The 72,089-nt window shown below is 35.0% G+C and overlaps 2 protein-coding genes and 1 pseudogene across 5 annotated transcripts; all 3 read left to right on the forward strand.

The window, feature by feature from the left end:
• Positions 1–24,412: 24,412 nt before the first annotated feature.
• On the forward strand, positions 24,413–32,090 carry LOC116111161 (transcription initiation factor TFIID subunit 12-like). Of its 4 annotated transcripts, none has more exons than XR_004125016.1 (10): positions 24,413–25,028; positions 25,535–25,708; positions 26,675–27,193; positions 29,103–29,177; positions 29,701–29,779; positions 29,876–29,940; positions 30,087–30,122; positions 30,289–30,455; positions 30,999–31,037; positions 31,842–32,090. XR_004125016.1 is itself a non-coding variant. In XM_031397361.1 (9 exons), exons 1-8 carry the CDS (start codon positions 24,537–24,539, stop codon positions 30,406–30,408), a joined length of 1,560 nt encoding a protein of 519 aa, XP_031253221.1. In that variant the 5' UTR covers positions 24,413–24,536; the 3' UTR covers positions 30,409–30,455; positions 31,842–32,090. The 4 variants fall into 4 exon arrangements, 2 of the variants coding, with proteins under 2 accessions (XP_031253221.1, XP_031253222.1); XR_004125017.1 differs by lacking the exon at positions 31,842–32,090 and adding an exon at positions 31,241–31,559 and having other exon boundaries at positions 31,025–31,037; XM_031397361.1 differs by lacking the exon at positions 30,999–31,037.
• A 3,232-nt stretch (positions 32,091–35,322) lies between these two features.
• Positions 35,323–40,596, forward strand: LOC116111138 (annotated as a pseudogene).
• A 4,837-nt stretch (positions 40,597–45,433) lies between these two features.
• On the forward strand, positions 45,434–45,904 carry LOC116111139 (transcription initiation factor TFIID subunit 12-like). The gene has a single exon (XM_031397330.1). The coding sequence runs from the start codon at positions 45,434–45,436 to the stop codon at positions 45,902–45,904; it is 471 nt and encodes a 156-aa protein (XP_031253190.1).
• The last annotated feature ends 26,185 nt before the right edge of the window (positions 45,905–72,089 follow it).

Below are 72,089 nucleotides of genomic sequence, written 5' to 3' on the forward strand. Positions count from 1 at the left end.
CATGTTGGCTAGAGCCGTGTGATTGCATCGAGCGATTCAGGGAGTCTTCCCGACCTTCGCGGTGGTACGAACTGACCTGCGAATGATGGGATTCCCCTACACGACGACAATCGAAGCGTCTTTCTGGCGATATTGGGAATCTCCCCGCCTTGCACCTTTGTGCCACGTCGCACGGCTCACGCTGCGACATATTATTGAGTCGTAATGCCACGGGTAATCTACCTGGGGCGCGATCGGCATTTGGTAGTCCCTCGAAGCCCTTGGGTCCATTGTGCGCCATTTGCTTTCCTTTTCTCTAACACGCTGTAGTATGCGCGGTGTAGGCTTTCGCCTTTTTCCGCGCTTTCACGCGACCTGCAGGCGTTTTTTGCGGTGGCACCACCTCATTGGATTCAGGTGGCATGACTCAATCCAATCGGTCTAGCCTTCGGCTGGCCGTTTGAAGAGTATTATTGAACCTCTCCAGGTAACTCATGACGATTGGGTTAAATTGTGAGCTTGAAGGAATGTTCCTCATGATGTTCTGCTACACTGGTGACACTTCGAGAGAAGTGTCCTCCTGTACCTGAGGGATTTCTTCATTGTCATGGTTGGTTCGCTGAGATTCAAAACCGCGAGTCATTTGCTGCCGTGGGACCGATTAGTTAGAGATTTCTCTGATGAATGGTAGGTACTGAATCAGGCCCTCCTTCTAGCGCCAAACTGTTGATGCTTGATTTTGACACCAACTACTCGCACGTGTAAAATGCTAAGAAGACCTAGAAATCACACGTGATATGAGAGAATTAAATCAAATAAAAAGTGAAGAGAATATTTAAAATGGTTCGAATACTAAAAGGCAAATCCTACGTCTACAGCTATTGTATTAATAAGAGAGAGATCAGGTCACATTCAACGAACTGAGTTATAGTGTAGGGTGAGAATACAGTAGGGAGAGAGAGAGATAGCTATTTTTAACATAAAGTTAGCTCATCCCCCAAATGAGAGGGAATTCTTCTATTTATAGTGGAAAAATTCAAGGTAATGATTATGAAAGCTGCAAGTGGGTAGGTATTGTGCAAATCCTTTCTTTGCATCCTTACCCGAGGGATTTTCTCGATTAAAGCAGGGCTTTGACACATGGGCGATCTCCAGCCGCTTGCTAGCCTGGCACCCACTAACTACATTGACAAGACCATGCCACTGCGACGTGGCCGCACCTGGATGGCACAGAACCCTTCTGAACTCTTACCATTCTTTACTGACGAGGCTCCACATCAGTCCTACCTTTTCAGGCATAACATATGGATTTTGTTTTGACCTTATATCTAGACAAAAACAAACAACTTTCATTGATCTTATAAGCCATTTCAACACTTCTAGAATTTATCTTAATAAAGTCTTACCTTGCCTATGTTTTGTTTATTGGAAATCCATTTTAATGAGGGAATTAACTTACATGCATGACAATGAATATAAATTCATGAGTCCTATCCTCAAGAACTATAAAGTCACCAATGCCGATAAATGATAAGTGGCATTTTAAATACTATTCCAGTTTGTAGTCCATCCAAGGTCTACAAACAACATTTGCGACCAACCAAGACCAAAGTTTCATGGCACTTAAGCATCTATTGCACTACTAAACAAAGAAATAAAACTTACAAGAATAACAGACAAGCACCACATATATTGCATGAGTTCAATTCCAAGAACAAACAGTAATCCAAAAAATGAATTAGTGTAATAAGGTAACTTATGGTTCTCATAACAAAGGATGGTCTCAATCATGATCTGAAGATTAAGTTAAAAAAATTTAGATACAATCCAACAATTTGAGTTATACTTTTATATCCAAAAGTTTGTTTCATGTATACATTAAAAAATTATGGAAAGCAAAGATAATATTTTTTATTTTTGTTTTTAGATTTTACAAAAAAATATCTTTTTATATATATATTCAGAAATTGTTTGTTAGAACATCTTAACCAAACACATTTTTCTTAAATTTTTTGTATATCCATCTGTTTCCAGATAATTATATCGCAATTCTAAGTGAAAAAGGCCCTATTTTTTTCTTTGAATTTAATTATTACCTATGAACAATATCCATGAGAACAAGCAGGCCTAATCATGAGCTTTATCAATCAAAGACTTCAGCCCATCAGGAGTTCCACAACGGCTGCTGGGTGCAAAAAAAATTGTCACGCGGTACCTATTGTTAGGAAACGACCCGGTTGCGCAGCGGAAAACAAAAATTTTACAACCACGGATCGTTCCTTACAGCCCAAAATCAAGGCACAGATTTTACAGTTTATGCATAATAAGAATCTGCAGAAAAATAAATCCAAAGGTTTAGATTCATACCCACGTTTGGAGGCTCCACCAATGTTGTCTCTGAATGTGTTTGCTACCGATCCAAGTGTAGGATCGAACCGTAGAGGTCCACACGAAGACAATCAACAAGAACCAAGGAGGGATTTGCTAGATCCTCCTTGGCCTTAAGAAATCAAGAAGAAAAACAAAATGTTTGTTTTTCAATGGAACAGTGAAAGGGGCGTGGGAATCAGTGTAAAAAGGGGCTGTGTGTTTTCTTTTCAAAATTAAAGAAAAAATAAAAAATGATTTAATTAACACACACACTATTCTTTTTATAGGCAAACCAAGTTGCCCTATTCCCACATGAAATGGGCTTGGGCTCCAACCCAAACACCCCATGTTGCCAAACACTCCCAATTTGATATTTTAATTTAATTCATCATTATCTTAATTAAAATCAATTAATATTTAATTAACATTTAATCAATAATGATGATTTAATTAAATATGTGTGAACACACATTTAACCGTAATTTCACTTATTTAATTTTTTAACAAAAAAAATTAAAAAATAAAAGGCTACGACCTCGCAAATTAATTGCACTGTGAAATTACCAAATACCCTTTGCCTAAAAGACGAAAATGCCCTTCTTTCTTCTTGGCTCTTAAATTATCTTCTATGTGTGTGACCCATAGCTCCTCATCATATCGGTAGTGTTATGTATCGCGATTAACACCAATTAATCGTCTCCTAATACACAGACCAAGATTGGCCCCTAGCAAGGCATCATGGCCACCCGATAGATTCGGATTCAGCAAAGTACTACCTGTCAACGATATGGTTACTGTACAATACGATCCTTTCATCATACTTATCTCGACGAGACGAAGGCATAGAAATAGTGTCAACCTTCGGTTACTCTCGATATTTATATTCAGTTTCTGGACCAATGACCCGTATTATAATCTGGATAGAGCAACAACTCACCCACTGTGGCCACATTTTTAGTGTCATTGCCTATACTGAATTGCGCCGTGAGATAACTTCTCCCGTACCCAGGAGTGATGAATCCTTTATCAATCCACCATAGTCTTGTACACTCCTTGATATAGCCAATCACCACCGTATTGACAGCTCTGAATAGTACTGCGTTAGGCTAGTGTCAAACTGTACCAATCGGTGCACAAGCACTCCGGTGATCTCAAGTCTAAGGATCACATGCACCACCATTCGTTAGAGGATTTGTTCCATAGACACTGGGGTTACCATCCATATGGAATCCTCTGGTGGGTCGTCCAGTGAACTTGCTGCGGTATATCCGCCTACAACAAGCACCCATGGGTTGCACCAGGTTGTCACCAAACAACCTTGACAAGTGAGTCCAGTCACTGCCTTTCGACAGGGTCGTTCAACACTTGATACCTTACCGTATTATCTGTGCCCTTACTTCAGAATAATACTAGGCTACGGACGTTTCTAGAATGGCCACCATATGGCCATAGGTTCTCACTATTAAGATTTGAAACACTTGATACCCTCGTCACGGTTCTACCATTCTAAGGACATATATCAATCATATTGCAATAATAATGATTTACGCCATATAGAATAATGCCTTTATTATTGATTTAGAACATTATTACAAAGAGTCAATTCTACAAATTGATTGGCTCTAGGGCTCTACTCTAACACCTTATACATATGAAAGCATATAAATACAGTTTAAAATATATATATATATATAATATATATATTATATATAATTATATAATATATATATATATATTATATTATATTATAAGCTTATTCGAAACAATAAAGTACCCAAAGCTTGCATAATATGAATGCTCTTGGATGCCATTAGTGAACAGCATTATAGCCAAGTTTTTTGATGCGTGGAAGCACATCATCTCTAAAATTGGCGTACTGTTAATCATGGCTCCTGCATCTCGTTGTTGATAATATTTTGAGAAGAAAAAACATTGATAACACCACAACATAAAAGAGAACCGCAAAAAATGGAAACTTTAAGGAAGTTTGGCCCCTATTTCCCTACATTGATAATTTAAATCTCATATAAACTTAACAAAATATTACAAACATATTCAAATTAAAAATCTCATGCAGTGAAAGGAGCCAGAACTGAAGGGTCATATGGTAAATATTTGACTCCTAATTAAAAGAGAAAGTTGATAAATGAAATTAGATTGATGCATTATGATATGTTAATCATCTTTTAATGACACTTTAACAAAAGGATCTAAGACAAATAAATCATTCTCTCTGATTCTTGTTATAGCTATCCCAACTATCCACACCTTGGACTAAGCACCTCATTCACAAAAATCTTTTCAAAGTTAAAGAATGTCAAAGTTTCCGAAAGGATGTGAAAGAGGCATTAACACTACTACAGTTTATAAAATGTGATCATTTACATATCATATTTTCCTTTTTGCTCTATGGATTTTCTTTTTTTTGTTGTTAAAACGGGTAAGATGATAGTTAAGGTTTTCATGTTGTTAGCTTATAGTCAATTGCTTTCCACCTAAAATTCCACCTAATAGGGCATCTATATCTGCAAGTTGATTGGAACATAGAATTCTTCAAACTTGGATTTCAATAAAATAGGATGCAAGGCCAGTATTTCTCTTACTCAAAGAATGCCTTATGTCAGTCATAGATGCTTCCCCTTACGAGTTTATGCAATCTTAATTTAGATTGGCTGTGTTACACAGCCCAATTCACCATCATGCAGCGCATGATCACCACAAAACCACTTTACTTGTAAACTTCTAACACAAGCTTAACACGCTTTTTAAAATGCGATCCTACATGTTGTAGCATTCAAGTATACATCAAAAAACAAGATCCAGCAGTTTTGACATCGAGGACTTAAAGCTAACATAGCAAGCACTAGAAGAATTGAGTAATAGTTAGGAGAATGAAGGAGATGCACACCGTGCTACTCATTCCAACACGTACCTCATTAATTCTAAGTGATTTCGGCCTCTTAGGTTGAGGATGTTGAAACTCATACTTTTCCTACAAAAAAGATTGAACATTAACAATATAAGGAGTAGTAGATATAAATGGACTTAAATCTTCCAGTTCATCATATCGAGTGTTTAATGAACTTTATACAATAGCATTTGCTGGTTCATCTAAGAACATACATGGCAGCCCATATACTAAAAATGGAAAATTCACTAATGATACACAATCTTAAGTTTAACAAAGTGCATCTCAATAGGTGTCAATGTTATGGTATGGTAAGAATTCCGTGTAATATAGCATACTCAAAATTACACAATTATTTAAAAATTATACATATATCCTTCCTAATGTTATTGCTGAATTTGAAGTCACTCTTGCTTTTATACTAAAGATTCTTAGACATGCCTAAATCATAAATTTCTCAAAAATGTTTTGGCAAACCTAGAGAAATAAAAGATTGCAGAACCATACCTCTTCTAGTGGATCATAGTATATACCATTGTATGGGATTTCACCTGGAGCTTGTATAGAGAACTTGATCCAAGCAAGTATGGAATCTTTAATGACAGATGGTGTCTCCATTCAAATCTACAAATTAAAAGATGAGAAGTAAGTAAATTTTAAGAGCATAACCACCAGAGTTCTAGGTTCAGGATAATTGACACAATTAAAGGAGCCCAAAAGAATAAGAAAAGGTGAGAGCACATGCATCAAGCCATAGAACAAGACATTGTGTTAGTTATGTACTAAACCATACTGAGTACCTACCTAAAATGTACATGTAACAATTAGAAAGAAAAATATCAAAATATATCAAAACCCTAGCTATCTATCCCTTATAATCCCAAGTGTGTTTAAAAAAATGGTAGCAAGCATCAAGATCAGAACATATGAGAACGGTTATGAGTTTAAATATTATAGTTGGTCCTTTCCCTATTAGCTGATACTTTTGAGATTATGGTTACTCCACAAAAACTTTCCGCTGGAGAAGGGAAATCACGGAATATATTTGTGCAGACTATGAACTCATTTTGCAAAAGCTGAGATCACTGGGAGAACTTATTAAACTACAGTTCTTATTAATCTAGACCAATAGTAGAGAAATTATTTCTGCAACTAAAATAGTAAATAAAAATTTCACTTATGAGGGAAGAGAAACACATTTGTATGCTGCGAGGAAAGAAGAGGAAAAGGAAAACCAAAGCACAAACCCATTTGTAGCAAATAAAAACAATTTTAGAGCCAAACTAAAACTTTTCCCAAATAAAATGTTACCTTCACACGAGAACCATGGGGAATTGGTGGTGAACCATCAGCATTGTTAGGCAAAAAGATCTCTCAAATCCCAAACTGATTCTATTCGCAGATCAAAGTTGAATTTTATATGTTATTGAAACAATTCATACAAATGTAAAGAAAAAAATAAAAAAGAACTTACAAGAAGAAAATATAACTGCAAGTGATGTCTGGCATCATCATCATCAAGTTATAATAACCTAGTTATTGGCTTTCTCCTAACCATATACTAGCATTATGAGCCAACAATCAACCAGTTGTCCATAGTATATTCATATAATTATGGGTGCTTCATTCTTGGTATCCTAACTCAAACAGACAGAATTGAACCAAGGTCGAATAAGCAAATAAAGCCAAGTCAAATGTCTAAGCTCAATTTATGCTTGATTTATTTTTGAGCTGAAATACTCTGTTGGGCCTTTAACTATTAACTTAAGTATTTAGGTTAAGTGGTTAACTAACATAGTATCAGAGATATGTTGACCAAGTGCTCCTGCGTTCAAATCCACTTATTGTGTTAATTAAATCATAGCATGTTGTGTATGCAGAAATTGTTGTATTTATTGTTGTCATCTATAGTTATGGTTAATTAATCAATAACCTAGATGAATGTTTAGCAACTGGGAAGTGCAAAGAACACTCAAACACTGGAGATCTAGCAACTAAAAAGATTGATTCCTCCCCATTTCTGATTCAAAAACTCCCAGGCTATATTGGACCTTAGTATCTTCATAGAGGACTCAAGAAGGACAGCACCAACAACTTTAGATGAATCAGTAAAAACAACCTTTACCTATAAGCTTAATCTTTTGGGTTGAACTGTTATCTAAATGGTACCCAAGCCAATCTTATATTTGAACCCTGCTATTAAATTAATTAAATAATAATATGTTGTGTTTATGGTTATGATTACATTCCTAGTAATGTCTGGTCAGGCAGTTAGAAAGCTGCATAGCTGATGATGATGGGAATCCGACTCAATTTAACAACTCCATCACTCTTTCTTAATTCCAAGTTACTTACTTTTCCATAATTGCTGCAATTGATCCTTCACATACAGTCCTCAAGATACTCAACACATTCAAAGCCAGTTGCAGCTCTTAAAACAATTAAAAGCATTAACAACTGGAATCATTGATGCCACCTTGGTGGCACATGAGCAAACTGCTTTAGTTTGGATAACTCTTACACAGCAGCATCTCCTAAAATATTGATAGCATAAACTGGAGAATGTACTCAAAGAATCAAGTACCTGAAAAGCAGCTCAAAAAAGCTAATTAATTTACAGTGGCAAGTCAATGGTTCTAATGTCCTATGAAAAGCCTACAGGCAAAACTGCTCGAAGTTTTTGTGCAGCAGATAGCCACAAAGCTAAATTTGACGCCTGAGTAAACATCTCACATGATCCAGTTTTCCAAGGCCATTAATTTGGTGTTTCTAGTTAAAGAGATAGAAATCATTTAAATGCAAAAAAGGCAACATAGAGGAATAAAATTCGTACGAGAATTTGCGAGAAAAATATGCGGTAGTTAAAGTAATTAGCACTAGACCAAATTTAAGATTACTAACTCAATCATGTAAAATGATAACACAAGGTATTTTTTTTTTTTTTTTTTTTAATTTTCTTTTTCTTTAAGTAACCTAGAGCGTCTTTTCCAGTGAGAATTCTGAAATAAATCTCACAAAGTAACAGACTTAGCTCTATCTAACAAAGTAACCCCAGTAAAACAATTTATTCTATCTTAGACTGCTTCATAAAATACATAGTATCTTCCCAAAAAAAAGAAAGACTTCATATAAAGCAAAATTTGGCTTTATTTTTCAGTCCAGGATGAAAATTTCAACTCACAATGTCAGTGCAATTGGAAGAGCCAATTTGCAGCTAAAAATCAGATTTACAGAAGCAAAGATAACATACCCGGGTCATGATATCTGCATTGGATTCCAGTTATTGAAGTCTCCAATCAAAGCTGCTGACTGAAAGAGTAAGCAGTTACTATATAAGACAAAAAATAAACAGTACCACTAGATTTTACTCTTCTATTACTTGTGTTTATTTAAAATAATTCAATAAGTGCACAAGTTTTAGGAAAAGTTAGTGATGAAGGCATGTTTGACATTTGAAACCATACACATGGTCCAGTTATCAGTAATTACCACCAGAAGGAGTAAACTTGAAAGGGATAAGAGCAGATAGAATAAATAAAAACTGTCCCTGTTTGATGACCAAGTCAAAAAGGGCACAAGCAGCATACAGATAATCTACCACTTTTAGTACAAGAGTATTGAAGAGCCTTTTCTTTTTCTTAAATGAGAGATTAAAAAGTATTGAAGAGGCTTGACTTCATTCTTCCATTTTTATGTATCAATATAAAAAGTAATTTAACATAAATCACAGGAGCATTATCATGACAGGGAAATAAATGTTTTCACAATAGAGGCACAAAGATTTAGTGGATCATAATAACAACATAAACCTGTATAGATTATCATCACATTGAAAAATTGTTAGCCCAAATAACACCATCCCTGTCAAGAGGTAATGAGATCAAACAGTTAAATCCTGGAGTAAAAGAATCAAACCTAACTTAGCTCCAGGTGCCCAGTCTCTATAAGTTAAACCTGTGGCACTGCAGAACCAATAGGGACAATATTCAGCAACCACAACTTCTAATCTTTTAATTACTTTTTAAGTAGATAAAACTTGATTGGAACAAAAAGGGACCACATAAAATTTTGATTAGAACTCAATTTCAATTTCAGAAAAAAATATGCACAACTAGAAAAATACCCACAAAGAGAACATGACACCTGAAAATGAAGTGGAAGACAACTATGAGCTAATAAACCACATAGAAGTGCCACCAAAAAGAAGAAAGATAAACTGGTTATATAGGCTGGCACAAATTTTCACCCCAGCTTGCATTGTTGATCAATACTTTATAAACCTACATGCTATTTCCTAAATTTGCAAAAATACAAGAGTATTAGTATTAACAAAACCACAGATGATATCCCTATATGAAAACAAAAGGAATGCAAGCGCAGGCCTCTCTATCTTATGGCCAGAATCTGTCACATTTTTAACCCATGGAACAGCTTGTATTGGCTTGAGCTTATTCAAAGCAGACTACAGGAAAAGTAAGACATATCTGTTGACAATGGCCCAAGCAACAAAGCTAAAATGGCCAGAATTGTAATTAGTAATGCCAGCTGATTAAGTTTGAAATATTAATTCAAACTCCAGTTTCACCACAGTTTAAATAAGGTTAAGATGCAAATACTTGATGAAAAATTTTCTATTTTGTGTTCTCTACATAGCATGAGTATTACCTCCATATATTTATTTCATCTTATAATTAATTATTTATTATCTGCATCAAAAAAAGAGTAATACACATAATAGCACATTGCACCGTGATCATACACAAAGTCACAATCTTATATTTAACCCATAAAGATACTAAAGATAGAATAATCAAGGAAATCAACCTGTAGAAATTCAAAAGGTGTGATCCCTGTGCGTGAAGCCTAACTTTTCATAGCCACGAGAAAACAACTCCAAACCACCTTCATACCTGTCAATATCCTCACCCAATTTTTTGTATTGTCCATGCCTGCAATTGGAACAAGACTTTCACCAACCTTAGACATTAAATCAAGAAAGTGACAGAAACAGGAAAATAATCCATTAATGAATAAAGGTTTATTCACAGCAAAATAATAAAAAGGTTCACTAAGAATAAAATAATTAGACTATAAAGGTCTGTATCATAAATCTATCTTAAGGTCAAACATTTTGGATAATAAATCTTTAAGAACACACAAATATAGACACAGAAGGAGTGTACACAAGAGAATTTTGTATCCATGTGAGTGAAATGTGTGCTAGATTTTTGTGTGAGTTAAAACTAGGGAAAATAAGGAGTTGTTGAAAAACTTAGTTTAATCCTTCATTGTATGTCATATCCGAAACTATGATAGCAAGATTTCATAAGGGAATATACTTATTAAACTTACAATTAAATTAGAAAAATCCCTACAAAGATTCCTAAATTTGTAATAAATTTAAGGGTTAAAAAGGGTTGTTATTGTGTGATAAAAAACTATCAAGAAACTTCAGAGCTCGCATGGATATGGGACTTGAATTCAAACATTATTATAAACTAAAGGTATTTATTTAGCCATAGTATAAGAGAAAAATAGAGTCATAGGTTGATTTGTTCAATCCAACATAAACATTAGGAAGAAAAAACAAGAAGCACCATCTTCGTAAGCAAGATATTTATGTTTATTAAGTCCAAGCTAGGATGGAGGGTAAACTTAAATTACTGCATTCTGATAAACAGAAGTGAGGAAAGAATGTAAAAACACAATAGGAAGAAGCCCACTAAAACTGAACAGAATGCATTCATACAAATATCAACCAAGAAAAAGCAATTAATTTGCTCCTATTACTTTTAGACCCCAGGTCACTGAGTCATTCAAACAAACTCTCAGTGTTCATTGTGTAACAGAATAAAATATTATCTCACCTGTAATCAAGATGTTGACGAAAACCTATGAAAGTTGGATCTATCTCATATATTCTCTACCTCCTACCAGTTGGAGGAATGGACCCTAGTCTAACTTCAGTTTTAGCTTCACTTTCCTCAGTACTTACTTTCTCTTGTAAAGGAAAAGATGGCTCTACAAACGTGGAAGCAGAAACTGTCTCTTCAATCTCTCTCTTCATCTTCCATTTTAAGACAATCTACATCATGAAGTACCTAAAACAAGAGCATAAAGGTGCAAGAAGCAACAGTGTTAAAATAAGCTCTCAGCAAAAAATTAACCTTTCATAAGAATATACAGAAAACAGATAAAAATGGATACTGTTCAAATATAAGATAAGCAATGATAGAATACCTTTCATGACACTTGAATGATGGTTATTCTAGTATAGTCAGGCCCACAATAAGCATGGCTTCCTATTTACGACAAGTACTCAATAGGTGCATGCAGATATTATAAGCTCTCTCACCTTATGGAGCAGTCAAGTTATGCCATCACTGGAAAATTTTGTGGGGCAGTAATAATGGTAAAACTTTATGGGTTTTGGGATTTCAGCAAAAATGATGGGTATCTGAAGAAATTACTATTTCAATTTTCTTATATCTTAATGTCTGTTAAACATGACACTTTTGTACAAGCATAGTCATCTTAATATTGTACTCTGTGTTAGTATATCATATGTTTGTACATATTGATGGAATACTTAAATACTATTTATTATTCAGTACTTCTCTATCACCTTAAAAAAGAAAAAGAAAAACAAATAGAGTTGCCAAGCATTACATGCAGTAAACCCTTAAAATAAATTCAAGCACCAGGAAAAATTCCTATATGTTGGGTGTACCTATTAGGTCATAGTCAATGTAACATGGAATTAAATTTGTCAAGTAAAGAAACACTATAACGACAGGGAAAATGAAAATATACATGCTTGTACTAGCCAAGGAATCGTACAACATTTCTTTTATAGGCATTCTCTAAAAAGTCTCAAATGCTAGGAACCCGCATGAAGCATCCTCACTATGTGGTCCAAGAAGAAAAAACAAAGCAAACATTTATCAGTAGTTGTGTGACATCCTTCATTGTGCATACATACTCCTCTGTCAAATTTTCAACATAAACACCAGATTTGACATCTTCTCTTATCTGGAAGGAGAAGCAAAACAGGGTCAAGGAAAACTGAATTTATGTCGGTCTTTTACTGGATGTGAGTGCTTCTGTGACCTGAAGATTTCTTTGGCTTGGATCCAACAAATCTGTGATTTTTTCATTGTAAATCTGCAAAAATATGTGGATATATTAGGACATGCAACATTAAATTTCACAAGACAAAAAGGGATACTGTCCAGTCACAAAACCTCAAGAAAAGAACACCGACATTGGCAATTTAGTTGCTTTTCCGCATGCTTGATTTGTTCCTACAAAGAAAGTACAAGTGGTTAATATCATGAAAATGCAAAGGATAATATCAATTTCTTGCTTTTCCTCTTAGTAACAAAGAAGCTCAACAAAACTTTAAAGTTTACATTTTCTCAAGCTTGAGTCACTCTTTCCACAAATTCTCTCAAAATTTAAAAAATATAATATCAAATAACCACAGAAAAGAAGAAGATCGAAACAATTACTTGAACACCCGAGTCGGAGACACCAACCATTACGTTCTCGGGAAGTGTATCAGTGGCGAGCTTGTGCTTGAGTGGATTGGGCGGGCGTGGGGGCAGCGGACTCTTCATCTTGGAAGGTGCCGGAGAAGGCGGAAGAAGTAAGTTCAGATCTGACGGCGGAGCATTTTCTTTGGATGATTTTTGCTTCCGCAATGACCTTAATTTTGAATTAGGATTTGGAGACGATGAAGATGGCGACTCACTTGAGTGAGTCTCTCTCAAGTTTGTGTTTCTCGGCTGCATTCCGATGAGTAAACTAAAGAGAGAGAAGAGAGAAGGCTCTGTTAGTTTGGGCAAGATTGCTGAGATTGAGGGCGTTGGAGACAAGAAGAGGAGAGGAGAGAGAAATGTAGCCGTTAGAGAGTTTTGAATTTGTAGACAGAGAAAGAGAGTGATTATTCACATTTATTTATTTTTTGTGGGGAAAGCTGTTTTTTAAATGAGTTTAGGGTGAAAGAACGATATAGTGTTGACCAACTCTTGAAATCAAGAACTGACCTGCATAAGGTTCTGTAGCAATTTGGAAGGTGGGGATAAAAGTGGGCTAACACGCATAGTGGAAAAATTTTATCGGTAATTATACTTATAAAGAAATTTTTGTAAGATTTTTATATAAAGTAAAGTAAAAAAAATAAATAAAAGAGTAAAACAAAAAGTCAAACTCATTATATTTACCCTTATATTTATTTTTGATCACATAACTTTGTATGAAGATCTTTGTAAAAGTATTATTGCTCAAATTTTATATAACATTTTCTGAAAACGTATAAGTGTAAGTGGTATGCTATTTATTTATTTATTTTTAAATAAACTATCTCGTAATTCTCTTATGGCTGTTACAGGTGTATAATGAAAATGAGTCAATAACTATTTCACCCGTATCTACCATATTTACTATTGAAATTACAGAAAAAGGCCGAACGACTTACGTATACCCAAGATTTGCCGAAACGACAAATTGATACCCAAAAGGTTTTGAAACGATAAACAGATGCCTTCTGTTATGTGCTGTTAGTGATTTCTGTTTGTTCATAGTGAAAAGACTAAAATGCCTTTAAAAGTTTGATATTTTAGTTTTTTATAAATTTTTAAAAAAACCCCTAGGTTTGCTAATTTAACTAAACACCCCCATATATAAAAAGTTTCTTAAATGACAAAAATACCTCTACCACCCATAGTGCCAGATTCTGGCCACCACCGTCGGAAACTGGCCGAAAAATTGTGTTACGACACAAGCCCGCTGGATCTGTGTCGTAACGTGTTGATCTAGCCTTTTCAGGCTAGATCCTCCATGGATCTGGCCGGAAAAGGCTAGATTTGGCCGTCGATACAGCAGATGGAGTTTTGCGCCTTGACGGCCAGATCTGGCCTTTTCTGGCCAGATCCGTGGCTGATCTGGCCAGAAAAGACCAGATATACGGCTAGATCTGGCCGTCGTGGCCGCAAAACTCCATCTGCGGCGTCGACAGCCAGATCTGGCCAGAAAAGGCCAAATCGATGCGTTACGACACAGATCCGACGGGGTCTGTGTCGTAACGCAATTTTTGGCCAGATTCCGGCGGTGGTGGCCAGAATCTGGCATGCAGGTCATGGGGGTGTTTTTGTCATTTAACAAACTTTTTATATATGGGGGTGTTTAATTAAATTAGCAAACTTAGGGGGTTTTTTAGAAATTTATAAAAAACTAAAATATCAAACTTTCAAGGGCATTTTAGTCTTTTCACTGTTAACAAACAGAAATCACTAACAGCACATGACGGAAGGTACCTATTTGTCATTTTAAAACCTTTTGGGTACCAACTTGTCATTACAGCAAACCTTGGGTATGCGCAAGTCTTTTGGCCTACAGAAAAATCCTTATACAATATTATAATAATGATTTCTCTATGAGGTGAAGAAAGATGCGGCCACGGCAGTGCCACGACCACGACCCTTTAAGTTGCTTGCACTTGAGTTGGGGAAAATAACAATAACACTACGGACACCGAAATATGTCCACCGAATTTCTGTACCGACCTACGTGGAACACGTCCCTCAGTTTTTTTATAATTTTTTTCTAGTGAACGGCCGTCCATCCAATTTGGACGGCCGTTCACTCACATGGACGGGTCCATATGCAAGGGACGGCCGTCCATAGAATATGGACGACCGTCCCTATTAAAATAAAATAAAAAAATTTGTAAAAGCTTAGGGACGGTCGTCCATCCATGATGGACGGCCGTCCATTAATTTTGGACGGCCGTCCATGTTATATGGACGGGCGTCCATATGCTAGGGACGGCCGTCCATATGCTAGGGACGGCCGTCCATATTATATGGACGCCCATCCCTATTAAAATAAAATAAAAAAATTTGCAAAAGCTTAGGACGACCGTCCATACATTATGGACGGCCATCCATTAATTTTGGAGCTCTTCTTCTTCTTCTTCTTCTTCTTCGCTCCACTCCATCCCTGTAACACCTCAAATCCACTAAAGGTTATTTTTGTTTTGTTTATGCTGTAATTCAGTGGGAGGAACCCATAATTAGAATCAGAAAAACTTACCCCAATAGAACCCATAAGCGAAGAGCTCCAAATAGATCTGTAAATAAACACTTTTTCTCTGAAATGAAAGCTGAATAAGAATCAAATTCTACGAGATAAATATCAGAAAGAACAGAATCTCACAAGAATAAAAGTCATCAAAATAATAAAAAATATATAAATATAAAGTTCACAACTTTCTCTTAATATCTCTGTATCTTTCTTCTTCTTGTCTTTTGGCAATTATGGGCAAATGGGCAGACAAAGACTTTAAAGTTGTTCTTCTTAGTTGAAAATGTTTTAAACTTACAGTGAACTTCAGTCTGTCTCTTGTAGTCTGTTTCATCTGTATTTTTGTTTTGTTTATGCTGTAATTCAGTGGGAGAATTAGGATTGCTGCAAAATGAATTTGAGGTGTTACAGGGATGGAGTGGAAAGAAGAAGAAGAAGAAGAAAGTGTTTTTTTTTTTTTTAAAAGAATGGACGGCCGTCTAAAATTTATGGACAGTCGTCCCCAATTTTTTTTTTTTATTTTTATATTTTGTTCATTTTACTTATGGACGGGCGTCCATTAAATGGGGACGTCCGTCCCTAGTATATGGACCCCCGTCCATATAATATGGATGGACGTCCATGTGAGTGAACGGCCGTCCAAATGTGATGGACGGCCGTTCACTCAAAAAAAAATGTTAAAAAATTAGAGGCGTGTTACACGTAGGCTGGTACAATATTTTGGTACAAAAATTCCGATGTCCGTAGCATTATTGGGAAAATAAAATAAGAACCATAAAAGGAAAAGAGAGAATGCAGAATAACGATGGATATTGGGTTTAAACAGAAACGCAACAAGAGAAGAAATAAAAGAAGCCTTCAGAAAACTGGCTTTGAAATATCATCCAGACAAGCACTCTCAATCCGCAAAGGCCGTTAGAGAAGACGCAACCTTCAGATTCAAGCAGGTTTCTGAGGCCTACGAGGTTCTGAGTGACGATCTTAAACGCACCCATTACGATATTCATTATAAAAATTATAATAGTAATAGATATGGTCATTCTTACAGTAATTATGGATATGGGTATGGCACGCGCTCTGCCTCTGCCTCTGCCTCTGCTGCCCATTCCGGTGACGGGTTTGTTTCCAAGTTGGAGATTGCGCTTCGGTTTATGACCACGCGCGCCTTTCTTCTCAATTTCGCCTTCGCTGGGTATGGATTTTTTAATTTGCCTATATTTGTATATATCTTTGAATTGCTCAAATTCGAAGACTTTCCCTTAGAATTTGATATGAATATGAATATGAATACGGTATTTACATATGCTATGTTCTTGCTAAATTAAAGATTGATTTTGCTTCACAATAGACATAGCTGATTCGGAAGTTCGAGTGTTTTGTGTTAAAGATAATGTTTAATTGATGAATCTATATGCGTACATTAAACTTGGAAGACTGTTGGAGACCTTCTGTTACCTCAAGTTTGTTGTTAAATCTTGTTGTTGAGTTTGATGACAGCTTTATATTACATTACGTTAAAGTTTCATAGGAGAATAAAAAATTGGAAGTCGGCTGATTTCTTATCTCTGTGTAAATTGAATGGATAGACCGGTAATCGTCTATTGCTGATTGGTAAAATGTTATTGGGAATACAAATGAATAAAAGAGGCTGCATTTTATGATATTTCCCTAAGTTTTACTGTTACTTAATTAGGTAAAATTCATAATGGCTAGCATGATAGTCTCTTCCTCCTCGCTTTTCTCTGGGGTTGCAATCTATCTATAAACAGGCCTAGAAATGTATTCATCTCCTTGGGGCTTTTGAGGGGGTCGCTTTCCATGAAGGTTTTGATAAAAAAAGTATGGATTATTGAGAAGTCAGGTAATTTTTCATTTAAGTCTTTTTAAACTGATAACCCAACACACCCTTTCCTGAACGCTATGGATTGATTTGGAAGGATAAAGTTCCAATCAATTTGTCATGGCCTGTTACTCTAAAGAGACTAAACTCTGATGACATAACTCAAAGAAAACCAAGGATGTGTTTATGTACAAGGAAAACTCTGAAAGCACTTAGCAACTTTTCCTACAGTGCTCCATTGCCATGCAATCATGGCTTAATGTTGTTTCCGATTTTAATGTTTTCTTGTCAGACCCTCTCTTTTTGTTCATTTTTCATGGAAAGGTTATCACCTTTTGGAGGTAAATGGAAAGTGGCTCTTTTGTGGGATAGAGCAACCATGGGTATATTCAAGGTATTATGGACTGAGAGGGATATAAGAAATTTTTCAAAGGCAGTTTTGGGAAAAATTTCTCATTCTTATGAGAAATAGTAAAGTATGGATAACTCTCTAGAATCTTGGGCCCGAGCTAGGAATTTTTAAATGTAACCCACGCCTAACCTGGGCAAGCTTGACCTGGGCCTGTGTATTTTCATCCATGGCTGATAGGAAAACATGGATCAGTGAGTATAGGGAAGTGATTTTTAACTCTTATTCAATTCATCAGTATCCACCATTGCCAAATGCATCTTTCCTATAATTAAAAAAAAAAAAAATCTCTTTAAACCTCATTTAATCCTAAAAATAGCCCTATAAGGTTAATTAGGTTTATTTTCCTCAATTTCAAACTTAATTGTGGTTTTTGGTTTTACACCATTTTTCCCCAAACTCAAACTTAATTAGGTTTTTTGTTTACAAACTTCTTCCCCTAATTTCCTAATGTAAAATTTGAAACTTACTTTTTCTTTTACAAATTCATATTCATCTCATTGTGTGATTATTTTTTCTATAGTTTTAGTATTATATTTTCATCAAACAATCAAATATTTAAAATAAAACAAATTGCTTCAATGATTATGAAAATTTAGGGTTAGGGTTTATGTAAGATTAAATGTTAAAAATTAAAACAAAAATATAAAATAGAGTATAAGTGTATTTATAAATGTTATTTTTAGTATTTTTAATTAAAATTAAACTTGTCAAAAGAAAAACTAAATTTAAAAGTGAGAGATAATGATAAATTAGACAGGCTAAAAATCTATTCCAATGGATATATTGGCACTCCTATTAATAAGTTCAAGAAACTCCGCTTTTTAATAACTTTTATAATGTCAAATTTATCACTATATTAAATTATCAAAATTAAGTTTAATTTCTAATTCTTTACAAATACTTTTGACACCTTACATTTATCTTATTTAATTTCTAATAATTTAATCAAAATTGAATTAGAAAATAAAAAATTATCCAAATTGTAGTTAATATAACAAGTTTACCCTCCTATAATATTCATAATTGAACAAAGAAATTACTAATTTACCCTTACTTTTATATCTTAATACTATACCTAATACCAAAAAGTTTGAAATCTTACAAAAACACCGCTAAAAAATAAGTCAGTCTCTACAAGTTTGAAATATTGCAAACACACCTCTGTGATAGTTAAGGTTTTGATTTTTTCCAGCCACATTATGAAAGCCAAAATTCAATCTAACACCACCACCTGAGCCATCAGCCTCCATTTTACAAAACTCATCTAACCTTAGCACTTGGTAGCCTCTCGTTCGCTGGCTGTGACTCACATATTGGGTTGATTTTCCGACCAAATTCTGGTCCATTTTGGTGTCCAAAATTTAATCCAACACCACCCCTAAAACCCACCGGTCTTCACTCTACAAAACCCCTCTAACTCCAGCATTTGATAGCCTCGTCGACGGTCAAATTAGAGATTTGGTGAACAATTGAAAATGGTAAACTGGATCGAAGAGGGCGTCGATTACCGGTCAGTACGGTCCGATTTTCAAAACATTGTTTTCAAGTTCGTGATAAGACCGATCACAATCCCCTCCTTGAGATCCAAGACGGCCTTGTAAGGACACAGACTAGCTAGTTATTTGCTAACTAGCTATTATCGATGAAATCAAAGCACCGAGAGAAGCGTGAGGAGAGAAAAAAATATCAGCAAAGTTTGTTTTGTTTTTGAATTTTGAATGTTTATTGTTGCTAAAGTGTTTGGGCTTCGCACTAAGTGAGAGTTGTGAGATACTGATACGTGTATGGTGGAGGATTGCATGGGGAAATGTAGTTTTGGTGGGTCCCACAGAATTATTCTCCATCATCCCTTCATCTCTGTTTGTTTCTGTTATGAGTAATGCTACAGACACCGAAATTTTACACCGAATTTTTGTACCGAAGGACATGACAACCAGTTAGACGAGATCATGTTGGAATCTTTTGTGAATGAACGGCCGTCCAACATTTATGGACGTCTGCCCATATTTAATAAACTCCCGTTCATATTATATAGACGGGTGTCCATTTATTATGGACGGGCGTTCATATAAGATGGATGCCCATCCAAAAAATTTTAAAAGAAAAATAATAGACATATGTCCATATACGATGGACGGGTTCAAAAAAATTTAAAAGCAAAAAAATGGGCGTATGTGATTATTGGACGGTCGTTCACCTATAATGGATGCCCGTCCATGAGAAAATAACAATAGACGGGCGTTCACCTAGAATGGATGCCCGTCCATTGTTTAAAATAAAATAAAAAATTAAAACAAAAATTATGGACGTCCATCCATATATTATATGGACAGACGTCCATATTCAATGGATATGCATCCCTTTTAGATGGACGCCTATCCATTGTTTGATTTAAAATTTTTTTCAACATTTGAGTCTCAATCCAAAAAGTAAATGTCGCTATCTTCATTAATTTTTTGTCTATATTCAAAGTAATTAGACAAGTGTCATAAGAATAGGGCACTAACTCAATTAGGATTCACAATTAATGCATTAAATAAATTTAAAATTTGTTAATATTAAAAGATTGACACCCGTCCTCATAAGAGGACGAGCGTCCATAAACAATTTAGGCCAATTTTTTTTAGTTTAAACTATGAACTTCTAGGTGGACGACCATCAATATAATATGGACGAGAGTCCATTTCAAATAAACGACCATCCAATAACAATGGACGACCGTTCATTCGCGGAATATTTGTTAACGTGATACGTGACTCGTCTGATTCAGTGGACACATCGTTCGGTGTAAAAATTTAATGCAAAGCGTTGGTGTCCGTAGCATTTTTCTTCCATTATAGGTAACTGTATAATTTATTTTTTAAAAGTTTCTCTTTTAGTTTTTTCTTCTTTTTACTTAACTTTGTTATTTGCAATTCTAAGGACAACACACTCATGCAATTTCACAAAGGGGAATGAGTATATATTTCCCTTTGAATGGACTAGAAATGATAAACTTGTAAAAACCCCCTCCAGTCAGGTATCATCTGAATAACCCTCAATGAGAATCCCAGGGATACATGTCTGGAGAATGAGTTGTATTTAGAAAAAACTTGTGTAAGATAATAATAATAATATCCAAAACATTCATATAAGATGTCACGCAAGATCCAAACTTATAACTTCAAAAACTTTAAGAATTTATCCGGAAATTGTACAGTCAAAACATATTTATAGGGTGGAAGCTTCCAAAGGTGTTTCACAAACATTTATTATTTACATTATTTACATCTAGATAAAAACATCAAGATGACAATAAATCATCTCCCCTCACGTGTAGCCCCGCTGTCTCTAGCATCCTTCGCTTCTGGTCTACCTGCAAAATAATCAACAATGAAAGGATGAGCATTAATCGCTCAGTGAGGAATGATCAATTTCATTCTAAATGTGCTATTTGACCTTTATTTAAACATATTTGTTAACACACCACTTATCTTTCTAATTTATATGTTTTTCATCATTTTATTCTATAACTATATAAACATCAATGCATATACATACAAATAAGTATGTAAACATAATACACACACATTACATGTCATGATATAACATCTAAATATTATCTAACATGAATAAATCATCTCATGATGTAAATAACATCATAACTTATGTAATGCAACTAAATGCATATGAAACGTTTAACGTGTAGCCTATCGGACTTTTCTTAGCGTCTTAAACACTTCATATCATCTAGCCTCAAATTCATCTAGAGCTCATATCATTAGGAGGCGTGCTTACGCGTTATTTAGCATCTAAAGCATATATTCATCTTTCTTCAATCGGTATACGAGGATATGCTTACACGTTTTCCATTATGCTATATGCATCTCTAATATCTTATGGCATGTAAATACATATTTTAGTGAGCTTAATACTTTTGATTCATCTATGGATTATTAATCCATTTACATTACCTCTTGCTCTTAAAACATGTATCACATTGCATCTTCATGCCATTTCATAACATTAATCATGCATTGACATCATGACCATGTGTATCTTTCAAAGATCATCTAGCTAATGGGTAAACATTAGTACATGGCTTAATCACGTCAATATATAATCAATTCATAATCATAAGAATTAATTATGTTAAATCTTAAACTTTAATAACTAGAAGCTTATACTTAGGCCATTTTCCATCCATTTTCTAAATGAATTGGCTCTTGGCCTAAACATAAAAGTTGTAGGGCTATGTCTTAAATTTCTAGTGCTTCAAGAATCATCTCATTTCAATTTTTATAACTCAAGTTATGGTCGAAATACTGAAGCATGTTTAACATAACCCCTAAGCTTACCAAATCCGAATTTTTCATATTAAACTATGCCACATCAATTCTTATTGACAATTAACCAATATGTCAACTTATGGATAAAATAAACCTCCCCTTAATAGTCTTTAACATCTTAAAGGAAGTGTAAAATCTCATTCTCATAATCATCAATTATTGTTATAACATTGTAAGTTAATGCAAACAATATATGAACACTGCTAATAGCAACCATTCAACACCATGTGGCCTCCAATACTACAAGTTTTGCCACAATCAACATCTACACTTCATTTTCTTCAATCAAACATAACAACTCATAAAACATAAATAACAATAACTTCATGTATAATGAATTTAAGGCAATAAATAGAATAAATGAGTTCAACTACACTTGCCATCAACTAATTCTATGTCTTAAAGTCTTAATTTAAGGTTTCATTAAATCTACAAACCCTAGCATAATCCCTAAAGTCATAGGAGGTTCTTCCTTACCTTTTTAAAAAATTCCTCCAACAAATCCTTTGTTTTTGTCTTCTTTCACACTTTAATCCTACATATATAACATGAGACCTCAACATCTACTTCAAATCTTCAAATCACATCAAAACTATGGTTTTTAATCCTTACCTTAAACCCTTCAATTGGAAGATCCAAGGCTTCTATCTTGTTCTCTTTGAAAAACTATGCAAAACTCCTTTAAAGCTTAGAGAGAGAAAGCTTGTTTCATGGAAGATTTGAGAGAAAATAGAAGAAAGGTTAAAGAAATGCTATCTCCCTTGGCTTGAACGAATTTCAAGAATTTTCCAAAATTATGCTATTGGTCTAATTATTTTAATTGTATAACTCATAAGTTCTTAATTCTTTATATAAGGGCATTTTGGTCATTTCGCACTAAACATAATTATTACTTAATTAATGTCATTAAATGCAATTAAGCCTATTTATCCTTGACTTTTTCAATGCTTATCCATAGGAAAAATAACTATTTTTCCCCTAATACATTTCTATGGATAATTGATTCATACCGTTCCAAATGAACTGACTATTTTGCCCTTAGTTAGATTTTATGCTTTTTAACATAAAATTAACATCTAAAGAACTATTTTGAGTTTGGAACATACCTTTGACATCTTAGGTATTACAAAATTGCTCATTATGGACCTACAATTCATAACACATCATACACAAATTCATATATAATAATGCAGTGTAGTAAATAAACTCACTAAGAGAAAGGAGTAAGAAGGGGGAGTAAGACTAACATTATTCCTAAAGTAATTCTCAACCTTGATGGGAGATTCCTCGAGTAATTCTCAAACTTGATGGGAGGTTTCTAGATTTTTTTCTTATGGGGCATTTGATTGGAGGTTATATAGGATTATTGGAGTTATGTCATCTTATATTACTTGATTACTGCGTTTGATTGTCAAGTAATATAAGATTCCGATAATCTTTAAATACCAATAGTGTTTACGGTTGGTAATATTGGAGGTAATTTGATAACCTTAATTTTCTTAGATATTGTAAGATTACCAAGGTAATCTTATTTTTGTTACAATTCTATCTCTTATTAATAAAATTTTAGGACAATAATACCCTTATTTTTAAATTTATTTACATGAATCTGACTTTTACCATTTCACCCTAATTAATTAACTTTTTGGACAAAATTACCCTTGAATTCAAAACAAATTGCAGCTTACCCAAGCCACCACCCTCACCCACTTGTCGCCAGTCAAACCACCGTCGAAAGTCACTTGGAGTCGCCGTGAGTAGTTGAGAGACACTATAAGGCTCTGATATAGCCTTTTTTGGTCATATTGATAGCCAAAAAGGCCATATCAGAGTAGATCTGACCGGAAATGGGTTTATTGGCCATATATGGATGAGATATGACCGTTAACGGCCAGATCCATTGATCTAGACGAAAATGGCCAGAATAGATCTGGCTAGGATGGGCCATAACAGAGCCTCCCAGCGACTCTCAACCATTTTTAGCGACTCCGGTGACTTTCTGGTGGCGGTCGACGATGGTTGGCAATGACTTAGGGTGATAGGGGTTATTTTGTTATAAATTAAAGTTTTATATAAACGGGTGTTTTAGTTAAATATGAAATATTGAGGGTTAAAAGAAATTATTTAAAAATTAATAATAAAAATAATATTATATTAATATTTAAAAAGAAGATAATTTAATAATTTAAATAATATATCCGTTAATTTATTCCTCTCAATTAAATATATTAATATAACATATGTATCAATTTATACAAACTAACTAAACACATTTTTTCTAATAATTTTTAAAGGAATCTAAATTTTTAGTAATTCAATATTCTCAATAATTGAATATTTCTTAAAACAAAGGCGTTTACGGCTGTTAGCGATTTAGATTTCATAAGAGGAAACTGATAATAAATATTTTATTTTAATATTTTATTATTTTTCATTGTCAGGGAGATATAAAGCATAATAACCCAGCTAAATTTAAACAAATAATTGAATCTCGTACTTAAACGAGCCATTTTTGCATAAAGAGGGCGAGAGAACAATTTCCTAACACCCACAGAGAGACCATAACCATAATTCCCAGAACAATCCTCATCCCAATTTTTCCTCCATTCCTCCATGGACCAACAACAACCACCACCACCACAAACTCCTACACCTCCCACCACCACCGCTGAACCACCCGTACAACCACCACCGCCACAACAACAAGAATCACCATCACCGTTACCCTCCACCACCTCAACTCCTCCAACCCCTACATCAAACCCTAACCCTAACTCTAATCAGCCCCAACCCCCAAAACCCACACTCACACCACAACCCAGACCGACCTCATTTTCCAGACCCTGGCAGCAGCAACAACAACAACAGCCCTCACATTTTTCTCACTTCTCTTCCCTTCCTTCTTCCCCTTCTTCTTCTCCGTCTTCCTCTGCTTCCGCGCCGCAGAGGGGTGGCATTGCCCTTGGCGTTCCGGCGCCCCGCCCTGCGGCGTCTTCTTCGCAACCCACACCGTCCTTCTCGGCTTCTTTCGGTCAGCAGTTTGGTAGCTTGGGCCGGACTGGAGTTAACGTGCCTGATTCATTATCTAATTCCAGTCCATTGCAGGTTTTTGTTTAGAATAATTGAAATTATACGTTATTTTAGGGTCCATCTGATGTAATATTTAAATACACTGCATTTGGTTGAATTGAGTTAAAATGTTTTAAGAAACACAATCCTAAAGCCTAGTGTTAGATAAAAAAACGAAGAAGTTGTTAATGTGCTTGAGTTAGTCTTCAATTCAAGTCTATTGCAGGTTGGATTCTTTCTTTCTTTCTTTTCTTGCTTTAGAAGAATTGAGGTTATACACTATTCTTGGTATAGTTATTAAGTGATTTTAGTAGCTTTTTTTTTTTAATAGTTTTTTTTTTTTTTTTTTTTTTTTTCAATATAGGTTTAGGCGGTCTGTTTCTGTGAGTTATTTTGATTTAATTTATCGTTTTCTTCATTGTTTGTTGTTATTAAAATGACATTTATAGTTATTCAGGGTGATGATTAAGTTTGGTTTTGAATATTGAGTGGGCGTATATGTGTGGTTTTTTCACTTGATTAATTGTTTTTCAAATTTGTAGGCAAGGCAACAAGTGCAAGGAATTCAGGGGATGGGAATGATAGGATCACTAGGTTCTGGTGCACAATTGCGGCCTGGTGGGATTTCTGTTCAACACCATCAGCAGAGGCCCACACAACAATCATCCCTTCGTCCACCACCATCGCCCCCAAGTAGCCAACCCCCTGCTACCCAGGTCAGGAATGGTCCTTTCTGGAACTCGGCATTTGTGCTGATTTTTAACTACATTATAATCTTAAACTGTCGTGAGTAAGATTATAATGTTAACTAGGTGGAAAAATCAGTCGCAAGAGGTAAAGGAGTGGTAATGACTGTGACATGTAAATTAGGTTCAAATTTGCCTTGCCAAAAAGAGAGGAGAGGGTCTGGCTTTTAGAAGTTAGAAAATTAGGTCTGAAAACTCAAATTTCATATTTTTCTTAAGGTGAAATATACGTAACGGGCATCAAAATTTTTGTATGTTGAAGCATTAAAATATTAATAATTTTTCTGTAAGGTGATATATAATTCAATGTAGGTTTTGGACAAAGAAATAACTTCTTTCTGTAGCTATGGGAAACTAAAAAACTTGATTATTGGGTGCAAACTGACCGTGAATCGAGGTATTGTGTAGGCAATTGAAAACCTGTAGTTGTTTCACACCAAAATAATAATGTTAAAATTGTCATTCTGCATTTGATGGCCTAAGTTTGTGGCTATCGAAACTGGAACGTTTATAAATCAGAAGAATTCTGGCAGTGAGAGTAAGTATAGAGAAACCTTTGTTCATTAAAATAATTAGTAAGTTTTTATTTGGTTGATTGTAAAAAGGGTTTCAGACATTGGATTTAATCTGAGTGTCTGTCACTGTGACCTCCTTTATTTGGTTTTTGCTTGTATATAATCAGAAGCAGATTACCATTTGCCATTAAGATATCTCCTACAGAAACAGGCCTGCCTGATTTATTATGTAGTTAGAACTGTCTGGAATACTGATATTGTGATTTGACTATGGCTTGTTAAAATTTTATGATAGATCTAATCTTCTTTGCAACCTCATCACCTATTCTTATTGTGTTTCATGGAATACCTCTGGTGAATTCTGGGTTTGATGTCTTCGTTTGGCATTTGTTTACTATTTATTTTTTTCCACTTTATGTAGAATTTTCAAGGTCAAGGTCTTATGAGAGTCTCACCGGTGGGCTCTCCTGGGTCTACTGCACCAAATGCATCACAAAGCATTCAGTCCCTTAATCAGCCATGGTTATCTTCTGGATCACAAGGAAAGCCTCCTTTGCCACCCCCCTCTTCATATAGACCTCAGTTGAGCTCACCATCCATGCAGCAAAGGGTACATATTCCTCAGCAACATGTTCCTTTGTCAACAACTTCGCAGCAACAGCATGTGTCATCTGTGCAGCCACAACAACCTAAACCATCTCATCAGCCGCAGGAGTCTTATGGGCAACAATTTCCCTCATCAAGGGTCCCTCAATCTTTACCACATCAACAACAAATTTCAAGGGCCCAGACTTCTGCAGTTCATAAGCCTTCCTCTCTTTCAATGGTACAACCTATCACTGTCCAGCAAGCGACCCAGAGTAGAGTAGTCAGTGCAGAAAGTGATGAATCTAATAATCAGATTGTCAGCAAAAGAAGCATCAATGAGCTTGTTAACCAGGTTAGACATAGTGGCCTTCTCTTAATATTTATAATTCAAGTTCATATTAGCAGTCCTACCAAATTTTTACGATTGCGATCATATGCTACTGGTCTGTCACCAAAGCTAGAATTTGACCTTCCAATTTCTTCCAGTTCTATTGCATTCCAAATCAGAAAATATATTAGTTTATTTCTCATTTGAGGTGGTGGACTTCAAATACTACAAAGTACAAACTTTCTACATATATCCTGTTTCAGCTGCATCTATGCAAGCTAATAGATGAGAAAACTTTCCCACCTTTGTAAGAGTACTGCAGATAGAATCAATAGACAGGTGGAGCCCCACTGTTCCAAGTTGTATTTTAATCTTAGCACCAAACAATTTAATACGTATTTAAATCCTAGCTAAAGTGAAGAGTAACATTAATTTATGCATAAATTAGTTTCATTCTTATTTAAATCCTAGCTAAAGTGAAGAGTAACATTAATTTATGCATAAATTAGTTTCATTCTTTGGCAATGCATTTCTATTAGGGTAGATTTCATTACTCTCCCTCGAGATTTCTGCTTGTATATTAGTCATAGGAGGTCAATGAAGTTTTCCCATTCTTTCAGTGGATTAGTACTCGTGGATAATGATAAATTTGTAGGTTGAAGATATATGCATTCTTTATCACTACTATTATTTAAATATTGGAAACAAACAACATTACTGAAGGATTAAAGATCAGTTCAACAAAAAATCACGTGAACCAGAAACCCTATGGAAACAAGTAAAACAGAAAAAAGTTACAGAGAATCAATNAATCCTAGCTAAAGTGAAGAGTAACATTAATTTATGCATAAATTAGTTTCATTCTTTGGCAATACATTTCTATTAGGGTAGATTTCATTACTCTCCCTCGAGATTTCTGCTTGTATATTAGTCATAGGAGGTAAATGAAGTTTTCCCATTCTTTCAGTGGATTAGTACTCGTGGATAATGATAAATTTGTAGGTTGAAGATATATGCATTCTTTATTACTATTATTATTTAAATATTGGAAACAAACAACATTACTGAAGGATTAAAGATCAGTTCAACAAAAAATCACGTGAACCAGAAACCCTATGGAAACAAGTAAAACAGAAAAAAGTTACAGAGAATCAATGAGAGAAATAAAATGTAAGTAACTTTAGTACTCCAATATTTTAATAAAGAGAAAATTGTCAAGGCTTTTGGGATATTGATTGGAAGTTTGCCTCTTTAATATTTGGGCTTAATTTTATGAGATGATATGGAGAAGGTAGGAGCTGCCACCATATGAGGTGGGATATGATGACTCTCTGCCAAATGAGGGTTAGGAGTTGGGAATGTGAAGAAATATGGGGCTCTTTTAGCTAAATGGCTTTAGAGGTTTCTACAAGAACGATTTGTAGTAATTCCTCTTTGTCTTTTTGTTCTTTCTGCAAGGTCACACGGGTTTAATTTTTTTTTTTTTCACAGTAATACACAACTCTATGTTTCCTATAAGTAAATAAAGAGAAAGTTGTCTCTTGGAGTTTCTTACTATTTGAAACCCACAACAGTGTCCATGGACTTCTTGATGAACCCCTTACCAACACATTTAGAATATCAGCAGTATGGTCTTCTTGATGAAACCCACACCAACACATTAGAATATCACCCATATTCTTGAAGACCATAAATACTCTCTATAAACTCATGCAATAGATATTCTTTTTTAAAGGAAATCTCCATAGCCATTTAAAAGAATTTGTTTGTCTCCAAAGGCTTTGCTCATCCATTCTTGCTTTAGATGGACTCAATCTTGTATTTCCTTATCTTAACTATAATTTGTTTGGTTCTCTTAGAGTTCATGATATCTTCCTTGACTTTTTATTTTTTTTCTCTTTAGTTTTGTTTGATCCTTATGCTTCTTTGACAGATTGATCCATCAGAGAGGTTGGATCCTGAAGTCGAAGATATTCTTGTGGATATTGCAGAAGATTTTGTGGAGTCTGTGAGTAGTTCAATTTTGATTCTTATGATCTTAGAAAATGCGACACAAGCAAAGACACCTTGTGGACTTCAATATTATGTTATTATATACTTCTTATTATTTCTTACTTATTATTTTCATTACCTCATTTTTTTCTTTTGAAAACTGGAGCATTGTTTGTACTATAAAATATGAAATCATATAGCACTAATTATAGGAGTTACAAACCAAATTAGACTTGTTTTTTTATTTGATCTGCCTGTGGGAACTGAAGGATTGGATCTTACACATAAAAGATGCATGAACTTTTTCTAACCTCAAATTTTTTTAAACTTATTTTTTCTGTAGGTTTATAAACCAGATATCTTAGGCTTTGTCACAGTTACGATAGTGCATATACTTAAATAATGTTCGTAGGCAATATGTAATTTCCATATTAGACAAGTTCATTGAACTTGGATAACTTTTCATGCTTTTCGTAGACATTATTTGGTTGTTCTTTCAACTTGCAGTCATTCTTAAATTCACTTTTTTCTTTGATCAGATTATTACATTTGGTTGCTCATTAGCAAAGCATCGGAAGTCAGATACATTGGAAGCAAAAGACATACTTCTACATGTTGGTTAGTTATGTAGGAAAAGTTCATCGTGTTTTATTCTGTTTATTCCTTTTTTTGTACATCTAGTGCTTAATTAACTGTTTTTATGCCTTGATACAGAACGAAATTGGAATATGACACTTCCTGGGTTCAGCTGTGATGAGATTAAGACCTATAGAAAACCGGTAAAAAAATTCACTATGGCTGGTTACTGTTATCCTTCTACCTTCTTAACAAAAAATGTAGACTAAAGGCTATTGTGTTGGAGGAAAACATTCTCTATAAATTTAGGTTTTTTTTTTTTAACTGTATTTTATGATGGTCTTTTCAGCTTACAAATGATATCCACAAGGAGCGACTTGCAGTGGTGAGTTTTGGCCTTGATGTCTTCCAGATTCTATTGTGATATATTACAAATGCTTTTCTGTTTGTATGCACAAATATTGTTGTGTTAGACTAAGTTGAAACTTAACTAAAAGAAGTCATATAAATTACTTTTTCAATAGGTGATCTGGTATTTTGTTATTTCGTAGATAAAGAAATCAGTCATGGCAACCGAGTTAACAAGTACTAAAACTTCTGCTGGACAAGCTGCTGTAAATTCAAAGAGTAACCTGGGAAAGATACCTGCCAATATCATAGGCTCTACATGAGGCAGTTTTTGATGGTGCTCCATGTTAGATTCTTTTCTGCTATGAAGGTAATTGCATAGATGATGTGTACATTTGTGTGCATTGCCCATTTGGTGAGTCATAGACTCGTAACTATTGTAGAGTTGAAGGATATTTTTTTGATACAATATTCTTTGTAATGGAAGTCTATCTAAGTTAATTTTTCCTTTTAAATCTGTTTAGTTATTTTGTTTTGCTTGCTAAAGGCATCTCTAATCACATTAAGAATGAACTAGACCTCTAAATGATAAAAGTACCCAAAAATAAGTATGTATTCATGATGTTGGATTATTTAACTATTGAAAAACAAGTAATGCTCCTAAATATGGAGTCTCGAAAAATATCAGTATATGTTTTAAGAGAACCAGATGCTTCTAATTATAGGTTTGATATAATGTTAACTTATGCAGTTATGTTTTATTTTTATTTTTATTTTTATAATCATATGTGCATATATACAAATTTACATATAAGCGTCATGAATACATGGAATGAATTGCTTACTTTTTTTTTTTTTTTTGCTTAAAAGAAGGAACTATTTTTTATTTAGAGACAATTATTGCTTATTGTAGATGCTAATTTGCATTGGACATTTCAGGTATTTCTTGCTGGTATGTAGCTTGTCCTTTCAGTTCCTACCTGACCTTGAATGTAGAATTTGCTATATTTTATGCTAAACAGAAGGATGTCTTCCCAGTTCAGATTACCTTTTGATGAGTAGAAATTTATCGAAACAAAATGCCAAAGCTATTGGTATCCAGAATCTGATAAACCCTAGAAATTATCTTACCTCTGGAATTGTTGAATTCTACAGCTCTGAGATCCTCTCCACAACCGTTGATGAAACGGAAGCCTGAAATTATTGTTGATAAGCCATAGCCACAATCATTTTCTCATCTCTCTCGGTTTTCTCATTTTCATTTCTTTCACTGCTTTAAAATATTTTAAAGGAAATAAAACAAACAGTGGATAGAATTCTCGTCCTCTAGTTGTCTAGACAGAAAGCTATAAGCTTGAAAGACATCATCTTTTCAAGAACCAAATAGTGTTAAACATGCAAGACTCAAATGAGAAATGTGTGGGGTTTAACAAGTTGCTGAAATAGGTAATTTCTAGCTGGTACGATATTTGCTTTGGCCTTCATTAATTTTGAAAGACATCAATATATTACTTGACCTGTCTAGGGCTTTCTAACTAGACCACATTTAGTTTGATGATAATTTGCATTGAGGATTCTGAGTTCAGGTTCTTGAGTGAAATGATGTTTTTTGGAGCAAAATGTACAAATCTAGAATGAAGTTGTCTGCATAAATAGATTTTTGATTTATTATGCAGCACCATGTTTAGTGCTTATATTTTTTCTGTAGAAGATTGTGTTTTCTCTTGCGTGTCTTAGTAATTTTTATTTCATGCAGGTTAAACTTTGAGAAAAGAATAATTGGTGGGATAGATGGATGGAACCGAGATTTTTCAGGTTGACTCTGGATGCATGTGTGTTTGCTTGGATATTTTGTGTAGTATTCTGATGCTAAGCTACAAGTAGGGAGAAACTATAAAATTTCTAAGATTCATGCCTTAGGTATGTTCCGGCCACCGACTTTTTTATGTAGTGGGAAGTCCCATTTTGCTGGCAAATTCTCATGTGGTTTCCTCCTCCTGCAGAGGTGAGGCGCATTTTAAACAGTTCTGAAAAAGGAACAAAGATCCTTCTTGTATCTCTATATTGACTGCAAATGACTAAAATATGGTAATTATCAGGATGAAAAAAAATGTAAGATGGGTGAAATAAAATATAATTTAAGAATCATTTTTTGAATTAAATATTATGTTTATCAGAAACTTTAATAATTTAATCTCATTAAATTATCTCATTAAAATGTATCATTTAGCGACAATTGCACATATATCCTCATATAGAACACTGATAATCGTTGATATGCCAATATACCTTTTAGGTTACATCTTTTTCTTGTGTCCAGTTTTACATCCAATGAATGATAAATGTTTAATAAATAGACTTCATTAATGATTAAACGCTTAAAGAAGTCTCATCATTCAGGACCTGTAAAACCCACAAGAAGGTATCCTTTAACCTTTTTAGAGTTATGAATTCCATATCATGGGATAGTGTTCTCAAACCCACAAGAAGGTATCTTTTAACCTTTTTAGAGTTATGAATTCCGTATCATGGGATAGTGTTCTCAAACCCATATAACTACAATCTCAATCAGTTAGGGTATTGACCTATTAAACAACAAGGCCTTACCTTCTATTCTAATCAAAGACGGCAATCTACAAATCAAAGGTCCATGCCTAAGTTGCTAAGGTGTGAAGCTTATGTTTTCTGTTACGGTAGTTATATATAATTATAAATTTCACTTGGTCCAATTCAATGCACATCAAATACACTAGTGTTTTTGTCCTAAAATCTTCATTTTAGCAAATCGAGACTCATCACCCCCATGAAGACAAAAACACATCAACCTTATAAAAACAGAATGTCCAACTCATGTTCAATGGTTGTGAACATAATTTTGAGCTACGATAAAATCTTATAGGAAAATGATAGAGTTACCGAAAAGTTTACATCGAATTTGTGCACCGAATGACGTGACAAAATCCTGACCGTTGATTAATATTAACTGATAATAAATTAATGGTCATGATTTTGTCACGTCATTCGGTGCACACTCGTCGGTAACTGTAGCATTACTCAATCTTATATCTCTCATATATGACCCCTTCATATAAATGTAGATTTTATCTTATAATGTAGCTCTAGAACCTTGACCATTGATGTATGTACATATTCACATGTATTATAAATGAGATTTATGATGGCAATACAAATAAAACATTTTTATTTATTTAACAATTTTTTACATTATTTTAGAGAATCACTGTACTCTTAGGGGGTGTTTGGTTGGGGGTTATATGAGATTATTAGGGTTATGTCATCTTATATTATTTGATTACCACGCTTGGTTGTCAAGTAATATAAGATTCCAGTAATCTTCAAATACCAGTAGTAGTTACTGTTGGTAATATTGAAGATAATATGATATTCTCCATTTTCTTAGGTATTGTAAGATTACCAAGGTAATTTTATTTTTGTTACAATTCTATCTTATTTTTGTTACAATTCTATCCATTATTAATAAAATTTTAGGACAATAATACCCTTATTTTTAAATTTATTTACATGAATCTTGCTTTTACCATTTCATCCCAATTAATTAACTTTTTGGACAAAGTTACCCTTGAAATCAAAGCAAATTGTAGCTTACCCAAGCCACCACCCCCACCCACCTACCGCTAGCCAAACCACCGCCGGCCGCCGCATAAAGTCGTCGAAGATCACCTGGAATTGCCGTGAATAGTCGAAAGACATCGAGAGGCTCCAATATGGCCTTTTTTGGCAATATTGATGGTTGAAAAGGCCATATCGGAGCAGATCTGGCCGTTAACGACCAGATCCATGGCCCTTAACGGCCATATCATAGATATTTGGCTATTAACGGTTAGATCTATTCTAGTCTCCAACATCTCCGCTGCTGCTATATCACGTCTCCTCTGCCCAAGGTCACTCGATCTAAACGGTGCGTTTTCTAGCTTCTTTCGGCGACTCAAAACGGCAGATGGAAGTGGCAAACAGTGGCTTGGGGTGGTGGGGGGTGATTTTGTTATAATATAAAGTTTTATATAAGTGGGGGTGTTTTAGCTAAATCTGAAATGTTGGGGGTTAAGAAAATTATTAAAAAATTAATAATAAAAATAATATTTAAAAAGAGGACAATTTAATAATTTAAATAATATACCCATCAATTTATTCCTCCCAACTAAACATATTAATATAACATACCCACCAATTTATTTCAACTAACTAAACACATTTTCCTAAAGATTCGCAGTAATTTTCAAGGTAATCTTAACTTTCCAGTAATCCAACATTTTCTAAACCAAACGCATCTTTAGGGTATTGGGGTATTTTTGGATTTATTATAAAAAATAATAAAAATTAGAAAATTAGGGTGAATGAGTTACAATTGAAAAGTAGAAGTCCAGTACGAATTGGAATGTATTGTGGATTACTACATTCCTTTTTTGGACTTTGACCATGAACTTTGAGTTAACTGCATGCCAACGCGCTACCTCCTTGCAAAGAGCCCACTACAAGAAGCGTTCCATCATTGTCTTGCACCAGTAATGACAACCAAAGAAGACGGAAGACAAAAAAATGGAGAAAATGTGGGGGAGCCAAGCATCTAATTAGTTAGTGAAAGCAAATATAATTGAAGATTATTCCAAGTGATCAAAATAGTGATATTAAAGCCAAAATCTCGTAGTAAAAAATCAGAATTTGAAACTTGCAGAATCTTATATTAATATTTAAAAGAGGTAATTTAATAATTAAATAATATCCCCTCAATTTATTTCTCTCAACTAATATATAATATAAATTTACCCAAATTTATTTCTCTCACTAAATATATTATATAAACCCATAAATTTATTTTAACTAACCAAATATATTCTTTAATACTCTTTAAGAATAATCTTTTAAAGTAATCTAATATTTTAATAATCCATATTTTAAGTAATCCAATATTTTCGAAGAAAGGCGCCTTCCCAGTTAGCAATTTAGATTTTCGGTGAACGTTTAAAGTGGAAACTGATAATAAATTTTTTATTTTAATATTTTATTATTTAAGTTTTTGTTATTTCATGGTCAGGGAGATATAAAGCATAACCCAGCTAAATTTAAACAAAATATGAATCTCGTACTTAAACGAGCCATTTTTGCATAAAGCGGGCGAGAGACAATTTCCTAACACCCAGAGAGAGCCATACCATAATTCCCAGAACATCCTCATCCCAATTTTCCTCCACTCCTCCATGGACCAACAACAACCACCACCACCACAAACTCCTACACCTCCCACCACCACCGCTGAACCACCCTTACAACCACCACCGCCACACAACAAGAATCACCATCACCACCGTTACCCTCCACCACCTCACTCCTCAACCCCTACATCAAACCCTAACCCTAACTCTAATCACCCCAACCCCCAAACCCAGACCGACCTCTTTTCCAGACCCTGGCAGCAGCACAACAACAACAGCCCTCACATTTTTCTCACTTCTCTTCCCTTCCTTCTTCCCCTTCTTCTTCTCCGTCTTCCTCTGCTTCCGCGCCGCAGAGGGTGGCATTGCCCTTGGCGTTCCGGCCCCCGCCCTGCGGCGTCTTCTTCGCAACCCACACCGTCCTTCTCGGCTTCTTTCGGTCAGCAGTTTGGTAGCTTGGCCGGACTGGAGTTAACGTGCCTGATTCATTATCTAATTCCAGTCCATTGCAGGTTTGTGTTTAGAATAATTGAAATTATACGTATTTTTAGGGTCCATCTGATGTAATATTTAAATACACTGCATTTGGTTGAATTGAGTTAAAATGTTTTAAGAACACAATCCTAAACCTGTGTTAGATAAAAACGAAGAAGTTGTTAATGTCTTGAGTTAGTCTTCAATCAAGTCTATTGCAGGTTGGATTCTTTCTTTCTTTCTTTCTTGCTTTAGAAGAATTGAGGTTTACACTATCTTGATAGTTATTAATGTATTTTATATTTTTTTTTTTTTTTTTTTTTTTTTTTTTTTTTTTTTTTCAATATAGGTTTAGGGTCTGTTTCTGTGAGTTATTTTGATTTAATTTATCGTTTTCTTCATTGTTTGTTGTTATTAAAATGACATTTATAGTTATTCAGGGTGATGATTAAGTTTGGTTTTGAATATTGAGTGGGCGTATATGTGTGGTGTTTTCACTTGATTTTGTTTTTCAAATTTGTAGGCAAGGCAACATGCAAGGAATTCGGGGATGGGAATGATAGGATCACTAGGTTCTGGTGCAATTGCGGCCTGGTGGGATTTCTGTTCAACACCACAGCAGAGGCCCACACAACAATCATCCCTTCGTCCACCACCATGCCCCCAGTAGCCAACCCCCTGCTACCCAGGTCAGAATGGTCCTTTCTGGAACTCGCATTTGTGCTGATTTTTACTACATTATAATCTTAAACGTCTGAGTAAGATTATATGTACTAGGTGGAAAAATCAGTCGCAAGAGGTAAAGGAGTGGTAATGACTGTGACATGTAATTAGGTTCAAATTTGCCTTGCCAAAAAGAAAGGAGAGGGTCTGGTTTTAGAAGTTAGAAAATTAGGTCTGAAAACTCAATTTCATATTTTTCTTAAGGTGAAATATACGTAACGGCATCAAAATTTTTGTTGTTGAAGCATTAAAATATTAATAGTTTTCTGTAAGGTGATATTAATTCAATGTAGGTTTTGGACAAAGATAACTTCTTTCTGTAGCTATGGAAACTAAAAAACTTGATTATTGTGCAAACTGACCGTGAATCGAGGTATTGGTAGGCAATTGAAAACCTGTAGTTGTTTCACACCAATATAATGTTAAAATAGTCATTCTGCATTTGATGGCTTAAGTTTGTGGCTATCGAAACTGGAACTTTATAAATCAGAAGAATTCTGGCAGTGAAGAGTATAGAAAACCTTTGTTCATTAAAAATATGTAAGTTTTTATTTGGTTGATTGTAAAAGGGTTTCGACATGGTTTAATCTGAGTGTCTGTCACTGTGACCTCCTTTATTTGGTTTGTGCTTGTATAAAATCAGTGCAGATTATCATTTGCCATAAACTCCTACAGAACAGGCCTGCCTGATTTATATTGTAGTTAGAACTGTCTGATACGATATTGTGATTTGACTATGCTTGTTAAAATTTTATGATAGATCTAATCTTCTTTGCAACCTCATCACCTTTCTTTTGTGTTTCAGGATACCTCTGGTGAATTCTGGGTTTGATGTCTTCGTTTGGCATTTGTTTACTATTTTATTTTTTCCACTTTATGTAGATTTCAAGGTCAAGTCTTATGAGAGTCTCACCGGTGGGCTCTCCTGGGTCTACTGCACCAAATGCTCACAAAGCATTCAGTCCCTTAATCAGCCTGGTTATCTTCTGGATCACAAGGAAAGCCTCCTTTGCCACCCCCTCTTCATATAGACCACAGTTAGACTCACCATCCATGCAGCAAAGGGACATATCCTCAGCAACATGTCCTTTGTCACAACTTCGCAGCAACAGCATGTGTCATCTGTGCAGCCACAACAACCTAAACCATCTCATCAGCCGCAGGAGTCTTATGGGCAACAATTTCCCTCATCAAGGGTCCCTCAATCTTTACCACATCAACAACAAATTTCAAGGGCCCAACTTCTGCAGTTCATAAGCCTTCCTCTCTTTCAATGGTACAACCTACACTGTCCAGCAAGCGACCCAGTAGAGTGGTCAGTGCAGAAAGTGATGAATCTAATAACAGATTGTCACAAAAGAAGCATCAATGACTTGTTAACCAGGTTAGCATAGTGGCCTTCTCTTAATATTATAATTCAAGTTCATATTAGCACCTACCAAATTTTTACGATTGCGATCATTGCTACTGGTCTTTCACCAAAGCTAGAATTTGACCTTCCATTTCTTCCAGTTCTATTGCATTCCAAATCAGAAAATATATTATTTTATTTCTCATTGAGGTGGGGGACTTCAAATACTACAAAGTACAAACTTTCTACATATATCCTGTTTCAGCTGCATCTATGCAAGCTAATAATGGAAAACTTTCCCACCTTTGTAAGAGTACTGCAGATAGAATACTAGACATGAGCCCACTGTTCCAAGTTGTATTTTAATCTTAGCACCAAACAATTTAATACTTATTTAAATCCTAGTTAGTGAAGAGTAACATTAATTTATGCATAAATTAGTTTCATTCTTTGGCATACATTTCTATTAGGTGATTTCATTACTCTCCCCGAGATTTCTGCTTGTATATTAGTCATAGGAGGTAATGAATTTTTCCCATTCTTTCATGGATTAGTACTCGTGGATAATGATAAATTTGTAGGTTGAAGATATATGCATTCTTTATACTATTATATTTAAATATTGGAAACAAACAACATTACTGAAGGATTAAAGATCAGTTCAACAAAAATCACGTGAACCAGAAACCCTATGAAACAAGTAAACAGAAAAAAGTTACAGAGAATCAATAGAGAAATAAAATGTAAGTAACTTTAGTACTCCAATATTTTAAAAGAAATTGCAAGGCTTTTGGGATATTGATTGGAAGTTACCCTCTTTTATTTGGGCTTAATTTTATGAGATGATATGGAGAAGGTAGGAGCTGCCACCATATGAGTGGGATATAATGTCTCTCTGCCAAATGAGGGTTAGGAGTTGGGAATGTGAAGAAATATGGGGCTCTTTTAGCTAAATGGCTTTAGAGGTTTCCACAAAACGATTTGTAGTAATTCCTCTTTGTCGTTTGTTCTTTCTGCAAGTTCACACGGGTTTAATTTTTTTTTTTTTTTTTCACATAATACACAACTCTATGTTTCCTATAAGTAAATAAAGAGAAGAGTGTCTCTTGGAATTTCTTACTATTTGAAACCCACAACAGTGTCCATGGACTTCTTGATGAACCCCTTACCACACATTTGATTATCACCATTATGGTCTTCTTGATGAACCCACACCAACACATTAGAATATCACCCATATTCTTGAAGACCATAAATACCTCTATAAACTCATGCAATAGATATTCTTTTTTAAAGGAAATCTCCATAGCCATTTAAAAGAATTTGTTTGTCTCCAAAGGCTTTGCTCATCCATTCTGCTTTAGATGGACTCAATCTTGTTTTCCTTATCTTAACTATAATTTGTTTGGTTCTCTTAGAGTTCATGATATCTTCCTTGACTTTTTATTTTTTTTCTCTTTAGTTTTGTTTGATCCTTATGCTTCTTTGACAGATTGATCCATCAAGAGGTTGGATCCTGAAGTCGAAGATATTCTTGTGGATATTCAGAAGATTTTGTGGGTCTGTGAGTAGTTCAATTTTGATTCTTAGATCTTAGAAAATCGACACAGCAAAGACACCTGTGGACTTCAATATTATGTTATTATAATTCTTATTATTTCTTACTTATTATTTTCATTACCTCTTTTTTTTTCTTTTGAAAACTGGAGCATTGTTTGTACTATAAAATATGAAATCATATGCACTAATTATAGGTTACAAACCAATTAAACTTGTTTTTTTATTTGATCTCTGTGGGAACTGAAGGATTGGATCTTCACACTAAAAGTGCTGAACTTTTTCTAACCTCAAATTTTTTTAAACTTATTTTTTCTGTAGGTTTATAACCATATATTAGGCTTTGTCACAGTTACGATAGTGCATATACTTAATAATGTTCGTAGGCAATATGTAATTTCATATTAGACAAGTTCATTGAACTTGGATAACTTTTCATGCTTTTTGTAGACATTATTTGGTTGTTTTTTCAACTTGCAATCATTCTTAATTCCTTTTTCTTTGATCAGATTATACATTTGTTGCTCATTACAAAGCTCGGAAGTCAGATACATTGGAAGCAAAAGACATACTTCTACATGTTGGTTAGTTATGTAGGAAAAGTTCATCGTGTTTTATTCTGTTTATTCCTTTTTGTACTCTCTAGGCTTTTAACTGTTTTTATGCCTTGATACAGAACGAAATTGGAAATGACGCTTCCTGGGTTCAGCTGTGATGAGATTAAGACCTATAGAAAACCGGTAAAAAATAATCACTGTGGCTGGTTATTGTTATCCGTCTACCTCCTTAACAAAAAATGTAGCCTAAAGGCTATTGTGTTGGAGGAAAACTTCTCTATAAATTTAGGTTTTTTTTTTTAACTGTATTTTATATGGTCTTTTCACTTACAAATGAATCCACAAGAGCGACTTGCAGTGGTGAGTTTTGGCCTGATGTCTTCCATATTCTATTACAAATGCTTTTCGTTTGTATGCACAAATATTGTTGTGTTAGACTAAGTTGAAACTTAACTAAAAGAAGTCATATAAATTACTTTTTCAATAGGTGATCTGGTATTTTGTTATTTGTAGATAAAGAAATCAGTCATGGCAACCGGTTACAATACTAAAACTTCTGCTGGACAAGCTGCTGTAAATTCAAAGAGTAACCTGGGAAAGATACCTGCCAATATCATAGGCCTACATGAGGCAGTTTTTGATGGTGCTCCATGTTAGATTCTTTTCTGCTATGAAGGTATTGCATAGATGATGTGACATTTGTGTGCATTGCCCATTTAGTGAGTCATAGACTCATAACTATTGTAGAGTTGAAGGATATTTTGTGATACAATTTCTTGTAATGGAAGTCTATTAAGTTAATTTTTCCTTTTAAATCTGTTTAGTTTTTTGTTTTGCTTGCTAAAGGCATCTCTAATCACTTAATGAACTAGACCTCTAATGATAAAAGTACCCAAAAATAAGTATGTGTATCATGATGTGGATTATTTAACTATTGAAAACAAGTAATGCTCCTAAATATGGAGTCTCGAAAGATATCAGTAAATGTTTTAGAGAACCAGATGCTCTAATTATAGGTTTGATATAATGTTAACTTATGCAGTTATGTTTTATTTTTTATAATCATATGTGCATATATACAAATTTACATATAAGCGTCATGAATACATGGAATGAATTGCTTACTTTTTTTTTTTTTTTTTGCTTAAAAGAAGGAACTATTTTTTATTGAGGACAATTATTGCTTATTGTAGATGCTTTGCATTGGACATTTCAGGTATTTCTTGCTGGTATGTATGTATCCTTTCAGTTCCTACCTGACCTTGAATGTAGAATTTGCTATATTTTATGCTAAAGGGAAGGATGTTTTCCCAGTTCAGATTACCTTTTGATGAGTAGAAATTATCGAAACCAAATGCCAAACTATTGGTATCCAGAATCTGATAACCCTAGAAATATCTTACCCTCTGAATTGTTGAAGCTCTGAGATCCTCTCCACAACCATTGATGAACGGAAGCCTGAAATCTTGTAGATAAGCCATACCACAATCATTTTCTCATCTCTCTCGGTTTTCTCATTTTCATTTCTTTCACTGCTTTAAAATATTTTAAAGGAAATAAAACAAGGTGGATAGAATTCTTCCACTAGTTGTCTAGACAGAAAGCTATAAGTTTGAAGACATCACTTGTCAAACCAAATGTTTAAACATGCAAGATTCAAATGAGAAATGTGTGGGGTTTAACAAGTGGCTGAAATAGGTAATTTCTAGCTGGTACGATATTTGCTTTGGCCTTCATTAATTTTGAAAGACATCAATATATTACTTACCTGTCTAGGACTTTCTAACTAGACCACATTTAGTTTGATGATATTGCATTGAGGATTCTGGTTCAGGTTCTTGAGTGAAATGATGTTTTTTGGAGCAAAATGTACATCTAGAATGAAGTTGTCTGCAAAATAGATTTTTGATTTATTTGCAGCACCATGTTTAGTGCTTATTTTTTTTCTGTAGAAGATTGTGTTTTCTCTTGCGTGTCTTAGTAATTTTATTTCATGCAGGTTAAACTTTGAGAAAAGAATAATTGTGTGGATAGATGGAAACCGAGATTTTTCAGATTGACTCTGGATGCATGGTGTTTGCTTGGATATTTTGTGTAGTATTCTGATGCTAACTACAAGTAGGGAGAAACTATAAAATTTCTAAGATTATGCCTTAGGTATGTTCCGCCACCGACTTGTTTATGTAGTGGAGTTCCATTTTGCTGGCAAACTCTCATGTGGTTTCCTCCTCCTGCAGAGGTGAGGCGCATTTTAAACAGTTCTGAAAAGACACAGATCCTTCTTGTATCTCTATATGACTGCAAATGACTAAAATATGGTAATTATCAGGATGAAAAAAATGTAGATGGGTGAAATAATATAATTTAAGAATCATTTTTTTGAATTAAATATTATGTTTATCAAAACTTTAATATTTTAATCTCATTAAATTATCTCATTATCTTCATGCCATTTTATAACATTAATCATGCATTGACATCATGACCATGTATATCTTTCAAAGATCATCTAACTAATGGGTAAGCATTAGTACATGGCTTAATCACATCAATATATAATCAATTCATAATCATAAGAATTAATTATGTTAAATCTTAAACTTTAATAACTAGAAGCTTATACTTCATGCCATTTTCCATCCATTTCCTAAATGAATTGGCTCTTGGCCTAAACATAAAAGTTGTAGGGCTATGTCTTAAATTTCTAGTGCTTCAAGAATCATCTCATTTCGATTTTTATGACTCAAGTTATGGTCGAAATACTGAAGCATGTTTAACATAACCCCTAAGCTTACCAAATCTAATTTTTTCATATTAAACTAGGTCACATCAATTCCTATTGACAATTAACTAATAGGTCAACTTATGGATCAAATAAACCTCACCTTAATAGTCTTTAACATCTTAAAGGAAGTGTAAAATCTCATTCCCATAATCATCCATTATTGTTATAACATTGTAAGCTAATGCAAACAAAACATCAACACTTCTAATATCAATCATTCAACATCATGTGGCCTCCAATACTACAAGTTTTGCCACAATGAACATCCACACTTCATTTTCTTCAATCAAACATAACAACTCATAAAACATAAATAGCAATAACTTTATGTATAATGAATTCAAGGTAATAAATAGAATAAATGAGTTCAACTACACTTGCCATAAACTAATTATATGTCGTAAAGTCTTAATTTAAGGTTTCATTAAAATCTACAAACCCTAGCATAATCCCTAAAGTCATGGGAGGTTCTTCCTTACCTTTTTAAAGAATTCCTCCAACAAATCCTTTGCCTTTGTCTTCTTTCATACCTTTTTAAAGATTTCCTTCAACAAATCATTTGCCTTTGTCTTCTTTCATACCTTAATCCTATATATATAACATTAGACCTCAACATTTACTTCAAATCTTCAAATCACATCAAAACTAGGGTTTTTAATCCTTACCTTAAACCCTTCAACTGGAAGATCCAAGGCTCCTATCTTGTTCTCCTTGAAAAATAATGCAAAACTTCTTTAAAACTTAGAGAGAGAAAACTTGTTTCATGGAAGATTTGAGAGAAAATGGAAGAAAGGTTGAAGAAATGCTATTTCCCTTGGCTTGAATGAATTTCCTCTCATATTTCATTAATTTTCCAAAATTATGCTATTGACCCAATTATTTTAATTGTATAACTCATAAGTCCTTAATTCTTTATATAAGGGCATTTTGGTCATTTTGCACTAAACATAATTATTATTTAGTTAATGCCATTAAATGCAATTAAGCCTACTCATTCTTGACTTTTTCAATGCTTATCCATAGGCAAAATGACTATTTTGCCCTTAATACATTTCCATAGATAATTGATTCATACCGTTCCAAATGAATTGACTATTTTGCCCTTAGTTAGATTTTATGCTTTTTAACATAAAATTAACATCTAAAGGATTATTTTGAGTTAGGAATATACCTTTAACATCTTGGGTATTACAAAACTGCTCATTATGGACCTACAATTCATAACACATCATACACAAATTCATTAATAAACTCACTAAGAGAAAGGAGTAAGAAGGGGGAGTAAGGCTAACATTATTCTTGAGTAATTCTCAAATTTGATGGGAGGTTTTCTTGATTTTTTTCTTAGGGGGCATTTGGTTGGAGGTTATATGGGATTACTGGAGTTATGTCATCTTATATTACTTGATTACTACGTTTATGTGTCAAGTAATATAAGATTCCGATAATCTTCAAATACCAATAGTGTTTGCGGTTGGTAATATTGGAGGTAATCTGATAACCTTAATTTTCTTAGATATTGTAAAATTACCAAGGTAATCTTATTTTTGTTACAATTATAGCTCTTATTAATAAAATTTTAGGACAATAATACCCTAATTTTTAATTTTACTTACATGAATCTGAGTTTTACTATTTCACCCTAATTAATTAACTTTTTGGACAAAATTACCTTTGAATTCAAAACAAATTGCAGCTTACCCAAGCCACTACCCCCACCCACTTGTTGCCACCCAAACCACCGTCGGAAGTCACTTGGAGTCGCCATGAGTAGTCGAGAGACACTAGGAGGCTCTGATATGGCCTTTTTTGGCCATATTGATGGCCGAAAAGGCCATATTAGAGTAGATGTGACCGAAAATGGCTTTATTGGCCATATTTGGATGAGATATGGCCGTTAACGGCCAGATCCATTGATCTGGCCAAAAACGGCCAGAATAGATCTGGCCAGAAACGGTCATATTGGAGCCTCCCAACGACTCTCGACCATTTTTAGTGACTCCGGTGACTTTCTGGTGGCGGTCGATGATGGTTGGCAATGACTTGGGGTGGTGGGGTTTATTTTGTTTTAAATTAAAGTTTTATATAAGCGAGGTGTTTTAGTTAAATATGAAATATTAGGGATTAAAAAATTAATAATAAAAATAATATTATATTAATATTTAAAAAGAGGGTAATTTAATAATTTAAATAATATACCCGTCAATTTATTTCTCTCAACTAAATATATTAATATAATATACCCATAAATTTATTTCTCTCAACTAAATATATTAATATAATATACCCATAAATTTATTTTAACTAACCAAATATATTCTTTTTAATACTCTTTAAGAATAATCTTTAAAGTAATCTAATATTTTAATAATCCAATATTTTAAGTAATCCAATATTTATCGAAGAAAGGCGCCTTCACAGTTAGCAATTTAGATTTTCGGTGAACGTTATAAGTGGAAACTGATAATAAATTTTTTATTTTAATATTTTATTATATTCAAAACCACAGTAAAATTTTTGTTATTTTTCATGGTCAGGGAGATATAAAGCATAATAACCCAGCTAAATTTAAACAAAGAATTGAATCTCGTACTTAAACGAGCCATTTTTGCATAAAGCGGGCGAGAGAACAATTTCCTAACACCCAGAGAGAGACCATAACCATAATTCCCAGAACAATCCTCATCCCAATTTTCCCTCCACTCCTCCATGGACCAACAACAACCACCACCACCACAAACTCCTACACCTCCCACCACCACCGCTGAACCACCCTTACAACCACCACCGCCACAACAACAAGAATCACCATCACCGTTACCCTCCACCACCTCAACTCCTCCAACCCCTACATCAAACCCTAACCCTAACTCTAATCAGCCCCAACCCCCAAAACCCACACTCACACCACAACCCAGACCGACCTCATTTTCCAGACCCTGGCAGCAGCAACAACAACAACAGCCCTCACATTTTTCTCACTTCTCTTCCCTTCCTTCTTCCCCTTCTTCTTCTCCGTCTTCCTCTGCTTCCGCGCCGCAGAGGGGTGGCATTGCCCTTGGCGTTCCGGCGCCCCGCCCTGCGGCGTCTTCTTCGCAACCCACANAATATGAATATGAATACGGTATTTACATATGCTATGTTCTTGCTAAATTAAAGATTGATTTTGCTTCACAATAGACATAGCTGATTCCGAAGTTTGAGTGTTTTGTGTTAAAGATAATGTTTAATTGATGAGTCTATATGCGTACATTAAACTTGGAAGACTGTTGGAGACGTTCTGTTACCTCAAGTTTGTTGTTAAATCTTGTTGTTGAGTTTTATGGCAGCTTTATATTACATTACGTTAAAGTTTCATAGGAGAATAAAAAATTGGAAGTCGGCTGATTTCTTATCTCTTTGTGTAAATTGAATGGATAGACCGGTAATCGTCTATTGCTGATTGGCCAAATGTTATTGGGAAGACAAATGAGTCAAAGAGGCTGCATTTTATGATATTTCCCCAAGTTTTACTGTTACTTAATTAGGTAAAATTCATAATGGCTAGCATGATAGTCTCTTCCTCCTCGCTTTTCTCTGGGGTCGCAATCTATCTATAAACAGGCCTAGAAATGTATTCATCTCCTTGGGGCTTTTGAGGGGGTCTCTTTCCATGAAGGTTTTGATAAAAGAGTATGGATTCTTGAGAAGTCAGGTAATTTTTCATGTAAGTCTTTTTAAACTGATAACCCAACACACCCTTTCCTGAACGCTATGGATTGATTTGGAAGGATAAAGTTCCAATAAATTTGTCATGGTCTATTACTCTAAAGAGACTAAACTCTGATGACATAACTCAAGGAAAACCAAGGATGTGTTTATCATCGAATTGGTATATTATGTACAAGGAAAACTCTGAAAGCACTTAACAACTTTTCCTACAGTGCTCCATTGCCATGCAATCATAGCTTAATGTTGTTTCAGATTTTAATGCTTTCTTGTCAGACCCTCTCTTTTTGTTCATTTTTCATGGAAAGGTTATCACCTTTTGGAGGTAAATGGAAAGTAGCTCTTTTGTGGGATAGAGCAATCATGGGTATATTCAAGGTATTACGGACTGAGAGGGATATAAGAGATTTTTCAAAGGCAGTTTTGGGGAAAATTTCTCATTCTTACGAGAAATAGTAAAGTATAGATAACTCTCTAAAATCTTGGGCCCGAGCTGGAATTTTTAAATGTAACCGACGCCTAACCTGGGCAAGCTTGACCTGGGCCTGGGTATTTTCATCCCTAGTTGATAGTAAAAAATGGATGCGTGAATATAGGGAAGTGATTTTTAACTCTTATTCAGTTGATCAGTATCCACCATTGCTAAATACATCTTTCCTATAATTAAAAAAAAAAAAAAAAAATCTCTTTAAACCTCATTTAATACTAAAAATAGCCCTATAAGGTTAATTAGGTTTATTTTCCTCAATTTCAAACTTAATTGTGGTTTTTGGTTTTACACCATTTTTCCCCAATCTCAAACTTAATTAGGTTTTTTGTTTACATACTGTTTCCCCTAATTTCCTAATGTAAAATTTGGAAATTACTTTTTCTTTTTTAAAATTCATATTCATCTCATTGTGTGATTATTTTTTCTATGTTTTAGTATTATATTTTCATCAAACAATCAAATATTTAAAAAAACAAATTGCTTCAATGGTTATGAAAATTTATGGTAGTGTTTATGTAAGATAAAAGATTAAAAATTAAAACCCAAAAACTAAATAGAGATATAAGTGTATTATAAAGTATTTTTGTATTTTTAATTAAATTAAACTTGTTAAAAAGAAAAAACTAAATTTAAAAGTGAGAGATAATGATAAAGTAGACGGGGCTAAAAAATCTAATTTCCACATGGATATATTGGCATCCTATTATGAGTTCAAGAAACTCCGCTTTTTAATTAACTTTTTAAAATGTCAAATTATCACTATATTAACTTATCAAATTAAGTTTAATTTCTAATTCTTTACAATACTTTTGACACCCTACAGTTATCTTATTTAATTTATAATTAATCAAAATTGAATTAGAAAAATAAAAAATTAATCCAAATTGCAGTTTAACAATTTACCCTCCTTAATATTCTAATTGACAAGGAAATTACTAATTACCCTTACTTTATATCTTAATATTGTACCTAATACCAAAAGTTTGAAATCTTACAAAACCACCGCTAAAAAAATAGTCAGTCTCTACAAGTTGAATATTGCAAACATACCCCGTGACATTAGGTTTTTGATTGTTCCGGCCACATTATGATAACCAAAATTCAATCTGATTTACACACTTGACGCCATTCGCGCCCCTTTACAAAAACTCATCTAATTAGAACTTGTAGCCCTCGTTCGTTGGTCGGGACTCACATATTGGTTGATTTTCCACCAATTTCTGGTCGATTCTGGTGTCCAAAATTAATCCAACACCACCTATGAAACACTGGTCTCACTCTACATATCCTCTAACTCCAGCATTTGATAGCCTCGTCGACGATCAAATTAGAGATTTGGTGAACAGACTTGAAAATAGTAAACTGGAGCGGACGAGGGCATCGGTTACTGGTCAGTACAGTCCAATTTTCAAAAATTGTTTTCAAGTTCATGATAGACCGGTCACAATCCCCTCCTTGAGATCCAAGACGCCCTTGTAAGACTGGACTAGCTAGCTATTTGCTAACTAGCTTATTATCGATGAAATCAAAGCCCCGAGAGAAGCAGAGGAGAGAAAAAAATCAGTAAAGTTTGTTTTGTTTTTGAATTTTGAATTTTTTTTATTGTGTCAAGTGTTTGGGCTCCACACCGAGTTGAGAGTTGTGAGATACTATACGTGTATGTAGCGGATTGCATGGGAAAGGTAGTTTTGGTGGTCCCACTGAACATTCTCCCATCATCCATTCATCTTTGTTTGTTTCCATTACGAGTAATGTTATAGCATCGAACATTTTATACCGAATTTTTGTTACTGAAGGACATGACAATCATAAGACAAGACTATGCTGCGAGTCTTTCATGAATGAACGGTCATCAACATTATGGACGTCCACCCATATTATGGACTCCGTTCATATTATATGGAGACGGGTTTGTCCATTTACTATGGACGGGCGTCCATATAGATGGACAACCCGTCCAAAATATTTTAAAAGAAAATAATGAATGGCTGCTTCCATCTTATATGGACAGGTGTCTATTTACTATGGAAGCCCGTCCAAAAAATTTTAAAAGCAAATAATGGTGCCTGTGATTATTAACAGACGTCCGTGATTATTGAGAACCGTTCACCTATAATGACGCCCGTCCATGAGAAAATACACTGGACTCTCGTTTATATAATATGGACGGGAGTCTATTTACTCAATGGACGGACTTCACCTAAGAATGGATACCCGTCCATTGTTTAAAAAAAAAAAAATTAAACAAAAATTAGGGACGTGCCGTCCATATAATATATGGACGGAGTCCTATCTTCAATGACAGAACGCGTTCCTTTTAGATGGACGCTTGTCCATTGTTGATTTAAAATTTTTTACAACATTTTGAGTCTCAATCAAAAGTAAATGTTGCTATCTTCATTAAAAATTTTTGTTATATTAAAGTAATGGACAAGTGTCATGGATAAGGCATAAATTTTTGTCTATATTTGGACAAGTGTCATAAGAATAGGCACAACTCAATTAGGATCACAATTTGCATTAAAAAATTAAATTAAAATTTGTTAATATTAAAGATGGTCCCTCTGAGGATGCACCGTCCAAACAATTTAGGCCAATTTTTTTAATTTAAAAAGAAGGGCGTCCATTCTAGTGTGACGGCGCGTCCATATAATATGGACGGGAGTCCATTTCAAATGAAGACCGTCCAATAACAATGGACGGTAGTCATTTCGCGGAATATTTGTTAAACGTGATACTGACTCCTCTGATTCAGTGGACTGTCATTCGGGTAAAATTCATGCAAAGTGTTGGTGTCGTAGCATTTTTCTTCTGTATAGGTAACTGTATAATTTATTTTTTGAAAGTGTCTCTTTTAGTTTTTTCTCTTTTCACTTAACTTTGTTTTGCAATTACTAACGACAGCACACTCCATGCAATTTCACAAAGGGGAAGAGTATACATTTCCCTTTAAATGGACTAGAAATGATAACTGTAAACCCCCTCCAGTCAAGCATCCTCTGCAATATCCCTCAATGAGAATCCCGGGAATACATGTTATGAGAACGAGTTGTATTTAGAAAAACCTGTGTAGGATAATAATAAATATCAAAACATTCATATAAGATGTCAGCGAGGATCCAAACTTATAATTTCAAAAACTTTAAGAATTTATCCGAAATTACACAATCAAACATATTTATAGGGTGGAAGCTTCCAAGGTGTTTCACAAACATTTATCATTTACATTATTTACATCAAGATAAAAAATATCAAGATGACATAAAATTATCTCCCCTCACGTGTAGCCCAACTGTCTCTAGCATCTTCACTTTTGGTCTCTACTGCAAAACAATCAATAATGAAAGGTGAGCGTTAATCCGCTCAGTAAGGAATGATCCATTTTATTCTAAGTGCTATTGACCTTCATATAAACCATATTGTTAACACACGACTTATCTTTTACATCTAGGTATACATCCTTTTTTTTTTTTTTTTTTTCCTAGTTTTTAATGTTTTCATCATTTTTATCCCAGGCTATATAAATCCAATGCATATACATACCAATAAAGTATTGTAACATGGTACACCCCACATTACATATCTGAATATAACATCTAATATCGCTCTAACATGAGTTATAAATCATCTCATGATGTAAATAACATCATAACTCATGTAATGCAACTAAATGCATATGAACGCATTTAACGTGTAGCCTATCGGACTTTTTCTTACGTTTAAGCACTTCATATATACTAGCCTCAAATTCATCTAGAGCTCATATCTCAGGAGGCGTGCTTACACGTTATTAGCATCTAAAATATATTCATCTTTCCTCAACTGGTATAGAGGATATGCTTACATGTTTTCCATCATGTCTATATGCATCCTTAACACCTCTATGGCATGTAAATACATATTTTAGTGAGCTTAATACTTTTGATCATTTATGGATTATCAATCCATTTAATTACCTCTTGCTTACATTCATCATCTTAAAACATGTTATTATATTGCATCTTCATGTCCTTTCATACATTAATCATGCATGACATCATGACCATGTGTATCTTTCAAGATCATCTATAATGGTAAGCATTAGTACATGGCTAATCACATCAATATATAATCAATTCATAATCATAAGAATTGAATTTGTTTAAATCTTAAACGTTAAATAACTAGAGAGCTTATACTTCATGCCATTTTCCATCCATTCCTAAATGAATTGGCTCTTGGCCTAAACATAAAAGGTGTTAGGGCTATGTCTTAAATTTCTAGGGCGTCAGAATCACTCTCATTTCGTTTTTATGAACTCAAGTTATGGTCGAATACTGAAGCATGTTTAACATAACCCCTAAGCTTACCAAATCTAATTTTTTCATATTAACTAGGTCACATCAATTCCTATGACAATAACTAATAAGGTCAACTTAGGATAAATAAACCTCACCTTAATAGTCTTAACATCTTAAAGGAAGTGTAAAATCTCATTCCCTATAAATCCATTATTGTTATAACATTGAGCTAATGCAACAAAAATCAAACACTTCTAATATCAATCATTCAACATCATGTGGCCCAATACTACAAGTTTTGCCACAATGAACATCCACACTTCATTTTTTCTTCACACACATAACAACTCATAAACATAAATAGCAAACTTTATGTTATAATGAATTCAAGGTAATAACATAGAATAAATGAGTTCAACTACACTTGCCATAAAAAATTTATGTCGTAAAGTCTTAATTTAAGTTATTTAAAATCTACAAACCCTAGCATAATCCCTAAAGTCATGGGAGGTTTCTTCCTTACCTTTTTAAAGAATTCCTCCAACACATCCTTGCCTTTGTTTCTTTCATACTTTTAAAAGATTCTTTCAAAAATTTTCATTTGCCTTTGTCTTTCTTTCATACCTTATCCATATAATAACATTAGACCTCAACATTTACTTCAATCTTCAAATCACATCAAAACTAGGGTTTTTAATCCTTACCTTAAACCCTTCAACTGGAAGATGCAGGCTCCTCTTGTTCCCTTGAAAAATAATGCAAAATCTTCAAAACTAGAGAGAGAAAACTTGTTTCATGATGGAAGATTTGAGAGAAATGGAAGAGAAAGGTTTTGAAGAAATGCTATTTCCCTGGGTTGAATGAATTCCTCTCATATTTCATTAATTTCAAAATTATGCTATGACCCATATTTTATGTTATAATCATAATCCTTAATTTTTAATAAGGCATTTTGTCATTTTGCATAAACATAATTAATTTAGTTAATGCCATTAAATGCAATTAAGCCTACTCATTCTGGATTTTTCAATGCTTATCATAGGCAAAATGACTATTTTGCCCTTAATACATTTCCATAGATATTGATTCTACCGTTCCAAGAATTGATATGTTTGCCCTTAGTTGATTTTTGCTTTAACATAAAATTAACATCTAAAGGATTATTTGGAGTTAGGAAGACCTTTAACATCTTGGGTATTACAAACTGCTCTTATGGACCTACAATCATAACACATCAATACACAAATTCATTAATAAACTCACTAAGAGAAAGGAGTAGAGGGGGAGTAAGGCTAACATTATTCGAGTAATTCTCAAATTTGATGGGAGTTTTCTGATTTTTCTTAGGGGGCATTGGTTGGAGGTTATATGGGATTAAGGAGTTATGTCATCTTATTTACTTGATTACTACGTTTTATGTGTCAAGAATATAAGATTCCGATATCTTTCAATACAATAGTGTTTGCGGTTGGTAATATGGAGGTAATCGCTACCTTAATTTTCTTAGATATGTAAAATTACCAAGGTAATCTTATTTTTGTTACACTTATAGCTTATTAATAAAATTAGGACATAATACCCTAATTTTTAATTTTACTTACATGATCTGAGTTTTACTTTTCACCCTAATTAATTAACGTTTGGACAAATTACCTTGAATTCAAAACAAATGCAGCTTACCCAGCACTACCCCCCACCATTGTTGCCACCCAAACCACGTCGGAAGTCACTTGGAGTCGCCATGAGTAGTCGGAGGACACTAGGAGGCTCTGATATGGCCTTTTTTGGCCATATTGATGCCGAAAAGGCCATATTAGAGTAGATGTGACCGAAATGGCTTTATTGGCCTATTTGGATGAGATATGGCGTTAACGGCCGACCATTGATCGGCCAAACGGCCAGAATAGATCTGGCCAGAAACGGTCATATTGGAGCCTCCCACGACTCTCGACCATTTTAGTGACTCCGGTGACTTTCTGGTGGCGGTCGATGAGGTTGGCAATGACTTGGGTGGTGGGGTTATTTTGTTTAAATTAAAGTTTATATAGCAGAGGTGTTTAGTTAAATATGAAATATTAGGGATTAAAATTAATAATAAAAATAATATATATTTAATATTTAAAAAGAGGGTAATTTAATAATTTAAATAATATTACCCGTCATTTATTTCTCTCAACTAAATATATTAATATATATACCCTAAATTTATTTCTCTCAACTAAATATTAATATAATATACCATAAATTTATTTAACTAACCAAATATATTCTTTTTAATCCTCTTAAGAATAATCTTTAAAGTAATCTATATTTAATAATTCCAATATTTTAAGTAATCCAATATTATCGAAGAAAGGCCTTCACAGTTAGCAATTTAGATTTTCGGTGAACGTTATAAGTGGAAACTGATAATAATTTTTTATTTTAATATTTTATTATATTCAAAACCACCAGTAAATTTTTGTTATTTTTCATGGTCAGGGAGATATACAGCTAATAACCCAGCTAAATTTAAACAAAGAATGAAATCTCGTACTTAACGAGCCATCTTTTGCATAAAGCGCGGCGAGGAGAACAATTTCCTAACACCCAGAGAGAGACCATAACCATAATTCCAGAACAATCCTCATCCCAATTTTCCCTCCACTCCTCCAGACCCAACAACCACCACCACCAAAACTCCTACACCTCCCACCACCACCGCTGAACCACCCTTACAACCACCACCGCCACAACAACAAGAATCACCATCACCATCACCGTTACCCTCCACACCTCAACTCCTCCAACCCCTACATCAAACCTAACCCTAACTCTAATCAGCCCCAACCCCCAAAACCCAGACCGACCTCATTTTCCAGACCCTGGCAGCAGCAACAACAACAACAGCCCTCGCATTTTTCTCAATTCTCTTCTTCCTTCTCCCCTTCTTCTTCTCCGTCTTCCTCTGCTTCCGCGCCGCAGAGGGGTGGCATTGCCCTTGGCGTTCCGGCGCCCCGCCCTGCGGCGTCTCTTCGCAACCCCACCGTCCCTTCTCGCTTCTTTCGGTCAGCAGTTTGGTGACTTGGGCCGGACTGGAGTTAACGTGCCTGATTCATTATCTAATTCCAGTCCATTGCAGGTTTGTGTTTAGAATATTGAAATATACGTTATTTTAGGGTCCATCTGATGTAATATTTTAAATACACTGCATTTGGTTTGAATTGAGTTAAAATGTTTTAAGAAACACAATCCTAAAGCCTAGGTTAGATAAAAAAAACGAAGAAGTTGTTAATGTGCTTGAGTAGTCTTCAATTCAAGTCTATTGCAGGTGGATTCTTCTTTCTTTCTTTTCTGCTTTAGAGAATTGAGGTTTACACTATCTTGTATAGTTATTAAGTGATTTGTAGCTTTTTTTTTTTTTTTTTTTTTTTTTTTTTTTTTTTTTTTTTCATATAGGTTTAGGCGGTCTGTTTCTGTGATGTATTTTGATTTAATTTTCGTTTTCTTCATTGTTTGTTGTTATTAAAATGACATTTATAGTTATTCAGGGTGATGATTAAGTTTTGGTTTTGAATATTGAGTGGGCGTATATGTGGTGGTTTTTCACTTGATTAATTGTTTTTCAAATTTGTAGGCAAGGCAACAAGTGCAAGGAATTCAGGATTGGAATGATGGATCACTAGTTCTGGTGCACTGCGGCCTGGTGGGATTTCTGTTCAACACCATCAGCAGAGGCCCACACAACAATCATCCCTTCGTCCCACCATTCGCCAAGTAGCCAACCCCCTGACCCAGGTCAGGAATGGTCCTTTCTGGAACTCGGCATTGTGCGATTTTAACTACATTATAATCTTAACTGTCGTGAGTAAGATTATAATGTTAACTGGTGGAAAATCAGTCGCAGAGGTAAAGGAGTGGTAATGACTGTGACATGTAAATTAGGTTCAAATTTGCCTTGCCAAAAAGAAAGGAGAGGGTCTGGTTTTTAGAAGTTAGAAAATTAGGTCTGAAAACTCAATTTCATATTTTCTTAAGTGAAAATATAGTAACGGGCATCAAAATTTTTGTATGTTGAAGCATTAAAATATAATAAGTTTTCTGTAAGGTGATATATAATTCAAAGTAGGTTTTTGGACAAAGAAATAACTTCTTTCTGTAGCTATGGGAACTAAAAAACTTGATTATTGGGTGCAAACTGACCGTGAATCGAGGTATTGAGTAGGCAATTGAAAACTGTAGTTGTTTCACACCAAAATAATATGTTAAAATATCATTCTGCATTTGATGGCTTAAGTTTGTGGCTACGAAACTGGAACGTTTATAAATCAAGAATTCTGGCAGTGAGAGTAAGTATAGAGAAACCTTTGTTCATTAAATAATTAGTAGTTTTTATTTGGTTGATTGTAAAAGGGTTTCAGACATGGATTTAATCTGAGTGTCTGTCACTGTGACCTCCTTTATTTGGTTTGTGCTTGTATAAATCAGTTGCAGATTATCATTGCATAGATATCTCCACAGAAACAGGCCGCCTGATTTATATGTAGTTAGAACTGTCTGGAATATACTGATATTGTGATTTGACTATGGCTTGTTAAAATTTTATGATAGATCTAATCTCTTTGCAACCTCATCACCTATTCTTATTGTGGTTCATGGAATACCTCTGGTGAATTTGGGTTTGATGTCTTCGTTTGGCATTTGTTTACTATTTATTTTTTCCACTTTATGTAGAATTTCAAGGTCAAGGTCTTATGAGAGTCTCACCGGGGGCTCTCCTGGGTTACGCACCAATGCATCACAAAGCATTCAGTCCCTAACAGCCATGGTTATCTTCTGGATCACAAGGAAAGCCTCCTTTGCCACCCCCTCTTCATATAGACCAAGTTGAACTCACCATCCATGCAGCAAAGGGCAATATTCCTCAGCAACAGTTCCTTTGTCAACACTTGCAGCAACAGCATGTGTCATCTGTGCAGCCACAACAACCTAAACCATCTCATCAGCCGCAGGAGTTTATGGGCAACAATTTCCCTCATCAAGGGTCCCTCAATCTTTACCACATCAACAACAAATTTCAAGGGCCCAGACTTCTGCAGTTCATAAGCCTTCCTCTCTTCAATGGTACAACCTAGCATGTCCAGCAAGCGACCCAGTGTAGAGTAGTCAGTGCAGAAAGTGATGAATCTAATAATCAGATTGTCAGAAAAGAAGCATCAATGGCTTGTAACAGGTTAGACATAGTGGCCTTCTTAATATTCATAATTCAAGTTCATATTAGCAGTCCTACCAAATTTTACGATTGCGATCAATGCTACTGGTCTGTCACCAAGCTAGAATTTGACCTTCCAATTTCTTCCAGTTCTATTGCATTCCAAATCAAGAAAATATATAGTTTATTTCTCATTTGAGGTGGTGGACTTCAAATACTACAAAGTACAAACTTTCTACATATATCCTGTTTCAGCTGCATCTATGCAAGCTAATAGGTGCGAAAACTTTCCCACTTTGTAAGAGTACTGCAGAGAATCATCTAGAAGGTGGAGCCCACTGTTCCCAGTTGGATTTTAATCTTAGCACCAAACAATTTAAACTTATTTAAATCCAGAAAGTGAAGAGTAACATTACTTTATGCATAAATTAGTTTCATTCTTTGGAATACATTTCTATTAGGGTAGATTTCATTCTCTCCCTCGAGATTTGCTTGTATATTAGTCATAGGAGGTAAATGAAGTTTTCCCATTCTTTCAGTGGATTAGTACTCGTGGATAATGAAATGTAGGTTGAAGATATATGCATTCTTTATACTATTTATTTAAATATTGGAAACAAACAACATTACTGAAGGATTAAAGATCAGTTCAACAAAAATCACGTGACCAGAAACCCTATGGAAACAAGTAAAACAGAAAAAAGTTACAGAGAATCAATGAGAGAATAAAATGTAAGTAACTTTAGTACTCCAATATTTAATAAAGAGAAAATTGTCAAGGCTTTTGGGATATGATTGGAAGTTAGCCTCTTAATATTGGGCTAATTTTATGAGATGATATGGAGAAGGTAGAGCTGCCACCATATGAGGGGGATATAATGTCTCTCTGCCACAATGAGGGTTAGGAGTTGGAATGTGAAGAATATGGGGCTCTTTTAGCTAAATGGCTTTAGAGGTTTCACAAGAACGAGTTGTGTATTCCTCTTTGTCGTTTTGTTCTTTCTGCAAAGGTCACACGGGTTTAATTTTTTTTTTTTTTTTCACAGTAATACACAACTCTATGTTTCCTATAAGTAAATAAGAGAAGTTGTCTCTTGGAATTTCTACTATTTGAAACCACAACAGTGTCCATGGATTCTTGATGAACCCCTTACAGCACATTTAGATATCACCAGTAGTCTTCTTGAGAAACCCACACCAACACATTAGAATATCACCCATATTCTTGAAGCACATAAATACTCCTATAAACTCATGCATAGATATTCTTTTTTAAAGGAAATCTCCATAGCCATTTAAAGAATTTGTTTGTCTCCAAAGGCTTTGCTCACCATTCTTGCTTTAGATGGATATCAATCTTGTATTTCCTTATCTTACTATAATTTGTTTGGTTCTCTTAGAGTTCATGATATCTTCCTTGACTTTTTATTTTTCTCTTTAGTTTTGTTTGATCCTTATGTCTTTGAAGATTGATCCATCAGAGAGGTTGGATCTGAAGTCGAAGATATTCTGGTGGATATGGCAGAGATTGTGGAGTCTGTGAGTAGTCAATTTTGATTCTTATGATCTTAGAAATACGACACAAGCAAGACACCTTGTGGACTTCAATATTATGTTATTACATACTTCTTATTATTTTACTATTATTTTCATTACCTCATTTTTTTTCTTTTGAAAACTGGAGCATTGTTTGTACTATAAAATATGAAATCATATAGCACTAATATAGGAGTACAAACCAAATTAAACTTGTTTTTTTATTTGATCTGCCTGTGGGAACTGAAGGATTGGATCTACACAAAAAGATGCATGAACTTTTTCTAACCTCAAATTTTTTTAAACTTATTTTTTCTGTAGGTTATAAACCAGATATCTTAGGCTTTGTCACAGTTACGATAGTGCATATACTTAATAATGTTCGTAGGCAATATGTAATTCCTATTAGACAAGTTCATTGAATTGGATAAATCATGCTTTTTGTTAGACATTATTTGGTGTTATTTCAACTTGCAATCATTCTTAAATTCGCCTTTTTCTTTGATCAGATTATTACATTGGTTGCTCATAGCAAAGCATCGGAAGTCAGATACATTGGAAGCAAAAGACATACTTCTACATGTTGGTTGTTATGTAGGAAAAGTTCACGTGTTTTATTCTGTTATTCTTTTTTTGTACATCTAGTGCTTAATTAACTGTTTTTATGCCTTGAACAGAACGAAATTGGAATATGACGCTTCCTGGGTTCAGCTGTGATGAGATTAAGACCTATAGAAAACGGTTAAAAAATTCACTGTGGCTGGTTATTGTTATCCGTCTACCTCCTTAACAAAAATGTAGACTAAAGGCTATTGTGTTGGAGGAAAACATTCTCTATAATTTAGGTTTTTTTTTTTTAACTGTATTTGGATGGTCTTTTCAGCTTACAAATGATATCCACAAGGAGCGACTTGCAGTGGTGAGTTTGGCCTTGATGTCTTCCATTCTATTCAATGCTTTTCTGTTTGTATGCACAAATATTGTTGTGTTAGACTAAGTTGAAACTTAACTAAAAGAAGTCATATAAATTATTTTTCAATAGGTGATCTGGTATTTTGTTATTTCGTAGATAAAGAAATCAGTCATGGCAACCGAGTTAACAAGTACTAAAACTTCTGCTGGACAAGCTGCTGTAAATTCAAAGAGTACCTGGGAAAGTACCTGCCAATATCATAGGCTCACATGAGGCAGTTTTTGATGGTGCCCATGTTAGATTTTTTCTGCTATGAAGGTAATTGCATAGATGATGTGTACATTTGTGTGCATTGCCCATTTAGTGAGTCATAGACTCAACTATTGTGAGTTGAAGGTATTTTTGTGATACAATATTTTTTGTAGTGGAAGTCTATTTAAGTTAATTTTCTTTTTAAATCTGTTTAGTTATTTTGTTTGCTTGCTAAAGGCATCTCTAATACAATTAGAATGAACTAGACCTCTAAATGATAAAGTACCCAAAAAAATAGTATGTATTCATGATGTGGATTATTAACTATTGAAAAACAGTAATGCTCCTAAATATGGAGGCTCGAAAGATATCAGTATATGTTTTAGAGAACCCGATGCTTTCAATTATAGTTTGATATAATGTTAACTTATGCAGTTATGTTTTATTTTTATAATCATATGTGCATATATACAAATTTACATATAAGCGTATAGAATACATGGAATGAATTGCTTACTTTTTTTTTTTTTTTTTTGCTTAAAAGAAGGAACTATTTTTATTGAGAGACAATTATTGCTTATTGTAGATGCTAATTTGCATTGGACATTTCAGGTATTTCTTGCTGGTATGTAGCTTATCCTTTCAGTTCCTACTGACCTTGAATGTAGAATTTGCTATATTTTAGCTAAAGGGAAGGATGTTTCCCAGTTCAGTTACCTTTGTGAGTAGAAATTTATCGAACAAAATGCCACAGCTATTGGTATCCAGAATCTGATAAACCCTAGATTATCTTACCTCTGGATTGTGAAGCTCTGAGATCCTCTCCACAACCATTGATGAAAAGGAAGCTGAATCATTGTAGATAAGCCATAGCCACAATCATTTTTATCCTCTCTCGGTTTTCTCATTTTTCATTTCTTTCACTGCTTTAAAATATTTTAAAGGAATAAAACAAATGGTGGATAGAATTCTCGTCCACTAATTGTCTAGACCGAAAGCTATAAGTTTGAAAGAACTCACTTTGTCAAAACCAAATAGTGTTAAACCGCAAGATTCAAATGAGATGTGTGGGGTTTAACAAGTGCTGAAATAGGTAATTTCTAGCTGGTACGATATTTGCTTTGGCCTTCATTAATTTTGAAAGACATCAATATATTACTTGACCTGTCTAGGACTTTCTAACTAGACCACATTAGTTTGATGATAATTTGCATTGAGGATTCTGAGTTCAGGTTCTTGAGTGAAATGATGTTTTTTTGGAGCAAAATGTACAATCTAGAATGAAGTTGTCTGCATAAATAGATTTTTGATTATAGCAGCACCCATGTTTAGTGCTTATATTTTTTCTGTAGAAGATGTGTTTTTCTCTTGCGGTCTTAGTAATTTTATTTCATGCAGGTTAAACTTTGAGAAAAGAATAATTGGTGGAGAGTGGATGGAACCGAGTTTTTCAGATTGACTCTGGATGCATGAGTGTTTGCTTGGATATTTTGTGTAGTATTCTGATGCTAAGCTACAAGTAGGGGAAACTATAAAATTTCTAAGATTATGCCTTAGGTATGTTCCAGCCACCGACTTGTTTATGTAGTGGGAAGTTCCATTTTGCGGCAAACTCTCATGTGGTTTCTCCTCCTGCAGAGGTGAGGCGCATTTTAAACAGTTCTGAAAAAGGAACAAAGAGACTTCTTGTATCTCTATATGACTGCAAATGACTAAAATATGGTATTATCAGGATGAAAAAAAATGTAAGATGGGTGAAATAAAATATAATTTAAGAATCATTTTTTGAATTAATATTATGTTTATCAAAACTTAATAATTTAATCTCATTAAATTATCTCATAAAATGTATCATTTGCGACAATTGCACATATATCCTCATATAGAACACTGATAATCGTTGATATGCCATATACCTTTTAGGTAATCTTTTCTTGTGTCCAGTTTACATCCAATGAATGATAAATGTTTAATAAATAGACTTCATTAATGATTAAACGCTTAAAGAAGTCTCATCATCAGGACCTGTAAAACCCACAAGAAGGTACCTTTAACCTTTTAGAGTTATGAATTCCATATCATGGGATAGTGTTCTCAAACCCACAAGAAGGTTCTTTAACCTTTTTAGAGTTATGAATTCCGTATCATGGGATAGTGTTCTCAAACCCATATAACTACAATCTCAATCAGTTAGGGTATTGAATTAAACAACAAGGCCTTACCTTTATTCTAATCAAAGACGGCAATCTACAAATCAAAGGTCCATGCCTAGTTGCTAAGGTGTGAAGCTATGTTTTCTGTTACGGTAGTTATAATAATTATAAATTTCACTGGGCCAATTCAATGCACATCAAATACACTAGTGTTTTTGTCCTAAAATCTTCATTTTAGCAAATCGAGACTCATCACCCCCATGAAGACAAAAACACACAACCTATAAAAAAAGAATGTCCAACTATGTTCAATGGTTGTGAACATAATTTGAGCTACGATAAAATCTTATAGGAAAATGATAGAGTTACCGAAAAGTTTACATCGAATTTGTGCACGAATGACGTGACAAAATCCTGACCGTTGATTAATATTAACTGATAATAAATTAATGGTCATGATTTTGTCACGTCATGGTGACACCTCGCGGTAAACTGTAGCATACTCAATCTTATATCTCTCATATATGACCCCTTCATATAAATGTAGATTTTATCTTATAATGTAGCTCTAGAAACTTGACATTGATGTATGTACATATTCACAGTATTATAAATGGATTTATGATGGCAATACCAATAAAACTTTTTATTTATTTAACATTTTTTACATTATTTTAGAGATCACTGTACTCTTAGGGGGTGTTTGGTTGGGGGTTATATGAGATTATTAGGGTTATGTCATCTTATATTATTTGATTACCACGCTTGGTTGTAAGTAAAAAGATTCCAGTAATCTTCAAAACCAGTAGTAGTTACTGTTGGTAATATTGAGTAATATGATATTCTCCATTTTCTTAGGTATTGTAAGATTACCAAGGTATTTTATTTTTGTTACAATTCTACTTATTTTTTACTTCTATCCATTATTAAAAAATTTTAGGACAATAATACCCTTATTTTTAAATTTATTTACATGAATCTTGCTTTTACCATTTCATCCCAATTAATTAACTTTTTGGCAAAAGTTACCCTTGAAATCAAAGCAATTGAGCTACCCAAGCCACCCACCCCACCCACCTACCGCTAGCCAAACCACGCGGCCGCCGCATAAAGTCGTCGAAGATCACCTGGAATTGCCGTGAATAGTCGAAAGACATCGAGAGGCTCCAATATGGCCTTTTTTGGCAATTGATGGTTGAAAAGGCCATATCGGAGCAGATCTGGCCGTTAACGACCAGATCCATGGCCCTTAACGGCCATCATAGATATTTGGCTATTAACGGTTAGACTATTCTAGTCTCCAACATCTCCGTGCTGCTATATCAAGTCTCTCTGCCCAAGGTCACTCGATCTAAACGGTGGGTTTTTAGCTTCTTTCGGCGACTCAAAACGGCAGATGGAAGTGGCAAACAGTGGCTTGGGGGGGGGGGGGTGATTTTGTTATAATATAAAGTTTTATATAAGTGGGGGTGTTTTAGCAAATCTGAAATGTTGGGGGTTAAGAAATTATTAAAATAATAATAAAAATAATATTTAAAAAAGGGACAATTTAATTTAAATAATATACCCATCAATTTATTCCTCCAACTAAACATATTAATAACATACCCACCAATTTATTTCAACTAACTAAACACATTTTCCTAAAGATTCGCAGTAATTTTCAAGGTAATCTTAACTTTCCAGTAATCAAACTTTATAACCAAACGCATCTTTAGGGTATTGGGGTATTTTTGGATTTATATTAAAAAAATATAAAAAATTAGAAATTAGGGTGAATGAGTTACAATTGAAAAGTAGAAGTCCAGTACGAATTGGAATGTATTGTGGATTACTACATTCCTTTTTTGGACTGACCATGAACTTTGAGTTAACTGCATGCCAACGCGCACCTCCTTGCAAAGAGCCCAACTACAAGAAGCGTTCCTCATTGTCTTGCACCAGTAATGACAACCAAAGAAGACGGAAGACAAAAAAATGGAGAAAATGTGGGGGAGCCAAGCATCTATTAGTTAGTGAAAGCAAATATAATTGAAGATTATTCAAGTGATCAAAATAGTGATATTAAGCCAAAATCTCGTAGTAAAAAATCAGAATTTGAAACTTGCAGAAAAAATTGGGAAAAAACAGTGTATTGGTGGCAGATAATATGTAGAAAAATCGTAGTATTTACAGGATTTTTCCTTTTTACTCCAATTTCGTGTATTAAAAAGTATATTATGACCTCCAATTTTGGATGATTTGTGTGGTTTCAATGTCGATTTCTTGGTTAAAGTGCTGAGGATGATGGAAATAGTGTTTGGGTAGTTTGATTGACGAAAAAAGATAAAGACCTGTTAGGGCTTTGGAGCAAAGTCTTTGGGTCTTCTTCTCTAAACTGTTGGTGAATGAAAGAGCACTGGGTGTTTAATGATCGATGATGAATGAATGAAATAGAGGCTTAGAGATAAGTGATAGAATTTGATAAAGGAAAATGAAAAAATAATTAATTAGTTAACAGATAAAATAGGGGAAGAGATTAATATGAGAATATAAATTAAACTAGATATGGCGCGCACGTTGTGCGAGTATATTTATTCAATGTTTTTGAAATAAATTGTAAATAAATTTATTCTAATAAAATAAACTAATTAGATTAAGACATAATAATTGTTAAATTATACAAATTTTAAAGTAAATATAAATTTTATATATATACAAAGTTGTGTTACGATAAAATTAATAATTGTACTTGTATAATTATTAATATCAATTATAGGTAAATATCATTTAATCATTCATCCAACTTGAGAAGATCACCTGAATATTATATGGTCTAATTATATTTTTAGGATCATCACCTTGTACAATTGATATTATTTTTGCAAAAATATCTTTAATATTCGATGTTAATATTTTGTAATGAATCATGTATGATATTTAAGATCACCTGAATATTATCAAGATCAATTATTTAAACTTAAAATTTATACTGACCTTCAACAATTTCTATAACTTATATTTATTTTCAAGTTGCATTGCGCGGGTATGTTTATTATATATATATTTTTTACATTATTATTGGTGTTGATACAGAATTCTGCACCAACCAGCGAGATCCAATCGACCTTGTCGGGATCGGAACTGATGTGTGCGTGATTACGGGTAATTAGCGATGAGTGAATGATAATGCAAGAAAGTAAATGACAAAGAGAACTTTTAAAGTGGTTCGACAAAGTTAAACTGCCTACGTCTACTGTGTTTTTTGTATATGCTGTGAGAGCTTACAGTGTAGTTATAATCCAGAATTCGTATCCCCATCCTCATCGTTTTAGGGGGTTTATATACAAGTTTTACATAAAGGAAATAGCGAAATTAAGGGGATTATAAATGATTTGAATCACAATTCCGATATCCTTGCGATTGAGCGCTATGATCGCGCAACGATAACTGTTGATCCAGTCATTCCTACAATATCTAGGATTTGAAGTAATCTGAGGATTGATTGATTAATTCTTGGGATTGTCAGCGACTAGCTTGTACTGGGTCGAGTTACTGCTCGACGAGCTTATGCTGGGTCGATCAATCATAGTTGCCGAATCATTCTGGGTAGAGCTATATCCTCGCGTTGGCCTGAGCTTGGCGGAAAAACCATACACAACATCTGCCCCTAGTGTTCGATGCTCATTTCGAGCTTCGAAGACTATCGCTCGATCTGACGCCAAGCTTGGCTTCAACAGTGAGTCTCTGAGTGCATGCTCGATCGGGCTTCCATGACAAACCTTATGTTTGGTCAACGTTCTTCACACTTGGACATTATTACTATTAGTGAACGACCCAGTTACGCAGCAGAAAACAAAAACATAAACTACATGGATCGTTCCTTAGAACCAAGATCCGGGTACAAAAATCACAGTTTATATAATATATATTAAATCTGCAGAAAATCTTTTCAAGGTTTAAGGAATCATACACACATTTGGAGGCTCCTCCAACTTTGTCTTTGAACGTTTTGCTACAGACCCAAGTGTAGGAGCGAACCGACGTAGTCCACACGAAGACAATCACAAAGAACTAAGGAGGGATTTGCTAGATCCTCCTTAGCCTTAAGAATCAAAGAAGAAATGAAGAGAAATTGATTTTAGGCAAAAATCAATTCTGGCGTGAGAGAGTGAAATGAGGGGCTGTGTGTTTTCTTTTCAATGAAAAATGAGTGTAATGAAAAACCTTACATTTTACAAAGAAACCTTTTCTTTTATAGTGATGTTTTTAATTGCCATATTCCCATATGAAATAGGCTTGGGCTCCAACCCAAACATCCCATGTTTCCAAACACTCCCAATTGGATATTTATTTTAATTCATCATTATTTTCAATTAAAATCAATTAATATATATTTAATATATATATTAATATTTAACAATAATGATAATTTATTTAAATATATGCTAACACATATTTAAATGTAATTTCACTTATTTAATTTTTCTAACAAATTAAATAAAAAGCTACGACCTTAGCAAATTTAATTGCACTGTGAAATTACCAAAATACCATTTTGCCCAAAAAGACGAAAACACCCTTCTTTCTTCCTGAGTCTTAAATTATCTTCTATGTGTGTGACCCATAGGCTCCTCATCATACCGGTAGTGTATAATATCGCGATTAACACCAATTAATCGTCTCACTAATACACAGACCAAGATTGGCCCCTAGCAAGACATCATGGCCACTCGATAGATTCGGATTTAGCAAAGTAGCTACCTGTTAACGATATGGTTACCGTACAATTCGATCCTTTCATCATACGTTATCTCGACGAGACGAAGGCATAGAAATAGTGTCAACCTTCGGTTACTCTCGATATTATATATTCAGTTTCTGGACCAATGACCCGTATTATAATCTGGATAGAGCAACAACTCAATCCCACTGTGGCCACAGTTTTAGTGTCATTGCCATATACTGAATTGCGCCGTGAGATAACTTCTCCCGTACCCGGGAGTGATGAATCCTCTGTCAATCCACCATAGTCTTGATACACTCCTTGATATAGCCAATCACCACCGTACTGACAGCTCTGAATAGAACTGCGTTAGGCTAGTGTCAAACTGTACCAATCGGTGCACAAGGCGCTCCGGTGATCTCAAGTCTAAGGATCACATGCACCACCATTCGTTAGAGGATTTGTTCCATAGACACTGGGGTTACCATCCATATGGAATCCTCTGGTGGGTCAGTCCAGTGAACTTGCTGCGGTATATCCGCCTACAACAAGCACCCATGTGTTGCACCAGGTTGTCACCAAACAACCTTGACAAGTGAGATCAGTCACTGCCTTTCGACAGGGTCGTTCAACACTATGATAGCCTTACCGTATTATCTGTGCCCTTACTTCAGAATAATACTAGGGCTACGGACGTTTCTAGAATGGCCACCATATGTGCTCATAGGGTTCTCACTATCAAGATTTGAAACACTTGATACCCTCGTCACGGTTCTACCATTCTAAGGACATATATCAATACATATTGCAATAATAATGATTTATGTGATATAGGATAAAATGCCTTTTATTATTGATTAATGAACATTATTACAAAGAGTCAATTCTACAATAATTGATTGGCTCTAGGGCATCTACTCTAACAATTACCTATGCCACTTGTCAAAACTCATAATACAAAAAATCGGGTATAAATGTAATCTCCGCATGGTCGTGTCGCATTAAATGCGGCAACCTTTGTCAGTTACATTTCATCACGCGTGGGCAATAACAGCTATTCACGCACGAAGTTAAGGTGTTGTGCGACGACGGTTATCATTTTTGATGGTTCGTCGCACCTCGTAGATGGTCGACACGTGGCCACGTCCAAGGGCTGAGATCGCTCAACGAATGAAGGGCTGGGATCAGTTGTGAGTCGATGGTCGAGATTGTACTCCGCCCTTTCGTCTTCCATACAAAAATCACTATAAAAGGTGGCGAATATTCATAACAGCCACTCTGAAAGTTCTTCCACCCTCTTACTTTTCCTTGTCATTGCTTTTACGTCATCGTAGTGGTCTTTCTTACAAGTTCTCAACACTCTTCTTTATTCCGGTAAGACTTCTTTCTCTTCCTTGCTCATTTTTCTAACTTTTGTGCTAAAGGGTGGTTACTGTAGTGGCCACATTGGATGTTTTAAGATTTTAGTAGGGTTTTTGGGGTGCATTTCTGACGGTCTTGGGTTTTAAAGGGGCTTAATCGCGGTGGCCGCTAGTGTCCTGGGTAGGTCGCGTGACTTCGTTGTGTTGCGCGAGCAATTCAGGTGCCTGAGATAAAAGTGAATGTGGAATGGTCGCCGAGTTGTTCAAGCTCTAACACATGTTTGCTTCTTTTTTCAAGTACCTAGAGTCGAGTTACAACCATGTCCTCGTCTAACAGTCGCACAATAGATCAAATGTTCGATTCACCAATTGGCTCAACAGCTGTATGTGTTCCCTGAGATATCCGAAGAGTTCGTCGCTATAAGCTCAAACCCCAATGCTGCGGGCTTTTCTGACCGTGCTTCGATCCAACTGGCTCATTCCCCACCGTCTCTAGCTCATAGGCTACGAAAAGAGCCACAATCCTCGATCACCCTTGGGGATCTTGAACGCATCAGGATGACCTATGTGCCGCAGCTCAACCTAATGGCCTGGGGAGAAAACTCTCGGAAGAACCCTCAAACCGAATGGGTGGCAATTTTCGAGACTCTACCCCCGCACCTTTTCATCGATAAAGTGTTGAGGCGATTGGACATCGCTTCTTTCCAACTGACGGCCAACTCTTACTTGATCATTACCGGGGTATACATCGCGTACATGATCGCTGAGCTAGGTGAGCCGTCCGTCGAAGAGTTTGTCCACTTGTACAGGCTCAAAAAGGGGCAAGGCCAGACATACTACCTTTCCAAGGCGAGGAAAGTACGTTTCAACAGGATGGTCGATGTCCTAAAGAAGTTCCCACATTGGGACTCCCAATTCTTCTTCTATGAAGTCGGGACGAGCGTTGTCTTCACTCTAGAAGCGAGTAAGGCTTTGGTCGCTTACGTACGCAAGTTTCGAGCTTTGCTTTATTATCTAACTGAACTACTTTCTATTGCAGTGAACGTCGAGCAGAACTATCTCCCAGTGGCGAGCTTGCAAAGGTTGCAACGTTTCAGCGATCTTCCTGACAATTCACGCAACGTCTATGAGCTTCTTACGCTTCCTCTCCTAAAGGCGTACGACTTTCGTAGGGTTCGTAGGGACGAGGCTGGATTTTTAGCACATTTGGAAAAAGGTAAGTTGTTGCTTGCTCGCATTTGGTTTCCAGTGCAAATTGATCGCTAACTCGTTTCCCTTTTTCCTTGTAGAAATGTGGGTTGAAAAACCCAAAAGCCTTAAGAAGAAAATAGTGGCCTCGACGGCTGCCCAGAAGACGTCGACTGCTCCAGTGACAAAACAGCCCGCGGATGCTAGCGGTACAAAGCGCGCCAACGAAGGGCCAGTGTGCGAAGAAATTCGCTACCACCTCTAAGGCGGTTGGTGAGAAGAGCACCACCGGGCCCTCTAAGGGGCTAGCAGAGAAGACGTCCAAGCTAACTATAGGCTCAAGAAAGGTAAAGCACCCAAGCAACACGATGGCTCGAGGAAGAAGAAAGTGACTGAGCCTCATGGGGGCTCAAGCAAAGAGGTTGCCACGCATGCTGGCGGCCTTCAGAAAAGCACGACCAAGAAGAAGCCCGCCCTTACGGGTGCGACAGCTACTTCAGAATGGAGTAAACCTGGCTCGTCCAAGCTGAAGGATGGGGAGATGGGCGAAGCAACTGAGGCTAACGTCGACGCTTTGATCTACCAATGCCCCGACCATATCCGTGTTGGGGCTGCGATGGCTTGGGATTGCTTCACCCCGTGAACATTCGTGGCCGTTAGGGACTCGACTTCCTCTCAGATATTGGCATTAACCTACAGCTACATGGCTAAGGTACTGGTAGCTTGCTTCCCTTTTTTGAATGCTATTTTTGTTTCTTGCTCGCTTCTCACCTTTTCGTTTTCAGGTTGCCATGGCGAGCCGACTCATGTACGAAGAATGTGGCTAAACCTTGGAAGGAACACACAAGGGTTAGATGCTGGCGGGGACAGTAAAAGAGGTTGCCTTGGCCAAGGCCGAGGTTGTAGAGAAGGAGAGGGAGGTTAGGAAAGCCGAGCTTGAGTGCCTTAAGGAGGAAGTTGTGGCCTTTGGGGTCAAGGAAATGGAGTTCCTTGACAAACTCAAAGCGAGCAAGGTTGCTCAGAGTAAGGCAGAAGCTAAGGCAGCGGAGGCCGACCAGAGTTTGGCTTAGTAGCGAGGAGCCAACAACAAGCTAAACTCTAAGCTTTCCTCAGTCCAGAAAAACAGCAACGAGCTGGAAGGCCAAATTCAAGCAGGCTTCGCTCGACCTTACCTAGGAAATTGTAGGTCAGTAAAATGCCAAAGCTGAGGCCGAGCAACTCAAGCTTAGGATTAAGGAGCTGAACGAGGTCGTCATTACCCGATCCTGGGAGACATCGGTCTTCCTTGTGTAGAAATTATGGGAGGTGTTAGGAAGCAATCCATTTACGCAGCGAAAAACAAAACTTTAAACAATACGGATCGTTCCATAGAACCAAGATCAGGGCACAAATTTACCGTTTATATCAAAATAAGAATCTGCAGAAAATTAATCTAGAGTTTAAGAAATCATACGCATGTTTGGAGGCTCCTCCAAGTTATCTCTGAATGTATTTTGCTACCGACCTAAGTGTAGAATCGAACCAACGTAGTCCACACAAAGATAATCACAAGGGACTAAAGAGGGATTTGCTAGATCCTATTTAGTCTTAAGAACAAAGAAGAAAAGAAATGTATTTGATCTTTCAATCCAAAAACAAAACTGGCGTGGGAGAGAGTTTTGGGGGCTGTGTGTTTTCTCTTTTAATGAATAGTGAATGAAATGAAAAACTCTTACCTTTTACAAATAACCTTTTTTCTTTTATAGTAAAATTTAATTGCCGTATTCCCATATGGAATAGGCTTGGGCTCCAACTCAAACACCTCTTGTTTCCAAACACTCCCAATTAGATATTTATTTTAATTCATCATTATCTCAATTAAAAATAATTAATATATATTTAATATATATATTAACATTTAACAATAATGATAATTTATTTAAATATATGCTAACACATATTTAAATGTAATTTCAATTATTTAATTTTTCTAGCAAATTAAATAAAAGGCTACGACCTCAGCAAATTTAATTGCACTGTGAAATTACCAAAATACCCTTTCGCCTAAAAAGACGAATACGCCCTTCTTACTTCCTGAGTCTTAAATTATCTTCTATGTGTGTGACCCATAGGCTCCTCATCATACCGGTAGTGTATAGTATTGCAATTAACACCAATTAATCGTCTCACTAATACACATACCAAGATTGGCCCCTAGAAAGGAATCATGGCCACTCGATAGATTTGGATTCAGCAAATTAGCTACTTGTCAACGATATGGTTACCGTACAATACGATCCTTTCATCATACGTTATCTTGACGAGACGAAGGCATAGAAATAGTGTCAACCTTCGGTTACTCTCGATATGATGTATTTAGTTACTGGACCAATGACCTGTATTATAATCTGGATAGAGCAACAACTCAATCCCACTGTGGCCACAGTTGTAGTGTCATTGCCATATACTGAATTGCGTCGTGAGATAACTTCTCCCGCACCCGGGAGTGATGAATCCTCTGTCTATCCACCATAGTCTTGATACACTCTTTGATGCAGCCAATCACCACCGTATTGACAGCTCTGAAAAGAACTGCGTTAGGCTAGTGTCAAACTACACCAATCGGTGCACAAGGCGCTCCGGTGATCTCAAGTCTAAGGATCACATGCACCACCATTCGTTAGAGGATTTGTTCTATAGACACTGGGGTTACCATCCATACAGAATCCTCTGGTGGGTCAGTCCAGTGAACTTGTTGTGGTGTATTCGCCTACAGCAAGCATCCATATGTTGCACCAGGTTGTCGCCAAAAAACCTTGACAAGCGAGATCAGTCACTGCCTTTCGGCAGGGTCGTTTAACACTATGATAACCTTATCGTATTATCTGTGGCCTTACTTCAGAATAATACTAGGGCTACGGATGTTTCTAGAATGGCTACCATATGTGCTCATAGGGTTCTCACTATCAAGATTTGAAACACTTGATACCCTCGTCACGGTTTTATCATTCTAAGGACATATATCAATATATATTGCAATAATAATGATTTACGCGGTATAGAATAAAATGCCTTTTATTGATTAATGAGCATTATTACAAAGAGCCAATTCTACAATAATTGATTGGCTCTAGGGCATCTACTGTAACAATCTCCCACTCGCACTATAGCCAATCATTCATGTATTTAATACCAAATGATCTTAAGTGCCTTTCATGCTTCTGCTACGACAGAGGCTTTATTAGTGGATCTGTGAGATTGTCGTTAGTATGCACTTTACTAATCTGCACGTCTTTCCTCTCAACTATCTCTCTGATGAGATGGAATCGTGTGAGTATGTGTCTGGATTTCTGATGAGACCGTGGTTCTCTGGCTTGAGCAATTGCTCCATTGTTGTCACAATAGATGTCTATAGGATCAACAATCGTGGGAACCACACCAAGTTCAGTAATGAACTTCTTAATCCAAACTATATCCTTGGCCGCATCTGACAATGCAATATACTCAGCCTCTATTGTAGAGTCTATTACAGTGCTTTGCTTGGAGCTATTCCAGCTCACTGCACTACCATTGAGACAAAATACAAACCCTGATTGCGATCGATAATCA

This window comes from Pistacia vera, unplaced genomic scaffold (genome assembly GCF_008641045.1).
Source record: "Pistacia vera cultivar Batoury unplaced genomic scaffold, PisVer_v2 Contig628, whole genome shotgun sequence".
Taxonomy (NCBI): Eukaryota; Viridiplantae; Streptophyta; class Magnoliopsida; order Sapindales; family Anacardiaceae; genus Pistacia; species Pistacia vera.

What these genes read in the sequence shown, in the direction of transcription:
- LOC116111161 (XM_031397361.1), top strand. Translation starts at nt 24,537, where the DNA reads ATGGACCAACAACAACCACCACCACCACAAACTCCTACACCTCCCACC. An exon ending in TCAATGAGCTTGTTAACCAG is followed by an intron (nt 27,194 to 29,102) that starts GTTAGACATAGT and finishes CTTCTTTGACAG; the next exon opens with ATTGATCCATCAGAGAGGTT. An exon ending in TTAAGACCTATAGAAAACCG is followed by an intron (nt 29,941 to 30,086) that starts GTAAAAAAATTC and finishes TGGTCTTTTCAG; the next exon opens with CTTACAAATGATATCCACAA.